At 42.5% G+C, this 72,089-nt stretch overlaps 1 protein-coding gene across 1 annotated transcript; it reads right to left on the reverse strand.

The window, feature by feature from the left end:
* Positions 1-26,434: 26,434 nt before the first annotated feature.
* On the reverse strand, positions 26,435-56,777 carry TRIM28 (tripartite motif containing 28). The gene is made up of 17 exons (XM_063436930.1): positions 56,308-56,777; positions 45,947-46,056; positions 44,136-44,268; positions 43,250-43,382; positions 43,034-43,150; positions 41,326-41,440; positions 39,296-39,442; positions 39,068-39,182; positions 37,511-37,716; positions 36,377-36,407; positions 31,673-31,715; positions 31,389-31,581; positions 30,790-31,088; positions 30,546-30,660; positions 30,153-30,227; positions 28,389-28,523; positions 26,435-27,072 (listed from the first exon to the last, which is right to left on the reverse strand). The coding sequence occupies exons 1-17, from the start codon at positions 56,570-56,572 to the stop codon at positions 26,860-26,862; spliced, it is 2,445 nt and encodes an 814-aa protein (XP_063293000.1). The 5' UTR covers positions 56,573-56,777; the 3' UTR covers positions 26,435-26,859.
* Positions 56,778-72,089: the final 15,312 nt, after the last annotated feature.

Below are 72,089 nucleotides of genomic sequence, written 5' to 3' on the forward strand. Positions count from 1 at the left end.
CTGTAACGGGCTCAAAACGCCAAATGACTTGGACAAGACTGCCCCAAGGGTTTAAAAATTCACCTACCCTATTTGGTTCAGCTCTAAGTCAAGATCTACTGGATTTCGAGTCTATCCCAGGAGAATGTGTATTGTTACAATATGTAGATGACTTGTTGATAGCAGCAGTTACAAAAGAAAAATGTCAGCAAGCAACGCACGATCTACTACATATTCTCTGGAAGGCAGGATACAAGGTGTCCAGGAAGAAGGCTCAGTTGTGTTTGCCAACTGTCAAGTATCTGGGATTCCATATCTCTGAAGGTCAAAGGATTATGGGGCCAGAGAGAAAAGAAGCTGTCTGCCAAATACCAATACCCAAGAATAGAAGACAAGTGCGAGAATTCTTGGGGGCAGCAGGCTTCTGTAGGATATGGATTCCCAGCTATGCGATACTGGCAAAACCTCTGTACGCAGCCATCAAAGGTACAGAGCACGACCCCTTCTTATGGACCCAAGAACAGCAAACGGCATTTGAAGATGTGAAGAAGGCTTTGATGAGTGCCCCAGCATTAGGTCTACCTGATCACACACGACCATTCTACTTATATGTACACGAGCAAAGAAGAATGGCTGTGGGAGTATTGACACAGTACTTGGGATCATGGCAAAGACCTGTTGCCTACATGTCTAAGCAACTGGATGCAGTGGCCAGCGGACTTCCACCTTGTCTAAGAGCCGTAGCTGCAGCCGCCCTGCTAGTAGCTGAAGCCGATAAACTCACTCTGGGTCAAGAACTTTATGTACGAGTCCCACATGCAGTACAGACGTTGTTGGATTACAAAGGAAATCATTGGTTTAGTAACAGCCGTATGACCAAGTATCAAGCAATGTTGTGTGAAAACCCAAGAGTGCATTTAGAGACTGTAAACACCTTAAATCCAGCTACCCTTTTGCCGCAACCTACTGAAAGTCAACATGATTGTTTGGAAGTAATGGATGAAGTATTTTCAAGTAGACCAGATCTTCGTGATTTTCCCATCCAGAACCCCGATGTTCAATATTACACCGACGGCAGTAGTTATGTGAAAGAAGGGATCCGCTATGCAGGATATGCAGTGACAACAATAGACAAGGTGATAGAAGCTCGGCCACTGGCGAAAGGAACATCAGCACAAAAGGCAGAATTAATAGCACTAACACGAGCGTTACAATTGGCTGAAGGTTTAAGAGTAAATATCTATACGGACTCTAAGTATGCGTTTTTAACCACTCATGCCCACGGAGCTTTGTATAAAGAAAGAGGACTACTGAATTCAGAAGGCAAAGAAATCAAGTACGCAGCTGAAATCCTACAACTATTGGAAGCAGTGTGGGAGCCGAAAGAAGTCGGTATCATACATTGTCGAGCGCATCTGAGAGGAGATGGTGATGTAACCAAGGGAAATCGGATGGCAGATAGTGCAGCTAAGCGTGCTGCTGAATCAGGAAGACAGGAGTATGTGGGGCATATAGCTGCTCTTATACCAACTCCACTGTCCCAATGGACTCCAGTTTATACAGCTCAAGAAGAGGAGTGGTTAAAGACTGAACCGGGAAAGTATTTGGAGAACAAGTGGTATCAGCTAGAAGATGGAAGAATAGTCATACCAGCATCACTAGCGGTAGAAATTGTCCAAAATTATCACAACGGGACACATTCTGGGAGAGACAGTACTGAAGAATCTCTCAGGAAACATTTCTACATACCAAGATTGTCCAACTTGACTCAGGCCATTGTACGCAGATGTGTAACGTGTGCTAAGAATAATGCAAGACAAGGACCAGTAAAGCCACCAGGAGTCCAGTTTATGGGGGGACTCCCCATGTCCGATCTACAAATAGACTTTACAGTAATGCCTAAATCGGGTGGACATCGTTACCTGTTGGTAATTGTGTGCACCTATTCAGGCTGGGTAGAAGCATGTCCTACTCGTACAGAGAAAGCAGGAGAAGTTGTAAGATTCCTGCTACGAGAAATAATACCCCGATATGGACTACCCTGTTCTATAGGATCGGACAATGGTCCAGCTTTTGTTCACCAGTGCCTACAACAACTGACTCATATGCTTGGTATAAAGTGGAGGCTTCATACTGCATATAGACCCCAGAGTTCTGGTAAGGTAGAGAGAATGAATAGAACTATAAAGAACCAGTTGGCTAAAATGTGTCAGGAAACCCAACTTAAGTGGAACGTTCTCTTACCCATAGCTTTATTGCGAATCCGCAGTACCCCTACCAGAAGGATGGGCCTCTCTCCTTTTGAAATCATGTATGGGCGACCACCTCCCGTACTTGGTAACTTAAGGGGGGACTTGAGTCAGTTGGGAGAAGGAATTACCCGGCAGCAGGTTGTAGAGTTGGGTAAGACTATGGAGGAGGTACAGAAATGGGTACAAGATAGATTACCTGTGAATATTTATCCCCCTGTTCATAGTTATCATCCAGGAGACCAAGTGTGGATTAAAGAGTGGAATAATGTACCGTTAGGGCCCAAGTGGAGAGGTCCTTATGTTGTTCTTTTGTCTACCCCTACAGCGATAAAAGTAGCCGAAGTAACTCCGTGGATACATCACTCCAGGGTTAAACCAGCAGCAGTCGATTCTTGGCAAATTACAGCAGATCCAGAGAATCCCTGCAAGATCCGGTTGAAACGCACTACTCAGTCGGAGTAACGAGGAATTATTGTGGATTACAAATTTTATTGTTACAGGTGTGAGTGAGAAGGCCATAATAAAGCCTGTCCGCTTACCAACACATAGTGTATAAGCCAGGAAAGTCTCGAAGGGACACCTGTGAAGACGAGCAGAACTCCATTCCCTGCAGCCCTCACATCCTGGAAGCTGAGGTTCCATCGCACGGACGAAGACTGAGGATGACGGCGAAAGATGTGCTTTTGATTGTGTTTATTTATATGTGTTTTTATATTCAGGAAGGTAGAGGTACCGACACTCCTAGCTGTGAGGTATGCATTAAGACTACGAGAACAGGTAACCATATTTCCCAAACCCTAATTTGGCATTCACAATACGAATGTAAAGGAGAGGTATCAAGATGTAGATACCTAAATATAGACTATAGTGTGTGCCATTTAGGAGTAGGAGAACCTAAGTGCTTCAGTCCAGAGTATCAACCTCGTACAATTTGGTTGACTCTCAGGAATGGAGATCCTCAGGGGACCCTAATTAATAAGACGGTGTTAGAATCCGTACATTCTTCGGGTGTTCTGCTATTTGATGCATGTAAGGCGATATCAAGTGGTAGAAAACCGTGGAATGTATGTGGGGATCTTAGATGGGAGAGGACGTATGGGTCTAATGATAAATATATTTGTCCCAGTAGTAAAAATAAATATGTGAGTCCTAGATGCCCAAATAAAGACTATAACTTTTGTCCATATTGGTCTTGTGTGGGGTGGGCGACTTGGGGACAGACAGTAGATAAAGACATGATAGTGACTAAGTTGCCGACTAGCCCTTATTGTAAGTCTATGGAATGCAACCCAGTCCATATACTTATTAATAACCCCGACAAGTTCCTAGATAAGTATGGAAATTTATTTGGGTTTCAGATATACGGGACGGGTTTAGATCCTGGGACATTATTGTTTATAGGAATAGAGACTGATACGGTATCCTCCCAGACTCATCAAGTATACCATTCCTTTTATGAAGAGATGAGTATAGATAATAAGATCCCCCATAACGCTAAAAACCTGTTCATTGACCTAGCTGAAAGTATTGCCGGTAGTCTTAATGTTACCAACTGCTATGTGTGTGGAGGTACTAACATGGGAGACCAATGGCCTTGGGAAGCAAAGGAGGTAATGTCCGGTTCTGAGGCAGTTGACCAACTAATATCTACACAAGCCGATTATCATTTGAGTGTTAGAGGTAAATCTGAGTGGAGATTAAAGACCTCCATCATAGGTTATGTTTGCATAGCAAGGAAAGGAATAATGTATAATACTTCTGTAGGAGAATTAACTTGTCTAGGGCAAAAAGCTTATGATGATGATACTAAAAATACAACTTGGTGGTCGGCTTCAAATGTCTCAGAACCATCTAACCCGTTTGCTAGATATGCCAGTTTAAAGGATGTGTGGTTTGATTTATCCATCACATCTACCTGGAGAGCCCCAGCAAATTTGTACTGGATCTGTGGTAAGAAAGCCTATTCGGAGTTGCCACAGGACTGGGAAGGGGCATGTGTGTTGGGTATGCTCAAACCATCCTTCTTCTTGTTACCGATTGAAACAGGTGAGACTTTAGGTGTTAAAGTGTATGATGTGAATCATAGGAAGAAAAGGGGACCCTTAGAGATAGGCACCTGGGAAGATAATGAATGGCCTCCCCAGCGTATCATAGATTATTATGGGCCAGCCACGTGGGCAGAAGATGGTACCTTTGGTTATAGAACCCCAATTTATATGCTCAACCGTATTATAAGATTACAGGCGGTGGTTGAGATTATTACTAATGAGACCTCACAAGCACTCAATCTTCTAGCGAAGCATAATACCAGGATGAGGACAGCAGTGTACCAAAATAGATTAGCCTTGGATTACCTTTTGGCAGTAGAGGGAGGTGTATGTGGGAAGTTTAACCTGAGCAATTGCTGTCTTCAAATAGATGACGAAGGGCAAGCAATAGCTGAGCTTACTAGCCATATGGTTAAACTAGTGCATGTGCCTACTCAGGTATGGAAAGGGTACAATCCAAGTAGTTGGTTTGGTAGCTGGTATGAGTGGTTTGGAGGGCTTAAGGCAGTGGTAGGTGGAGTCCTACTGATTTTACTGTTGTGTCTACTCCTACCGTGTCTTATACCCTTAGTAGTTAGGTCTGTGCAAAGCCTGATAGGAAGTATAGCAGAGAGGAAGGCTGCTGCACAGATAATGGCGATATATAAGTATAAGGCTCTAGATCAAGGAGAACCAATGCAGGAAGATGAGTGTTAAAAGATTCACATCATAAGATAAGTCTGGTCTGGTTCATGGTAACCTGAGGTATATGCAAACCAAGGTTAAGTGATGCCTCAAGTAATTGTGAAATATCAGAGGCATCAAAGGGGGGAATGTGATGTAATTCCAGTAAAATACAAGTTTAGCAGGCTAAGATTGCCACAAGGCATATGTATGTATATGTGTTTGTAGTATCAGTTAGTTAATTACACGTAGCTAAGATACTGTTATCACTGTACTGACCAGGTGCAGGAATGTAAGAACTGGAATTACGCGTCCCTCTCCTTTGTATCAGATGAGCCACGTGGTTAGACCGGATGGATGAGTTTAGACTCTATTTATTAAATAGGTTAAGGGTATGTGTGGGTGTAGTTAATTGTGGGAGGAGCTACAGTGCTATATAAGGAATGTACTCTATGTATTCAGTACTCAGACTTTGCTGTATTTTGGTGACGCTAGTCCCTCTGAGTCCCGATCGGTGATCCAATAAAGAATCTCTTCCTTCCTGAAGAAACCTGTGTCCATCTCTCTGTGCTTGGCTTCCGTCAGTTTCTCCGGTATCAGTGATTGAACTGTAGCTTCTCTCCAGGTCGAAGTAGCAGCTGACACCAGTCCACGCCTGGATGTGGGTGCATGGATGTCGGCATAGTTATCTTCCAGTTCTGCAGCAGCCCTAGCATTTTTTGTCTCTCTCTCCAAAATCCACTCTCGTACATAGGGCTCCGGGTCTGCAAGAGCTGCTCCAGGACCATTAAGTCATTAAGGGCTTCATAAGTAGTAGCTTGTACTCCTGTTACCCATTGCCGGAACGTGGTTTCTAATTGTGCAACATATAGAATGCAGCTGGATGATGGGCATTTCTGCATACTCTTAAACTTTTTCCTGTAAGACTCAGGAGTAAGGTTAAACGTTTTTTGCAATGCAGATTAGATTGCCTCATAGTTGTTATCAGTCTCTGGGGGAAGGGACACAAACACATCCAAGGCTTTCCCTTTCAATTGTGGAGTTAAATATCTGCCCCACTGGTCTGAGGGTAGTTGATGCTGCCTGCATACTTTCTCAAAACTTTTTAAAAATACATCCAAATCTGTCCCTTCTTCGAGGGAAGGAAAATCATCCTTACGGAGCTGTGCTGGACTCTGATGCATTGCTGTTCAGTGAGGACTGAAGGGTAAATTACAGTTTAGCAAGTCCCAGCTCATGTCTCCTTTGCGCCTCCCTTTCGGCTAGCCTCTCTGCAAATTCCCTTTCTGCAGCCTGCTGTTGGATCATCACATGCAGGGCCTCCTGAGGATTTGCAGCCATCAGTTGCCGAAATAAATCAGTTGAGCAAATGTCCTTAATGTTTTGAGGGGTACAACCACCAGGCATTTCAGTAAGCAACACTCCTGCAGTAGTAGGGAGCTCAGTAACCCTTTCAGTGTCCGTCTCTGGCTGGAAAACATGGCTGTCACCCTCCACAAGGTCAGCAATAAGTTGTGCCTTATTTTTGCCAAAAGTTGGTAAATCCTTTTCTTGGCACAACAATTCCAAGGCCTCTTTCGAGTGTTTGCGATAGGCCTCCATATTCACAAATAGGATAGAGAAAGAAAAACAAAATATGGGAGAGGGAAGAACTGTTTTGCACTTTGTATGTATTTTAAATCAGCACTGAGCTTGGTCTTTGGAAATTACACAAAAACAAGTATGCAATTTCTTTTAGTGCTAAGACCCCCTTTACAGGTAAAATCTAGCAAGCACTAAAAATCTCTAAATATATCCCACCAGCTGCCGCCAGTTTGTCACGAGCGTGGGCTATAGGCCCAGCCGAGACAGTGGGGAGAGTGTGGAAGTGACAGGGTTAATGACACCAGACCAGTGGCGTAGCGTGGGTTGTCAGCACCCCGGGCAAGGCAAGTAATTTGCACCCCCTAACCCGTGGAGTGAGGGGGTGAATAGTGACAGAGTGAGGGAGGGAATGGGTGACACAGTTACAGAGGGAGGGGGTGACTAGTGACAGAGTGTAGCAGTGGGTGACTAGTGACAGAGGGAGGGGGTGACACAGTGACAGAGTGAGGGATATGGTGACTAGTGACAGAGTGAGGGAGGTGGTGACTGTCACTAGTCACCCCATCCCTCTGTCACTAGTCACTCCCTCCCTAACTCTGTCACTAGTCACCCACTCCCGCACTCTGTCACTAGTCACCCACTCCTGCACTCTGTCACTAGTCACCCCCTCCCTCTGTCTCTAGTCACCCCCTCCCTCTGTCACTGTGTCACCCAATCCCTCCCTCACTCTGTGTCCCTCACGCTAGTCATCCCTTCCCTCCCTTACTCTGTCACTAGTCACCCCCTCCCTCCCTGTCACTAGTCACTCCCTCCTTAACTCTGTCACTAGTCATCCCCTCCCTCACTCTGTCACTAGAGTGAGTGGGTGACTAGTGACAGAGTGAGGGAGGGGATGACTAGTGACAGAGTGAGGGAGGGGATGACTAGTGACAGAGTAAGGGAGGGAGTGGGTGACTAGTGACAGAGTAAGGGAGGGAGTGGGTGACTAGTGACAGAGTGAGGAAGGGGGTGACTAGTGACAGAGTGTGGGAGAGGGTGACTAGTGACAGAGTGAGGGGGTGATTAGTGACAGAGTAAGGGAGGGAATGGGTGACACAGTGACAGAGGGAGGGGGTGACTAGTGACAGAGTGCGGCAGTGCGTGACTAGTGACAAAGTGAGGGAGGTGGTGACTGTCACTAGTCACCCCATCCCTCCCTCTGTCACTAGTCACCCACTCCCGCACTCTGTCACTAGTCACCCCCTCCCTCTGTCACTGTGTCACCCATTCCCTCCCTCACTCTGTGTCCCTCACGCTAGTCACCCCTTCCCTCCCACCCTCTGTCACTAGTCACCCCCTCCCTCCCTCTGTCACTAGAGTGAGTGGGTGACTAGTGACAGAGTGAGGGAGGGGATGACTAGTGACAGAGTGAGGGAGGGGGTGACTAGTGACAGAGTGAGCGAGGGGGTTACACAGTGACAGAGTGAGGGAGGGGGTGACACAGTGACAGAGTGAGGGAGGACGTGACACAGTGACAGAGTGAGGGAGGACGTGACACAGTGACAGAGTGAGGGAGGGGGTGACATGGTGACAGAGGGAGGACGTGACTAGTGACAGAGGGAGACTACTGACAGAGGGAGGGGTGACTAGTAACAGAGGGTGGGGCTGACACAGTGACAGAGGGAGGAAGGGGTGACTAGTGACAGAGGGTGGGTGGGGGTGACATAGTGACAGAGGGAGGGAGGGGGTGACAGTTAGGGAGGGAGTAACTAGTGACAGAGGGAGGGGTGACTAGTGACAGAGGGAGGGTGACTAGTGACAGTGAAGGGGGTGACTAGTGACACAGTGAGGGGGTTGACTAGTGACACAGTGAGGGGGTAAATAGTGACAGGGGGGGTGACTAGTGACACGGGGGGGGTGATTAGTGACAGGGGGGTTGACTAGTGACAGGGAGGGATGACTAGTGTGATTTGTGTAATGGAACAATTTGGCAGTAAAGCAGAGAAACAAAAACATTGGGTTAAACTATGAAGTCAGCCGACTTCGATCTGTGGATGGGTCTCAGGTTGTCACTGCCACATAGTGATCTTCACTTGCTGTTCGTGGGACAAATGGTACAACTGCTGCCGGATCCCAGCGACGTGTGGGTTCCACAGATGTGTTTCCCCGGAGCGTTTCTAATGGTAGGCCCAGTGTTCGCAGCACATTGTCGATATCATGAACGGTGAGCTGTGAATTGCCGTGTTTCAATTGGAGCATGCAGGATTGACTCTATCTGTAGAGGGTATTGTGCGCCCTCAGCAAAGCAGTAATACAGCAGAGAGTGTGTCTCCATGCAAGAAGACAAATCTGTGAAGAAGGTAAAAAAAAGTTTATAGAGAGCGCAAAATGTCAGTAGTGTAGTGGATTTTCTCAGCCAATGCTTCAAATAAAATTCATCCACAAGAAAAAATTAATACATAGAGCTGTTTAATATTTTAAAAACCTTCCCAAGTTTTAAAACATCATATATGACACAAATAAAATAAAGAACAGTATCAGTGCTTGGTTAATATACCCCTATATTACACATAGGGATCAACTGTAAAGATATATAAAACAGAAGAGTTCCAATCCCAGCCTTAATGTGGGTGCTTTCAAATGTCCGTAGGGATTTGACAGTTGTAACAGTAAACTTTGTCTTTATATGTATCCAACCTTCAATAAAGAAGATACTGACATAGCGTAATATAGTTACGATATTTTATTTCCCATACGAAAACCCCCCCATAAGAAGAACTCTTTGTCAGGATCGGGACAGGGATCCAACACGCAGAGTACAAACAGTAGCCAGATACGTATACCGGACCTTAGAATGGCCGGACTAACGTAAGTAGTACAGTATAGAATGGTCAAAGACAAGCCGAGGTCGAGGGTAACAGAAGACAGGTAAGCGAGAGACAAGCCGAATCAAGGGTAACAGAGATAAGAAGAGTAAGGTAAACAAGCCGGGTCAAAACCAAAAGGGATAATAGAATACACAAGCACTGAGTGACTAGAACAAGCTAGAACCACGACAGGGCAATGAGCTAATGAAAGAAGCTCTGTTAAATACGCTGTTCAGAGCAGTAACCAAGCCTCCAAGGCGTCCTGATTGGTCCTGCAGCCATTGACTGACAGGTTGTTCCGGGGGCGTGTCCTGATGACTACTTCCTGCCTAGATGCTGTAAAAGGCAGTCACTCCCTCGCGGCCGGCCTAGCATGACCGGATAGACCGCGGGGAAGGGAGCCATCAGACCGTCTGGATGGAGGAACAGCTAAGTCTCTACCTCTTTCGGAGGTAGAGACCACAGGTACCCTGACAGTACCCCCCCTCTCAGATACGCCCACCGGGCGGAATGAACCGGGACGAGATGGGAAGCGAGAGTGATACGCCCTGCGGAGACGGGGAGCATGAACATCCTCCTGAGGTACCCAACTCCTCTCCTCAGGACCATATCCCTTCCAATCAACCAGATATTGTACTCTCCCCCGGGAGATTCGAGAATCAATAATAGAGTTAACCTCATACTCCTCCTGACCCTCCACCTGAACGGGGCGAGGAGGGGCTATTGTGGAGGAAAATCTGTTACATATGAGTGGTTTCAGCAATGAAACGTGAAACGAGTTCGAGATGCGTAAGGTATTAGGAAGAGCTAAACGATACGCAACCGGATTGATACGGGTCAGCACCCTGTAGGGTCCAATATAACGAGGAGCGAACTTCATGGAGGGCACTTTTAAACGGATGTTCCTCGTGCTCAGCCATACCCTATCACCTGGAACAAAGACCGGAGCCGCCCTTCTACGTTTATCAGCGTGTTTCTTGACCAACATAGAGTTGTGCACAAGGATTTGTCGAGTTTGATCCCACAACTTCCTCAAATTGGCAACATGAACATCAACCGACGGCACCCCCTGGGAAGGGGAATCCGAAGGAAGAATAGACGGATGAAAACCATAATTCATGAAGAAGGGGCTTGAATGAGTAGAATCGCAAACGAGATTGTTGTGTGCAAACTCCGCCCAAGGAATCAAACCGACCCAATCATCCTGGTGTTCAGAAACAAAGCATCGTAAATATTGTTCAATTTTCTGGTTGGTACGTTCAGCAGCTCCGTTAGACTGAGGATGATAGGCAGAAGAAAAGTTTAATTTAATACCAAGTTGAGAGCAGAAGGACCTCCAAAAGCGGGAAACAAATTGGGAGCCTCTGTCCGATACAATTTGAGAGGGTATCCCATGTAGGCGAAAAATCTCCTTAGCGAATATCTCTGCCAATTCGGGAGAAGACGGGAGTTTAGGCAGGGGAATGAAGTGTGCCATCTTAGTAAACCTGTCAACCACGGTGAGGATAACAGTCTGTCTTTTAGAGATAGGTAGATCGACAATAAAGTCCATGGCCAAACAGGACCATGGTTTTTCTGGAACCTCCAAGGGGTGCAGGAATCCACATGGAAGCGTATGGGGTTGTTTGGTTTTAGTACAAACTTCACATGCAGCGATGAACTCCTCAATATCCCTCCGTAAAGCAGGCCACCAGAAGTCCTTAGAGATCAACGCGTAAGTTTTGCGAATACCAGGATGTCCCGCCATCTTGCTATTATGTAAACACTGTAAAAGTTCCAGTTGAAGAGCAGGGGGAACGAAATGACGGCCCGCAGGAGTCTGTTTAGGTGCTAGATGTTGCAACTTAATGATCTCGGCCAGTAATGGAGAATGAATCCTGAGATTCGTATTAGCAATGATATTGCATTTCGGAACTATAGAAGAAAGAACTGGTTCAGGTACAGTAGAAGGTTCATATTGGCGAGATAATGCATCGGCTTTAGAGTTTTTAGAACCAGGTCTGTAAGTCAGTACATAATTGAAGTGAGTCAGGAATAAGGACCAACGAGCTTGTCTAGAGGATAAGCGCTTAGCCTCCCCAATATAGGACAAGTTTTTGTGGTCCGTCAAAATCGTAATGGGGTGTAGGGTCCCCTCCAACAAATGTCTCCACTCCTTTAAGGCTTTAATGACTGCTAACAGTTCCCTTTCCCCGATGTCATATCTGCTCTCAGGCCCAGAAAATTTCTTAGAGAAAAAACCACAAGGGTGTAACGGTTTATCCACCCCTAACCTTTGAGACAGAACAGCCCCAACTGCTGTCTCAGAGGCATCGACCTCGAGCAAGAAAGGCAGAGTCGTATCAGGATGGACTAGAATGGGAGCCGAGGCAAAAAGTTCCTTGAGAGTCTTGAAAGCACCAAGAGCTTCCTTAGACCAGAACTTATTATCAGCCCCTTGTTTGGTCATATTGGTAATAGGCGCAATGATAGAGGAGTATCCTTTAATGAAGCGCCTATAGTAGTTGGAAAAACCAATAAACCTTTGGATAGCCTTGAGTCCTTTGGGCAAGGGCCAGTCTAAAATAGACTGGAGTTTTACAGGATCCATTTTAAAACCCTCCCCAGAAATCACGTATCCAAGAAAGTCTACCTGAGACTGATCAAAACTGCACTTTTCCAATTTGCAATATAGACCATGTTGCAGCAGCTTGTGTAATACCTTTCTGACCTGTCTATGGTGAGTCTCAATCTCCTTAGAGTGTATTAGTATGTCGTCCAGGTAAACAATAACACAATCATGCTGAAACTCCCTAAGTACCTCATTAATCAAATCTTGAAATACTGCAGGAGCATTGCATAGTCCAAATGGCATAACAGTGTATTCGTAATGGCCATACCGGGTATTGAATGCCGTCATCCACTCGTGACCTTGCTGGATTCTCACCAAATTGTAAGCCCCTCTGAGATCTAACTTGGTGAAGATTTTGGAGCCCTTAAGACGATCAAATAACTCGGTAATCAGTGGGATAGGATAGGCATTTCTGACAGTTATTTTATTCAAGCCTCGGTAATCGATACAAGGTCTCAGCGTGCCATCCTTCTTCTTAATGAAAAAGAACCCAGCCCCGGCCGGAGAAGAAGACCTCCTGATGAATCCCTTTTCTAAATTCTCCCGAATATACTCCTCTAGAACCGAGTTTTCCTGAACAGACAAAGGATATACATGGCCCCTTGGAGGCATAGTGCCGGGTAGAAGCTTAATCTTACAGTCAAATGACCTGTGTGGAGGCAAAGAATCGGCATTCTTCTTGTCAAACACTGCCCTTAAGTCTAGGTAAAGGTCTGGTATTTGTCTTTCTGTGGACTGAGTAGGATTCTCCGGTATGTTAATATTAGCTAATGGAGAAACCTTGCACAAACACCGATCCTGGCAGCCCTGGCCCCACGAGAGTATCTCTCCTAACTCCCAATCGATAATAGGGTTATGTTTTTTCAACCATGGGTACCCCAGAACTATGGGAACGGAAGGAGACGAAATGAGCAGAAGAGATAAATTCTCCACGTGTAGGATACCAACATTTAAATCAATGGGTACGGTCTCACGGAAGATAACAGGGTCTAGTAGTGGTCTACCATCTATGGCCTCAACGGCCAAAGGTGTCTCCCTTAGCTGGGATGGAAAATTGTTCTTACTAGCAAAGGCTTGGTCGATAAAATTCTCAGCAGCACCGGAATCTATCAATGCCATAGCCCTTACTACTTCCTTCCCCCAAGTTAAGGAAACTGGTAGCAGAAGCCTGTGATCCTTATAATTAGGAGTAGAGGACAAAATAGAAACACCCAAGGCCTGTCCTCTAGAGGGACTTAGGTGCGAGCGTTTCCCGGGCGGTTAGAACAGTTCGAGAGTAAATGACCCTTGGCTCCACAATACATACACAAACCCTCTCTTCTCCTGTGCTGTCTTTCCTCCTCAGAGAGGCGGGTATACCCTATCTGCATAGGTTCAGTAAGCAAAGATATCGTGGAGTCAGGACTTGGAAAAGCAGGAGCTAACCTAAAAAAAGGTCTCTGGTTCCTCTCTCGAGTGTTCTGTCTCTCTCTTAGACGTTCATCTATACGAGAGATGAACGAAATTAAATCCTCTAAATTCTCAGGGAGTTCTCTGGTAGCAACCTCATCAAGGATTACATCAGATAGGCCATTCAAAAATACATCCATATACGCCTGCTCATTCCACTTGATTTCTGCCGCCAGAGACCTGAACTCTAGTGCATAATCCACCAGTGTTCGGTTCTCCTGTCTCAGGCGCAACAGTAATCTGGCTGCATTAACCTTTCTACCTGGAGGGTCAAATGTTCTTCTAAAAGCAGCTACAAATGCGTTATAGTTATAAACTAATGGGTTATCGTTCTCCCATAGTGGGTTGGCCCATCTCAGAGCTTTCTCAATGAGTAGGGTGATAATAAATCCTACTTTTGCCCTATCTGTAGGATAAGAGCGAGGTTGCAATTCAAAGTGGATACTAATTTGGTTTAAAAAACCACGACACTTCTCAGGAGCCCCACCATAGCGTACTGGGGGGGTAATGCGAGAAGAAGCACCCACTGTGGCTACCTCTAGACCTGAACAGACAGGAGAAACAGGGGTATTACGTATCTCCTCTGGTGGGTTATTGGCACAAGCTAATAGAGCCTGTAGCGCAAGCGCCATCTGATCCATTCTGTGATCCATGGCTTCAAACCTAGGATCAGGAGCAGTCAGCTGACTGTTTGTACTTGCAGGATCCATTGGCCCTGTCGTAATGTCAGGATCGGGACAGGGATCCAACACGCAGAGTACAAACAGTAGCCAGATACGTATACCGGACCTTAGAATGGCCGGACTAACGTAAGTAGTACAGTATAGAATGGTCAAAGACAAGCCGAGGTCGCGTAAAAAGGCGACTGGCGTGACAATTACCTACAGTGAACGTTTGATAGCATTATTTTTCACCTTTTATGTCACCTCATGCCTACAGCATGCCCTCACCCCCCTATTACTGAGCGTGCAACTGAGGACACTGCTTAGCAGGTCCATATTACCCGTAATTTACGGCAGTACCTGCTCAATCATATATGCGCTCAGCCCATGCTGCCTTCAGTACGCATTATAGGCTAATCAAACATTTACATTCACAGACAGCACTTACTTGTATATTGTTTTTCTTTAAAGTACATACCCTATGTACAGTTCCTTGCATGCATGTTTAATATAAAAACTGTGCAGTACTAAATTGGTTAAAGTTATAAGCATTACGTAAAAATGCACTACTGTCAATGCCACTGTTTCGCCAGCTTAACATGCACCTGTTCTCTCATCTTGATTTTTGGTTAGAGGGTACAAGTATACTTCATTCATGTTAATGCACATGCTATATCCCGCACTTAGCATATACACCCACAGGAGCTGATGCATAGGATGTGAGACCACGCATACAGATATAGCACTGGTAATATGCTAAACTATGTGCACAGCCATTATATTGCTGCTTATTGGATAGGAACAGGTATTGAGCTATGTTTACCTACTGTTCAGGTTTCCTCTTAAAAGCTAAAACTCAGCGACGATTACATTTTTTATCTGATATGTATGCACAAACATCTAGGAAAAGAACAGCCAACGTTTAAGCAGACATAGTATTTTTAGTGTGTACAGCTAGATGTCAACTCACTGGAAACGGGACTTAAGCTACGATTTACCATTGATTGTTTTAACTCTGTAACAACCCGACTGTTTATACTTTAAAAATGTGCACATATTAATGCCACGAATAAGCTTGTATGCATATCTATATGAACGCTGTTGTGGCGTATAGAAATGTTATGTACCTACCTGCACAATAAAAACATAGAATTTAAAAAAAAAAAGACAAGCCGAGGTCGAGGGTAACAGAAGACAGGTAAGCGAGAGACAAGCCGAATCAAGGGTAACAGAGATAAGAAGAGTAAGGTAAACAAGCCGGGTCAAAACCAAAAGGGATAATAGAATACACAAGCCCTGAGTGACTAGAACAAGCTAGAACCACGACAGGGCAATGAGCTAATGAAAGAAGCTCTGTTAAATACGCTGTTCAGAGCAGTAACCACGCCTCCAAGGCGTCCTGATTGGTCCTGCAGCCATTGACTGACAGGTTGTTCCGGGGGCGTGTCCTGATGACTACTTCCTGCCTAGATGCTGTAAAAGGCAGTCACTCCCTCGCGGCCGGCCTAGCATGACCGGATAGACCGCGGGGAAGGGAGCCATCAGACCGTCTGGATGGAGGAACTGCTAAGTCTCTACCTCTTTCGGAGGTAGAGACCACAGGTACCCTGACACTCTTACAGTGTAAAATGGTGAAACCTATTTCTAAGGTTCACAATAAACATTTAGTGATGCAGAGTATTAGTTGGTGGATAGATGGTTACCGCTCCGTTGATATTCAATTCTAGACCGGTCCTGTGCACATGGATCAGTCCTCACGGAAACGCCAACCAACCGGTACTGCTGCAGACACTCCAAATTCACAAAATCCCGCCAGAAACACGATCTACGCGTTTTGCTTGTTCTAACGAGCTTTCTCAAGATACCAAGGGGATTTTTTGAATTTGGTATCATGAGAAAGCTCTTGGTATCTTGAGAAAGCTCGTTAGAACAAGCGAAACGCGTAGATCGTGTTTCTGGCGGGATTTTTTTAATTTGGTATCTTGAGAAAGCTCTCGGTATCTTGAGAAAGCTCGTTAGAACGAGCGAAACGCGTAGATCGTGTTTCTGGTGGGATTTTTTGAATTTGGAGTGTCTGCAGCAGTACCGGTTGGTTGGCGTTTCCGTGAGGACTGATCCGTGTGCACAGGACCGGTCTAGAATTGAATATCAACGGAGCGGTAACCATCTATCCACCAACTAATACTCTGCATCACTAAATGTTTATTGTGAACCTTAGAAATAGGTTTCACCACTTTACACTGTAAGAGTTCTTCTTATGGGGGGGTTTTCGTATGGGAAATAAAATATTGTAACTATATTACGCTATGTCAGTATCTTCTTTATTGAAGGTTGGATACATATAAAGACAAAGTTTACTGTTACAACTATCAAATCCCTACGGACATTTGAAAGCATCCACATTAAGACTGGAATTGGAACTCTTCTGTTTTATATATCTTTACAGTTGATCCCTATGTGTAATATAGGGGTATATTAACCAAGCGCTGATACTGTTCTTTATTTTATTTGTGAAGAAGGTAAGTTGCATCAACACGAACATGAAATGGGATTTATCCCTTACTGCTGTGGTGATAGTGACCTTATCACAGCTGGTTTCAAACTGGACCACCACATCTCGTGTCACAGCAGTTGGTGCTCTGGCTGGTTTAAGGAGCCTAAAAAAGCCTTCCAGCAGTTTCTTTTAAGCCAGCTTAGGGGTTAACAAGGCTGTAAAAAGCCTCTGGAGGAAGTGGAGTACTTCAGCTGTCTCAAATTCATTAGGATTGACCCTCATCTTTAAGTTATATCGAAGGTGTGCATCCTCGAGAATGGCTGATCACCTCCTGGGAAGATTGCTCTAGCAGTTCGTGGTAGTTTCCACCATCTGGAGTTGTCCCCTCAGGCCAGTGAGATCCACCTGGAGTGCTGCAACATCTGCTAAGATCGTAGACTGCAGTTCAGCAAGTAGGGCCTTCATAACTTTTAACTGTGTTGAGTCAATCTGCCCTGGGGCGCTGGTAGCTGCCAGTCGTGCTGGCAGAATGTCATCCTCTGCATCTGCCGACAGCTCCTCCGAAAACTCTGAACAGCCCTGCTAAGAGGCCATTGCAGGCCCAGCAGCACTCTCGGCCCAACAGAAGAGGTGCCCGATATAGCCCCCCCCCCCAATCTGGGTTTTTCTGATCGTGCTTTCTTGGATTTACAGCCCATCCTTGGTAGAGTGAAGCTGGGTTACAATAATTTTCAGGTTATAGCCACTATAATGCTTTAAGTATGCCAAAATAGCTCAATTATTGTCAGAGCAGAGGAAACACACGTCCATCCACCTCAAAAGCTAAGCTGCACCCCCCTCAGCAGTTTTTATTCCATTAGAGATTTGGCCTCTGGTGTCTCATTTTATCAGAACGGTCTCTAATTTGACTCCCACCATCAGAGATATGATTCCCCTGTGGAACCTTAATTTGGTTCTTTCTGCTCTACATTAAACCCTCCACGATTGTCATCTGAATGTCCTTACCTGGAAAACTATTTCTATGGTAGAAATCACTTCTACTAAAAGATTTTGAGAAATTCAGACAATGGTTTGCAATCCACCATACTTGGTTTGCCATATTGGGAAAGTGGTACTCAGACTCCATCCACCTTTTGCGCTAAAGTACCATGAACTGTTAAAGGACCACTATAGTCACCCAGACCACTCAGCTCAGAGAAACTACTATGTTTACATTGCAGGGTTAATCCATCCTCTAGTCGCTGTCTTCCTGATAGCTGCTAGAGGCGCTTCTGCGACGCTGAATGAGAAAATCGCATTTAGCGTGCAGAACATCCATAGGAAAGCATTGAGAAATGCATTGCTATGGGCGTTTTTAATGCGCATGCGGCTCTGGCCGCGCATGCGCATTCCGCTCAACTCAGGAGCTGACGTTGGAGTGGGAGGAGAGGTCACCAGCGCCGAGGGAGCCCGGAACTGGATCAAAGTAAGTAGCTGAAGGGGTTTTAACCCCTTCAGCCCAGTGGGAGGGGGGACCTAAGGGTTACAGTTGCAAGAAAAAGTATGTGACCCCTTTGGAATGATATGGATTTCTGCACAAATTGGTCATAAAATGTGATCTGATCATCATCTAAGTCACAACAATAGACAATCACAGTCTGCTTAAATTATTAACACACAAAGAATGAAATGTTGCCATGTTCTTATTGAACACACCATGTAAACATTCACAGGGCAGGTGGAAAAAGTATGTGAACCCCTAGACTAATGACATGTCCAAGAGCTAATTGGAGTGAGATGTCAGCCAACTGGAGTCCAATCAATGAGATGAGATTGGAGGTGTTGGTTACAGCTGCCCTGCCCTATAAAAAACACACACCAGTTCTGGGTTTGCTTTTCACAAGAAGCATTGCCTGATGTGAATGATGCCTTGCACAAAAGAGCTCTCAGAAGACCTACGATTAAGAATTGCTGACTTGCATAAAGCTGGAAAGGGATATAAAAGTATCTCCGAAAGCCTTGCTGTTCATCAGTCCACGGTAAGACAAATTGTCTATATATGGAGAAAGTTCAGCACTGCTGCTACTCTCCCTAGGAGTGGCCGTCCTGTAAAGATGACTGCAAGAGCACAGCGCAGACTGCTCAATGAGGTGAAGAAGAATCCTAGAGTGTCAGCTAAAGACTTACAAAAGTCACTGGCAAATGCTAACATCCCTGTTAGCGAATCTACAATATGTAAAACACTAAACAAGAATGGATTTCATGGGAGGATACCACAGAGGAAGCCACTGCTGTCCAAACAAAACATTGCTGCACGTTTACAGTTTTTCACAAGAGCACCTGGATGTTCCACAGCAGTACTGACAAAATATTCTGTGGACAGATGAAACCAAAGTTGAGTTGTTTGTAAGAAACACACAACACTATGTGTAGCGAAAAAGAGGCACAGCACACCAACATCAAAACCTCATCCCAACTGTGAAGTATGGTGGTGGGGGCATCATGGTTCGGGGCTGCTTTGCTGCGTCAGGGCCTGGACGGATTGCTATCATTGAAGGAAAAATTAATTCCCAAGTTTATCAAGACATTTTGCAGGAGAAATTAAGGCCATCTGTCTACCAGCTGAAGCTTAACAGAAGATGGGCGTTGCAACAGGACAAAGACCCAAAGCATAGAAGTTAATCAACAACAGAATGGCTTAAACAGAAGAAAATACGCCTTCTGAAGTGGCCCAGTCAGAGTCCTGACCTCAACCCGATTGAGATGCTGTGGCATGACCTCAAGAAAGCGATTCACACCAGACATCCCAAGAATATTGCTGAACTGAAACAGTTCTGTAAAGAGGAATGGTCAGGAATTACTCCTGACCGTTGTGCACGTCTGATCTGCAACTACAGGAAACGTTTGGTTGAAGTTATTGCTGCCAAAGGAGGTTCAACCAGTTATTAAATCCAAGGGTTCACATACTTTTTCCACCTGCACTGTGAATGTTTACATGGTGTGTTCAATAAAAACATGGCAACATTTTATTCTTTGTGTGTTATTAGTTTAAGCAGACTGTGATTGTCTAGTGTTGTGACTTAGATGATAATCAGATCACATTTTATGACCAATTTGTGCAGAAATCCATATCATTACAAAGGGTTCACACACTTTTTATTGCAACTGTATATAGTGTCAGGAACTTGTTTTCCTGACACTATAGTTATCCTTTAACATTAACCACAAAATTATACTTCTTAACGTTTTGTTAAATGAAAAATAACACTGTAGATCTATCTTGGCAGACCTAGTGAATTTAGAAAGTTTAAACAGCTGTTCATTCTATACCAAGGCCTTAAAAGGTGCAAAATAGCATCCAAAGGCTCTATTCAATTGCATGTTGGATTAAAGAAGCCATTTTGCTGGCTTCTAAATGTTTGTATCTTTCTACTCTTTTCTTACAGTCTCACTTTGCCTCCCAGGCCTTTGCCACTCCGGAATAAATATGCAAGGCCACTATCTGGTCCTCGATTCACAACTCTCCTGGCTAAACATGGCAGCATTACTAATGGATAAAGCTCCTCCCCAGCTGTCAGGACAGGAACAAACTCAATAAAATCCCCCATCCCCCTGAACACCCCAGTCTTTTTTTTCCCGTTCCAATTGACAGGAAGTGATAGTTTATTCCCCTGTATAATTCTATTTGTTTGGGTCTCATATACCATGTTTAACATGGTACTACCTGGGGAGTTCAGCCTCCCCGGAAGGAACAAGTAAACAGCCTGCCTGGGCAGGACTAACTGGTTCAGGTTTCCTACTAGGGTAGGAAACTGCTGCGTAGGATACTTCATATAGTTAAAAACTTGTGTGCAGCATGTAGGTATAGTCCTCCTTGGTGTGTCCCCTCCCCAACGACTGGGTGAAGTGGGAAGCATTCTCCTGGTAAGTTATGCTTGAGCAGATTGGGTTGAGGCATCTGTAAGGCCTTCTGGCCTCTCTTTTATCTTATTATTTCCAGCTCTCCGTTTTGGAGAGAGTTCCCCCATGTCTGTTCAGCTCAATAATCTCAGCCACGATGAACAGGCGGCTCTGAATCATTTTCTCTTCAGTGCTTGGAGCCCCTGCAAATGAGCAGGGCACGCGCATAACCAAAGATTTAAAGGAACATGCACCAAAAAAAAAAAAATCCATGGAAAATTAAATTAAACCAAGCTACTTTTTGGCATACGGCTGTATTCCGCTCACATTAGCGGCCTCTGCTTATTCTTACCTGATTAAGTTAACTTTTCATATTAGCCTGATTCTTACATTTCTAAAAAAAATTCTTAAAATTTATTCAGATGGTCTTATTTCTTAATTTCATTCAATGGCTTATTTTCCCACTTCCCCCTATATGTGACCGTAGAAAAACGAGGTGAGACCACAGAATTCTTGATGTGATGGACTGTAAATATATATATATATATATATACATATATATATATATAAAATCATAAGGCCATGTCATTTCCATGCTCAAAAAAAATCAAAACCTGCCACATCATCTTTGGATTCAGATAGTGACATAGTCCACTCTAAAGAAGCAGCAGGAGCTAGTGAACCCTGGAACAAAGCGATTAACAGGAGACCAGTGGACAAGCTCATATCTCTTGTAACAGACACGCTGCACACTCCAGAGGAGAGAACAGACGTTTATGCATCAAACCTCTTCTAGAGCAGGGGTTCCCAATCCAGTCCTCAAGTACCCCCTACCAGTCCAGGATTTATGGATTATCATGTGTTTAAAGTAGTGTTGTTTTTTTTTTTTTTTTCTTTAAATAAAAAAACAAAACAAACAAACAAAAAAAACCTTTGACACAAATGGGTAATCCCTAAATCCTGGACTATTAGGGGGTACTTGAGGACTGGTTTCGGAGCCACTGTTCTAGACCATCAACTTCCTTGCACTATGTCAGGCATAGGCACAGACAACCTTCGGCACTCCAGATGTTTTGAACAACACATTCCATGATGCTTTGCCAGCATTATGGGGGAAGTAGTCAACAGCTGGGGTGCCAAAGGTTGCCTATCCCTGCACTATGCTATCATTCATGAAGAATGGAACAAGCCAGGGAAGACACTACAAGGGAAGATTCCTAAGGTTTATCCATTCAACACCAAAGAAACGTAAATCTTTGTATTCTGTTCCAAACATTAATGCCGCTGTAATTCGAGCAAAAAGAACCACACTTACATTGATAACATGGCTTCTCTAATGGAACCCATGGAGAATAGACTAGGGAGATCCCCTGTCATGCTTGTCAAAGCTGATTTGGCAATTGGTTCTGGTCCACATCCAGCAGTGGTTATGACTTCAGTCTCTAGAGTCCTTCAGATCTGGGTGGATCATCTATTTCTCCCTTCGGGAACAAGAAAAGATGAAGCAGCATCTACTGCTACCCTAAGATGGATAGAAGTGGCAATTATGAAAGCCTAAAAAGCTCAATGCAGAACTGCTCTCACTCTGCAAGTTTAGCGATTTAAAAAATATTTTTTTGCTGTATTCCTTGGCTTGGGTATTTTCTGGGGCAGTGGTTGAGATTTAACATTTATATCCTAAAAGAAAGGAGTCTTAAATGTGTGTGGTTTTTTTTTTTAAATTATATCCGTCCTAAGTAATATAGTAATCATTATGTTACTTGAACTGCTTATAATTTAAGGGAAAAAAATTTACGGTAAGTAAAAATTAATTTTATGCTCACATTGTCAGTGGTTTTGCATACCTGGCCAGGATTCAGCCTCTCCCCCTGAATACCCAGTAAACCGCACCTATATAATGGTGACTTTTTTTTGTTTTATTAACACCCCAGACACCATAACAAATTCATCAAAATTAAGTTTATGCAGCCAAGAGGTCTCTAGCTTAAGGGGCTGAATGCACAAATTGTACAACTTCACCTTTGACCAGCGGTTCCCTAACTGTGCCACACAGGGGCGCCACAAGATATTTTCCTGGTGCTATGATCATAGCATCAGGAACTGTGCCTCACTCTCCCCTGCCAGTGCTGAAGGACCGGAGGAGTTATGAGAGATCTCCCCACCGGCCCGCTAGCAGTGTAATGCTGTAGCCGGAGGGAGCGGGAGAGACAGAGAGAGAAAGGGGACCAGGGGTTCTACTCTTGTGAACTTGGTGCAACGCTCTGAATCTCGCGAGAGTGAACTCTAGCCCAAGAGCTGCAGGTTAGAGTTCACTCTCACCACTAGGACAACCAGGGCTTCTCCACCAGGAATTAGTACTGTCCTCCCTCCCAGGCAAAGGAAAGCAGGGAAGGGGGAAATGAAAATTTTTGCTAAAAAAAAATCTATTAATTTGCCCTCTTACCCCCACAGACACTAACTCCCTCCATACACACACTGCCACCCCCCTTCCCGATACACACTGTACCCCTCACGCACAAACTGCCCCACATACACAGACTACATCCTCCACAAACACAATGCACTCCCATACACTGACTGCACTACGGCCCCTATCCCGGCAGACCCCAAGTAAATTGTCAAATTGTTCTTAAACAGTTTGACTACTTACTCTGGGAGGGCACTACAGCACTATAACCACTTCAAAGTGCTGTTGTAGTTATTGTGCCTGGATTGTTTCTTTAAATAATCTACCAGTGCCCCTCCCAAGATTAGGTTCTGGATCTGCGCTTGAACAAGCATTTCTGCTAAACAGGGGCCCAGTATATGCAGCTGCGCTGTACATATAAACAACCTAAAAAATGGTTTTGACTTGGGGTGCCTTGGAAAATATTGAAATATTAAGGGCGCCTTGAACCTAAAAGGTTTCGGAACCACTGCCTTAGACACAAATTGGTAATCCCTAAATCCTGGGCTGGTGGGGGGGAGGAAGAAGAAGAGGACTGGTTTGGGAACACTTAAGAGGGTTTTGTATCTTTTTTTTTTTAACCATGGGGAATCTAATTGTCTTATTGGTGCCCCTGCCCAAGCCTTCAGTTATCCAAGATGTCCAATAAAATAAGGTGGTAGAGCGATCTTGTGCTGGAACACCGACTTTGGGGGTTAAACCATCCATGTTTTCAGCATGACAGGGGATCTCCCTGTAATGCTGAAACTGGGCTACTGGCAAAACAAGTCCAGCACTGAACACAATCAGCAGGTGGACATTCAGGGTCTCTAATCCTGGTGGGGATCTCACTTGAGCAGCTGGAGAATCACCACAGCTGAGCACGATCCTTTGAACCATGATGATTTTATTGTGGGGCAAGCTGACAGTAGTGCCAGGTATTAATGGATATCTGGGTTCCTTTGTATGAGCAGGGATTTAACCCAGCTCACACCAATTTGCAACTACATATATTTAAAGAGCTGTGCGCAGTCTCACACAAAAATGTTAGGACTTACTATGACCCAACGCCATTAAGTACCATAGCTTGCAAGACATAACATGTTCCTTTGACTTGGACTAGCTGAAAAATTCTGTTGTGTCCAAATTTACTACGTAAATAAATGCCTTAAAAAAGTAAATTCATACATGGACCAGAAAGTCACTCAGATGTTATCCCAGCACAGGTGAAGCCCGAATAATGCTCTGTGCACCTCATAACTCTCCCTATAAAGAAGAAAGTTACAAAGAAAAATGTTCATATTCATACTGTCAGCGTGGGTTCAGCTCAGACCTTGCTGTACAGCTATGGATTGAAATAAGCAGGAGTTTCTCATGTACACCAGTACACTTTACTTTATAAATATTCATGGAAGCTAAAAGCAGTGTTAATCAGCTCCCATTGCTTTTAACTGTGAAAAGACTGCGCATGCATGCCAGTACTCCTCCTATTGATTTGTCAAGTGTGAGATTTGCAAAGCATTTACAGGAAACGTAATGCGTTAATTCATAATGAAGAAGAAAAAAAACAAAACAAAAACCACACCAGAGTTGGTTGTATCAAGTAGACTTAAAATACCTAGGGCAAAATTATGCTTCTTTTTAAAGAAGCTAATGCATAAAGTTTAAACTGTTTATTATTCCACATGAATGCATTCTAAAATATATATGCAGTTATTTGTAAATAAAGAACGGCATAATAGATGAAAATATGCTACTTTGGAGAAGGGAGTGGACACAAAAAACATTTTAACTTCTACAGTTTTAAAGATTCTTTATTTAATACAAAAACCACAAAGGGAAAAAAAAAGTTGTAACTGTTCACTGCTCTTACAAAATGTTATCACCAGATATAGCTGATAACTATGCAAACAGAACAGCACATTGGATAATGAGGATACACTTTAAAAGACTACAACAGTAATAGGGAAAACAGGTTTAGAGTCAGATCGTAAACCGTAGTGATACAAGAAAAACAACGCATCTGTTGAAAAGCTCAGAATTGGAACTTGACATATGGGAAGGAAGGGGGAAAAAAAAAAAATAGAAGTGTAACTTTTCAGCTCATGACTAAATGAAATCGCTTCCGATACTGGCTGTTTGGGACAGATGTGCTTTGCTTACAAAGTGATCCACTTTATAGGACCAAACTAAACTTGCTACATGCCAAGAGCTAATGCAGAGAACCACCCCAAATAACACTTTCAGTGTATGTGCTGACCAAGGAATTGGCACTGGCAGGCTTAAAAAAAGAAGTCAGGCGAACTAAAAAAGCCATTAAACGACAAAAAGAAAGGTACTTTTTATTTACATAAAAGGTATTTTGTAAAAATGGATTATGTAACTAAAAGGTGGAGACGATTAAAAAAAAAAAAAAAAAAAAAAAAAAAAAGTTTAAATAAACCCTTGGCAGAAGCTGTAAAGATTGCATTATTTGAAATGTATTCGCATTGCCTTTAGGCTTTTCAATGCAGACCCTTTTTGCTAGAATTCTAGTTCAAACAGCACATTAAAATAAACACCTATAATCCTGAATGAGAGAGAAATAATTATTGTGAATAAGATTTTTAATTTACCGCATCTTAAAAAGATCCACAGTACAGTTTTTAGTTTAAAAGAAAAATAGGAAAAAAAAAAAAAATACAACCCAAAGGGGCCTAGTGTTTAAATCATTATTGTTCTTAGTACACCAATTTTCACACAAGAGTTTGCCCATTGGGAAACTAGGATTGAGAACTGCTTAGATTCCATTCTCATGGAAAAAACAAAGAACTAAGTAGTTAAGTCATTTCACGTAATCCCTCTAATATTAAGAAGGTGGGTATGAGTTGTAATCTTTTTGTATTAAAAAAAATGATATGTCTTTAAAGTCCTTCTTTACATATCGTGCAGAAAACATTCTCCCATCTAGTGCCCTTCTTGTAAAGATGAAAAAATATGGTTAAGCATTTAAAAAGGGACTGTTCTTGACAAAAACCATAAATAAAACATCACATAGTAACAGTATGATTTGGTCCTGTGTTAAAGGGAACAGTCACTTCCCAGGATTTGTAATCTGTATATTTATAAGCAACATTTACCAAACAGGTTTTGTGAGGTCTGAAAAAATAAAATTAAAATGTAGAGGTTCAGACACCTGATCGGGAACTGGATTGCCCTATCTTAGCTCCCTGACATTACATAAAAAAACAATTGTAGACTGAATTTTGATGTCACTTGCTAAAATTGTTCTTTATTAGCATCATATGAAGAAAAAAAAAATTAAAAAAAGAAGAGCCAAAGCTTAAAAACAGATTTCCAGTGTTTTCTTCAATGGTGTTACTTTCCAGGGAAGTGACAGTTCCACTTTAATGCTGGGTAGAGAGGGGAAACCTGTAAAGTTTTAAAAGATTACATGTTTCAAAAGGTCATGTTGTATGGACTTTAGAGAAGCAGTGTCAACACTTAAAGTGGAAGTGGCAGACATAACCACTAGCGGAAGAAAGAAAGGGGTAGAGTCTAACTAGATTACAAATATTTTATTTTAATATCCCATTGCTCTCAGATCACTGCAAGTGAAACATTAAGAAATGGAATAGTGTAACACGAGAAACAAAGGGATAATACGTGAATGCAAAAGTCAAAAGTTTAGTTAGGAGATGGTATAGGGTATGATGCAACAAATAAGAGCTCGCTAAATACATGAATGTTAATTTAGCAATCCTATGTTTATTGTAGAGCATTACAGTCTTCTCCCAAAGAGTTTTTTTATTTTTTAAACTGCCTAGGAAAAACATTGTTCAATTCCAGTGGCAGCATGTTCATCTAGAAAGACAGAAGGGGTAAATTCACTTGAACAGTCCAGTTATTTGCGCAGCACTGATGTTGAATGAAATAAGATGCGCATGTCCACTTTGATTTGACCACAGATAAATACAGCCTGCAATAATTAATCCTGATCAGCGATGTTCTTAACAGATGATACACTCTCACTTGTTGTGCTCATTGGAGAACTTCGCTGGGTAATACTCTCGCTTTGTGGTTCTTCTTCACCCAGTGTCTCCCCAAGAAGGCATGAGAACTTACGGTCCCCAAAGAGTGTGTTTAATCTTGCTTCACAGAAAGATTGCAATTCTATTATGGATTGTACCACAGCTTTGTCCTAGCACAGGATTAAAAAGGAAAGATTTTTTTTGTTAAAATGCGCTCGGCCACAAAAGCCAAATAGCACCATTATAATTTGTCAAAACACACAACCACGATTAGAATGAATAGCTTTTCTGAACTTGCATAATACTGGAATTTTTGTATACAATAGGTCAAACATCAGAAATCTGAATAATGCCAAGCGTGCTAAGGAAACTATACCACATTTTACTTCTCTTTATGAAAACCATGTAATACCGTAACACATTAAAAGGATCAACATTCAACAATTCAGAAGATAGCAGCTGAGGAATAGGCAAGGCACTGATATTCCCATTCCAAAGCATAGCAAGGTCAGCAGTATGACAAACAAATCCACCAGAATTTAGAGCAGGAGTAGACAACCTTCGGCACTCCAAATGTTATGGACTACATCTACCCTGATGAGTTGTCAGCATTATGGGAAGTATAGTCCACAATATCTGGAGTGCCGTAGACTGCCAACCCTGATTTAGAGACTACTAGACTTGTGGATTTGTTTTCAGACTAACGTGAATTCTCCTGAATTTTCAGTGACTCAAAAAGGAACTTATGACTTAAATAACAAAAGAAATGAAAAAAAATTGCTTAATGGACTAAATTCGTCTCGGTCATTCATTAATTTTTTTGAAATTAATTTTTGGATTACAAGCTGACAGCACCATGAGGCTTACAGCTCTTTGCCCCCCAGTCCTCTGTGTTACAGGATTGGAGGTAATGAATTTAAAAAGGGGTATCTTTGTGCAGGGTCCTACCCAAATGCCCTTTACTCTGCCAGTGGGTGATGGGTTATAAAGAGAAGCAGCAGGAAACAGCACACCACTCTTCAGCTTGTATTGCTGAGGGAAATATTTAGCATATAGTTCCATACCAGGAGTTGTGATAAGGGAGTTGGAAGCAATGCCCCCAGTTGCTTTCATTTTTAAACTCCATTGCCCTTTATCCCCCCCCAATAATTAAAATTAGTTTTGTAGATATACCCAAATGAAGACATGCATGCATTTAATTATGCATTTTTTTATATCCCCCTCCCACTCTTCATACAATTCTTGAGATTACCCAAATCTACTCCATTGGGGATAGATAAAGGATGGCACTGCTTCCTATTACTTACCTCTGGATAGCCATCACTCAAATTGAATCCTAAAAATTCAACAAACTTATTTTTGAAGTTTACAAAGCTTGAGTAAAAGTTCAAGAGGATTATGCTCTAAAAGGTTTTTGCGGCATCAGTTAAATATCAGTCACGATGAACCATTCTACTAAATATGTATACTTAAAATCATAACTTACCTCTGCAAGCTTGCTGACATTTCTGAACATCAACCATATGTCGCGAACAAAGTCTTCAGGGGTGCTGTACAAAGGTGACAATTTTTGCTGAAGCTTTGCTCTTATCAATGTCAAGTCAATTAATGGGTCATTCTCCTAGAATTTCAAGTTAACAAACAGAACAGAAAAAAAACATTTGTTTCACAGATACCAATATTGCCAAGAATGAATGAAAAATGAATAAGAGCTCAAACAGGGTAGTCCATGCTAGATATGATTTGTTGTATGATGCATGGTGGAGGGCTACATAAAGGCTAGTCTTTGAAACAACTCCCTAGACTTACATTTATACTGACCAATGGTCAAGGAAGCAGATCAGAAAAATAACCAATAGGAAAAGATATAGGTTAAAAACCACTTTAATGCAAGTAAAACATGAAGGAAACATAAAATTATTTCAGATTAAAGGACCACTCTAGTGCCAGGAAAACATACTCGTTTTCCTGGCACTAGAGTGCCCTGAGGGTGCCCCCACCCTCAGGGACCCACTCCCGCCGGGCTCTGGGGGGAGGAAGGGGGTTAAACTTACCTCTTTCTCCAGCGCCGGGCGGGGAGCTTTCCTCCTCCTCTCCTTCTTCCTTGCAACGTCATCGGCTGAATGCGCATGCGCGGCAGGAGCCGCGCTCGCATTCAGCCGGTCGCATAGGAAAGCATTTACAATGCTTTCCTATGGACACTTGCGTGCTCTCACTGTGATTTTCACAGTGAGAAGCACGCAAGCGCCTCTAGCGGCTGTCAATGAGACAGCCACTAGAGGTTTTGGAGGCTGGATTAACCCTCAGTATAAACATAGCAGTTTCTCTGAAACTGCTATGTTTATAAAAAAAAGGGTTAATCCTAGAGGGACCTGGCACCCAGACCACCTCATTAAGCTGAAGTGGTCTGGGTGCCTAGAGTGGTCCTTTAATGGGGTGATTTTCCATGGATTTAGAAAGGAACAAACAAAATCATAGGGTAGGTGAAAATGCAGAATTAAATATAAGCAGCATAATCAGGTACATCCAATTGTTTTCGATTCGGTTCATTAAAGGACCACTGAAGACACCCAAGACCACTTCATCTCAATGAAGTGGTCTAGATACAGTGGTGTTAAACCTGCAATGTAAAGCATTGTCATTTAATAGATACGTTGCAAGGTTACTGACAGCCACTAGAGACGCTTCCGCTGTGAAAACTGAATCTCTGTTCTGACAGCTAGCCACCAATAGGCATATGTATAGTGTTTGTAAAAGGGCTTTAATATTTATTTTATCGCTTTTTATTATACAGTCTTCCCTGTTACCTTGCAGGGAGGGGGGATGCTGATCTCTGGTGATCCAGTGTGCTAGAAACTGGTTCTGCACCTCCGTTTCTGATGTTTGTTATGGGTGCAATGACGGTGTGCTATATGCATTTAATTTAGATTTAAAAGAAATATGCATAAAGGCCCCTTGTGTGAATGCAGGAGTGTATTTTTGCAGTGTCACTTGCACATACGCACAGTCAGATTCACACAATTACACACATATATGTAAAATACAGCAGCCAGTCACACACACTTAAAGATACATTTAAAAACACAGAAATAAAGGTGGTTTGTAATTTGCATATGGCAACCCAGAATCCAGTAGTAACAGCACTGTAAATGTGAGATAGAGATAGATAGATTTATTAAGAGAGCTGGATTAATAGGCCAAACAATCTTTTAAATAAATCCTCTAGACATTTAAACACAAAATTACTTACCGCGCCAGTAGACAGCCTGTGAAAAGGCCGACAGGGTTCATGGCAGAGAAGTTCTAACAACAAACGTTCACATTTCTGGCAAGAACAAAAGAATTAACATCACCATTTAAAAACAAAAAAAAAAACAAAAAAAAAAACATAGTATACAAACTATAAGTCCATATTTGTATTTATTCCAAAAAAAGATCACCATCCATCTTTCTCCAAGACAACTAAAATTAATCTAAAATATTTATGTTTATTTACATATGCATAATGCCTCTTGATATGTCGAATATGCACAGCTCTAAAAATACAATGTAGTAAATTTTATGTAGCACCATAAACAATGCTACCCCATCGACTAGAAAACAGCAAAATTAGCATTTATATGTTCTTGTAAAATATACAAACCTTCTGGTCAGTTGACGATAACATAGGGTGGCTTAGGTCTGCTGGTGGAAGATCATCAGCACTCTGATCACTCTTAGCAGTTAAGTCCTGGCACAGCATACATTTCCATTCTCCACTAAAAACATTTAGGAGGAAAGTAACAGCACTTATGATTTACTATGCAGATGATCAGAAAGGAATAAAATACTTTGTGCAAGAGAATATATTTATAGTGACTCGTGAGTCACTGGAAACAAATGAGTACCTTTGCAACTCCATGATGGATGGCAGATGGCATTCTTTATGGAAGGTGGTTTTACACTGATTACATGCTAGCAGCACCCCTTCTTTCTGGCACACCTTGCAGAGATTTGTGATGCCAGGTTCTGAAAAGCCACCACTGCTAGAGCCTTGAAAATCAGAAGAAGCACTGTCACTTGCAACACTAGAGGGTCTGATAGCAGGCTGTAGAGCTTCGGGCAAACCATCTGAACGAATAATGCATGGTTTTTCGTCACTGGATTCAATTGTGGGAATAGGAATATTAGTTTCCATGGCCTCTTCCTAAAAAAAACAAAAGGGTTATGCTATTAAACTATCCTCTCTTATAATAAACTTACAAACATTAATAATGTTGGCAGGTTACATGTACTTAAAAACAAATAGTTTTTTTATTTTAAACTTTACATTCTGTATATGATACAAGGATACTAATGCAGCATGCACAGAGATTAGATCATAATGCTGGAACAGAGAAACTAGACTTCTAAACATTTGTGTAAAGTTTTAAGGAATTCTTGTTCTAAACATTTTTTTTACTCTGGTTTCAGTAGGTCAATCAAGGTAAAGTAGTTAAATACTTACTTTCACAACAGGTTCCCCAGGAGCATTCCCTCTTTCTATTACAATTAAATTATAATCCTCATTTGTGGTTCCTGGGAATACTTTGAAGACTGGTGGTTGAGTGTCAGGATTAAGGTCAACATCCAAGCGTTCAAGACTGACACGAGGAACTTTCTTTAAAAGTTCATTTACATCACCTTCTGAGTTATGCCCTCTTAAAATGAAATCAATGCATTAATATTTAATATTGAAACAAACTCTCCCCCCGCAAAAAAAACAAACCAAAAAAGAATTCATAACTGTACCTTTTGTGCCCAGCCAAGGTTTCTAGTCCAGATGATTCTCCCTCTGATGAATAGTAAAACAAAAACCATTGAGAAACTCATTTGATGCAGAGGAAAACTTCTTGAGGGTTAAGTGCAATTCACAAAACCATGATAGATATAAAATACACACACACACAAAAACAATACGTTTTAGAAATGAAGCAATGCATGATTAGAATTCATATTTTTTTGGAGTGATGTGTTTCGATAGATTGAAATGCTTACATATTGACAGCAAGGACACTGGACAATAGTTCATGGTGAGCATTTAAAATTTGGATTACTTTAACCCCTTAAGGAAGGAGGCAATTGTACACGTTCTGATCAAAACAAAATGAAAACAAAAACTGAAATTTGCATTATTTATGTCTGTTCAACCATAATTTACTTATTTCAAATTAAGTGCACCCTCACTTAACCCCTTCAGGACGGAGTCAATAGTGCACGTTCTGATCAAAACAAAACGTAAACAAAAACTGGAATTTGCGCTATATGTCTGTTCACCCGTAGTTCCCCTCTTTCAAATTATATGCACCCACACTTATTATATATAATTTTGTTCAGGAGAAACAGGGCTTTAATCTATCATTAACTATTCATATATGGAACATAATTCATTATGAATAAAATTTTAAAAAAATGTGAGAAAATAAGATTTTTTTTAAAATGTGCATTTCCGTCTGACATTTTAACTGTGAATGTCATAACACTGTTAGGTTTTACTGCAAAAAAATGCACAGATTTGTAATCAGCAATGTCTCACGAGTACAACAGTACCCCCCATTAACAGGTTTTATGTTGTTTTGGAAAGTTACAGGGTCAAATATAGAACATTCCATTTTCAAATTGAAATTTTCCAGATTAGTAATGTTACCTTTGAGACGGTGTGGTAGCCAGGAATGAGCATTACCCCCATAATGGCATAGCATTTGAAAAAGTAGACAAGCCAAGGTATTGAACGTGGGGTATGTTTAGTCTTTTTTAGTAGCCACTTAGTCACAAACACTGGCCAAAGTTAGCGTTCATATTTGTTTTTGTGTGAAAAAAGCAAAAAACTAATATTTGGCCAGTGCTTGTGACTAAGTGGCTACTAAAAAAGACTGGACATACCCCATTTGCAATACCTTGGGTTGTCTACTTTTGCAAATGGTATGCCATCATGGGGGTAATTCTCATTCCTGGGCTACCATACGCTCTCAAAGGCAACATAACCAATCTGGCAAATTTCAATGTGAAAAAAATGAAATGCAAGCCTAATATGTGACTCTCTAGCTTTCCAAAACACCATAAAACCTGTACATGGGGGGTACTGTTATTCTTGGGAGACTTCACTAAACACAAATATTAGTGTTTTAAAACAGTAAAACATATTACAACAATAATATAGACCATAAAAGTGTCGTTCGCTTGTAAAAAATGCGAAAAACGTAACTTTTACTTAAAATATCATCGTTGTAATACAATTTACCAGTTTGAAACACTAATATTTGAGTTCAGCGAAGTCTCCCGAGTAAAACAGTACCCCCTATGTACAGGTTTTATGGTGTCTTGGAGAGTTACAGGGTCAAATATAGTGCTTGCGAATTAAATTCTCTGCACTTTCTCCCTGTGTTGTCAGGCATGTCAATCAAATTTTAATTAATCAAATCACATAATTACGTTAAAAGATTATTTAAATATACACGTAGAATTTTAATATATATGCATTTATAGGTATTTAAATTCTACGCGTATACTAATGTAATCTTTTATGTAATTATATGTATTTATCTATATATATATATATATTTGCGGTTTTTTGTATTTTATATATAGATAGATATATATATAGAATGTCATTCTAAGTGTATTTTGTTACCGATATATATATATTAATAACAAAATACAGTTAGAATGAAATTACATATGCATATATAATTTATATTAAATTTTGTTTCAATATTTTATTTATTTATTTTATTTATTTATTATTTTAATTATACGTATTTATATATAATATATATGTACATCTATTATATATATAATATATATACATATATAATACTTATGTAATATGTACTTATATTAATATTAAAATACACTTTGTATGACGTTACATATATATAATTTGTATATATATTATATATATATATAATATATTTATTTTATTTTTACACATGTCTAATTTATTTTTTTTACACCTCCTACCAGCAGGGGGACTGTCTGATATTTCAGACAGTCCCCCTGCTGGCAGATCCACAGCCAGCTATAGGAGGCCATGTAATCGCTCTTTGAGAGCGATCACATGGCCCCCGGGGGCCTCATTTGCCGGAAGGGGACTGCCTGGGCTCTCAGGCAGCCCCCCAGAAGAGGATCGCGGCGGAGGTAAGTACACCTCTCTTCTTGGGGGCTTAAGCCGTTACGGCGTACCATGCCGTCGCAACGGCTTTAAAGCCCATTTAATGCGTGACGGCATGGTACGCCATAACGGCGTTAAGGGGTTAATTATAAATATATTTTTGTTCAGGCGAAACAGGGCTTTCATTTCACATCAAATTATATATATATACACACAATTTAGGAATAAAATCTAAAAAAAGTGTAAAAAACATTTAGATTAAAAAAAGTTATATATTTTTTAGTTCTATGTGGCATTTTAACTGTGAATGTCAATACTGTTGGCTTTTACTGCGATAAAATACAAATTTGTAATCAGCAATGTCTCACAAGTACAACAGTACCCCCCATGAACAGGTTTTATAGGGTTTTCAAAAGTTACAGGGTCAAATATAGCATGTTCAATTTTTCAGTTTACACACACACACACAGAATTTTGCCAGATTGGTAATGTTACAGTTGAAACCATATGGGAGCCCAGGAATGGTCCATGTATTTAATATGGGGTAGGTCTAGTCTTTTTTAGGAGCCACTTAGTCACAAACATTTGTTTGTGTGTGAAAAAAACAAAAAAAAAAAACCAAAAATGAATGACTGCAACTTTGACCTAGTGGCTACTAGAAAAAGACTTGACATACCCCACTTTCAATACCTTGGGTTGTCTACTTTTGCAAATGGTATGCCAACACAGGGGTAATTCTCATTCCTGGGCAACCATACGTCTCAAACGACATTACTAATCTGGCAAATTTTAATGTGAAAAAAAACTGAAATGCAAGCCTTATATTGGAATCTCTTACTTTCCAAAACATCATAAAACCTGTACATGGGGGTAAATGTTTTAGTCGGGAGACTTCGCTGAATACAAATATTAGTGCTTCAGTAAAACGTATCACAATAATATCTTCAGAAGTGCTGTTTGTGTGTGAAAAATGCAAAAAAAATTGCACTTTCACTGGCAATATCATAGTTGTAATACAATGTAAAGTTTTGAAACAGTAATATTTGTGTTCTGCAAAGTCTCCCAAGTAAAATCGTACCCCCCCTGCCCCAAGTACAGGTTTTATAGTGTCTTGGAAAGTTACAGGGTTAAATATAGTGCTTGCAAATTAAATTCTCTGGACTTTCTGCCTGGCTTGTCAGGCAGGTCCCTCAAGTTGTAGTTAGCAAAATTAGATAATTATGTGAAAAGATTACATAAATATACACATAGAATTTAAATATACATATTTATATACCGTATATACTCGAGTATAGTGTGTGTAAACTGGGTGGGGGGAGGGCATTATCATATTTTTTTATTTTATTGTAATACTTGCTTTTCCCACAGAAATCTCACTTTAACAGTGATCACTACTGCAAGGGATTCTGGGTAGGCGTATGCAAATGAGCTCAACAAAACCACATTTCTGACTCTTAATTCAACTTTATACATGGATTCCTTGTGTGCTATCACTTGAGGGACACACTGGTTTGAAAATAACTTTTTAAGCTTGAAGAATGGTGATGGTCATTCTAAAACTAGTTATTTTGCAAAATCAGTACTACAATTAAAAATATATATATGTTTTTTATAATCTATACTACAGTTAATGTATGTATGTGTGTCATTTTATTCCAAGTGTATTTCATACTAGAATATATATACAATATTGCCATAAAATATTATTGATTCTGATGAGTCCTAGAAAACGACTGAAACGTTTAACTTTTTAAAAATTAAAAAAAAAAATATTACCCAATAAAGACCAAATTTTATGGACGACCGTAAGTGCTACTGATAATATTTTCAATTTGGATACTTTAAGCCTCAGTATGCACCCGGCATTGTTTTGAAGATTTGCCCAGCGTGCAAGGACCACCAATATTGTTTAAAATATAATACATGTATAGATCATACACAGACACAATATTCTGATTTACTAATCATTTTTTTCCCAGTAGCAGGGAGACTGCCTGACAGCCCAGGCATATGCATAGACTCCTATTGCTGCCATTCTGTCAGAGCTAAAACATGGCCCGCGGTTGCCTGACTTGCCTAGGGGGGGGACTGTCTGTGCTGTCAGGCAGTCACCCCAGACTGGAAGCAACCTAAATTGTTTATATATATTTTTTTTTTTAGGATTGATTTTGCAAAATAACTAGTTTTAGAATGACCATCACCATTCTTCAAGCTTAAAAATAGTTATTTTCAAACCAGTGTGTCCCGTTTAAGTGATAGAGCACTGACCTTGGCCAGAGAAAAACTTTCTAAATACATTGGTGCCAAATTAGTAGTAAGTTGGCTCTCATGACAATAAGCAATACCTGCAGAACTTCCGTCAAAGTCATCCATGGGCTGCAATGAAAAGAGAGGGAGTAAGTGGAATAAAATCAATTTAACAGATGACACTTAATTGTTTTAGTCTTTGTTAGCTGTATAGGAAAATGTTTAAAGTGGCTTAAAAGGGACTCTATAGGCACGTAGACCACTTTAGCTTATTTAAAGGGACTCTCCAGTGCCAGGAAAACAAACCATTTTCCTGACACTGCAGGTCCCCCTCTCCCTTCCACCCCCCATCCCAAGTTGCTGAAGGGGTTAAAACCCCTTCAGTGACTTACCTGTATCCAGCGCCAATGTCCTTCGGCGCTGGTTCAGGGTCCGCCAACGCTCCTCCCCGCCATCATCCGGCGGGGGAGATCTATTACGCATGTGTGACCGCCGGCGGGGGCAGACCTAATACGCATGCGCGGCAATGCCGCGCATGCGCATTAGACCTCCCTATAGGAAAGCATTGAAAAATGCTTTCCTATGGGGATTTCAGCGACGCTGGAGGTCCTCACATAGCGAGAGGACGTCCAGCGACGCTATAGCACACGAAATGTGTGCTATACACCCGGAAGTGCCCTCTAGTAGTAGACAGCCACTAGAGGAGGAGTTAACCCTGCAAGGTAAATATTGCAGTTTATGAAAACTGCAATATTTACATTTGCAGGGTTAAGGGTAGTGGGAGTTGGCACCCAGACCACTCCAATGGGCAGAAGTGGTCTGGGTGCCTGGAGTGTCCCTCTGAGTAGTCTGGTGCATATTCCCATGTCCCTTAACCCAGCAAAGGTTATTATTGACATTATTATTATTATTAATGGCAACATTTACTTTTATGTGTTAACTTCACCTCTAGTGGATGTCTACTTTGTGGTTAAAGCAAGGAAACATTTTAACCCCTGCAGGTAAGCCAGTGACCGGGACCTTGTTGCACCATAACTTCATTTCAATTAAGTTGTTGTGGTGCCTTGAGAGTTCCATTAAAGCACCTGTGTGTATAATTTTAGTACCTTAAACATACTGTATTCAGGTACAGTTACTATAAAACTGCCTGAACAATTGTTACATGTTTACCTATAAAAACGCAAAAGAACAAAAACAAAAAACCTAGTTTGAAAAAAGCCAAACAATCACACCTGCATGGGCTGGATAAAGCTGCCAGGGCCAGTTCGTGCTGCTGTAGCTTGATTCTGAGACGCACTGGGACGTGACCTATTCTGCACCATTGGGCTAAAGTTGGTTAGTGGCGTCAACACCTGTGATGTTGAATTTACACCTAAACCAGAGAGTGATCCACCAGAACCAGGTTGCAGAACACCTGTTTTATCCGATACAATTTTGCCTTAAAAAAAATAAAAAAATAATACATTTCAAAACAAAGTACATACATCAAGAACGGCACAGTACTACAATACTGAAGGCTTATAAGGTAACAAAGTTTAAGCCATGACAAAAATAATATTTTATTTTTTCATCTGATAAAACTGCAGTCCTAACCCAGCAGATGCTAATAATGTAAAAAGCTGATAATGAACCTTCATTACAGTCTTATATAAGTCAGCATCATTGCTGAGAAATGCATGTTCAGGGCGTGCAAACAATTTCCCTTTTGTCTTTAAATCCCAGTGGTTTTTATTTAGACAGTGACAATTTCTACAGTACTATGCTATAGCATGTGTCTCTCACGGTTTCACCAACATAGCTATGTGTTCCTGGCTGTTTTTGTTTTTTTTCTCATCTGTTTCATATTGTCATTTATTTTCTAAAAAAAAGTGCAGTACTCACAACACGTCATGTCTTCGCAAACATTTTTCTTCACACGTAAAAAAAAAGTTTTTTCTCAACACTGGTTTTGGATAACCCTTGCTTTGGTGGTTCATCCCGTTGCCAGATTTACGCAGGATTTACATTGGCCATCATGAACTCTTGTTCTGGGCTTGCTTATGACGCCCCAGTAGAGTTACACCTCTATCAGCAGAGGGCTTAAACTCTGTATGTGCAGGTTTTCATAGTGAAATGCTGCACACATACGGACTCCAGTCACCACGACAACAAGAACTGACTGAAATGGTCATTGTGAATGTAGTGTCCACTTTAAGGAACACTGTAGGCACTGTTAAAGTTGTTATTGTGCCTTAAATATGATCTACCTTCTGCTATCCCCAAAATAATGTCGTTTTGTTTGAAAGCTTGAAAGTGAAATTCAAGCCAAGCCTCTAAGATCTGCATCGAAAAGCTAAAACCCAATACCTAAACATACTGTGACATTAGCAGTCCTATGGTGCCGATTTCGATAGCATTTTGGACACAAATGAGCCAAAAACTATCATGTAATGTGTTGAGGGCACACCCAAGAGGGTGCGCTGCATAATTCAACAGCCACATTTTTACACCTGAAAAATGAGGAGCATTACATTTGACCATTGACCAGTGGCCTCATGATTGAAGAGGAGGCAGAACTAAACACGGCAAAGAGGCTACAGACAGCTAAAATAAAGTAACCCATAGAAAGTGACGGCAGATAAGAACCATTCAGCCCATCTAGTCTGCCCAATTTTCAAAATACTTTCATTAGTCTCTAATGATTGGTATAGTAACTCGTTATACCCCACAGGAGGTGTGGCTAGCATTTTGTACGTTCTGTTGCTTCTGTACAATAAAATTTGAAACCACAAATCCTCCACAATTCTTACCAAAGAACTCTGCATGTTTTGTCCAGGTTTCGGAATCCCACTGAAACTTTAGATCCCCTAAAGGCTCAACAGGGTCTACAATAACTTTCAAAGCACGGTGGAGTTGAAAATAAATCTACGGAAGAAACAAAAGACGTTTTATGGTATACAGAAATGTGAACGTAAAATGTAAAAAAGAAAGTTTTTTTTCTAAAAGGAGAATAAAAAAATAATAATTGTAAAACATACCAGTTTCTTTGACAGCAACAATGCTGTATTATTGTCACTTTCCAAGGCCCATGTGGCAAATCGAAGGATGTGCTCTTGGTGTTTCTGCAGTTTTGTCATGGCCCAGTGCTGTTTTTCTAACTTTTCCTGATGCCCTTCAGTGACTTTCTACCAAAGAAAGACTACTAGTGTAAGTAACTCGGTAGCAAAATCTTATGAACCAAATTAGAGCTAATACATAGAAACAGAGTGGAATAAAGCCTTGGCAGCTCCATTCTGGTATAATGCCTTTATTGTGTAAGTCACACGTGTCATGTGTCCTTAAGGGGTTAATAGTTCAGTGGATCAAGATTGCACTGATCTGTGTAAATTTTTTTTAAAAAGTTGCAGCTGTAAAATCAGGAGCAGAAAACACCAAAGGAAGGTTTTAACCTTATTTGCTGTATCAATCACATTCCAACGTTTGTGCAAAGTGAGGAGATTGTATCTGCACAAAAGGAGAAGCTACTTAATTTCTAAATAGAGAAGAGGATACCATACAGACCTGAATGAGAAGCGTTTGAATGGTAGAGCCTCTTCACTGTGAAAGAAGGATTTGTAGCAACATACCACCACAACTTATGCGACCTTTACTGAAACTCTGCCAATGCATTACTACTGAAAGCAAGATTTTATAAATTGCTTGCTTGAACAAACATGATTAACCTGTTCCAGCTTTTGGGGACAGACTGAAGATCAGCTTTTAAGGCCCCCACACAGGGATTAAGCAAGCAAACTACGGATATTCTTTTTTTTTAAGGGTCACTTTAAGTACCAATACAAACTTTAATGCGTTTGATCGATTTTGAGTTAATTAATATGCTGTATTTGTTGCATGATCACATCTTTATAGTTTTTGCACACAAAAATAAAAAGGGTTTTGCAGAATACTGCACCCTAAGCCAGGCTTCTTAACCATACTCCTCATGTTAGAAAGACTTGCCCATCAAAAATATGCACACAGTCTCGGCCCGAACAGCACTGACAATATGCTTCCTTGGGTATCATCTCCTAATGCAGGCATGTAGTTCAAATCCCACAGTGCAATCAGTGGCTGAGCTGTGTGCATACTTTTAATAAGGTTAAGTCTCTTTTTTTTTTATTTCTTTATCTTTTTCATACAAAAATAGACATTAATTTTACTTACATACATAAAACATGATATTCAGAGTTCAATCGAAATCAAACGAAGGTCATAGTGCGATATAAAAATACAGTACATCAACCAGAGTCACACTACAATCCTATGTCAATTTTTCCACCCCTTAGTCTCCAAGTGTGACCTGGACATTCTGTCACTCAGGGACAACCGCAATCACCATATTCAATTTATAACTTTTCTATCCAAAAGGAGCTATAGGTCTTTGGCTTTCAGATCTTTACCACATAGTTTTGTCTAGTTGGGATTCCATTCCCAATTGAAACTTAACTTGAGATAGAAGTTTGTCTAAAGAAAAGGGTAATGAATTTTTCCAATTCCTAGCTATTATTTTTACCGCTATCATAAAATGAATATAGACCGTAAAATCTTTGAGATAAGGAATCAGTATTTAAATGTAAAATAGCATTTTCTGGGCTTTTAGGAATAGGCTTAGAGATCATTTTTTCAAGAATAACAAAACTTTCCTGCCAGAAGTTTCTTACAGTCTCACATTCCCACCATATGTGTATGTAAGAGCCCAAGTGTTGCTTACATCTCCAACATAGAGGTGAAGTCGAGTTATACATATTAGCTTATCTGGTAAGGGCCAAGGTACCATCTATTTATTACTTTATATAGAGTAATAAGAGTCTTTCTTAAGTGATGGAAGGTCGATAAAAAGGCAGGCTTATGGTGCAGCATCCTGCTAAACTTTTATTTTATGTAAATCTATAAAGTTTGAACATTGAGGAAAAAACAAACAAACAGAATATTAGTGATGCCAAAACCGATCAGATTAATTAAATTAGCACTGATACCAATAGTGTCCTATTAAAGTAAATGATGTCTTTAATTGGGTGCACAAACTTACCTGCATATCATTCACCAACAGTTTACCACGTTTGTTGAGTTCCTTCATTATTTGCAAGATTGCCATCTTGACATCTACTTGTAACTTTTTCTGCACATCGATAACCTGACGAATGCTAGAACAACAAAATGATGTAGCAGTGCAGTTTTCCATTTATAAATATACACAACAAAAACAAACACATAAGAGGTCATAACAGAAGAGGTGGTGCAGGGAAGCAGCGCCTTCAGAATATCTTCAAATCCAAGTTGGAGCAGCGTGAAGCAGTATGGAGGATAAGGGGATAAAAACTGAAAAGAATTGAATATAGCGTAGTATTTGAGCTACTGTGGAGTATAAATAGCAGGAATAAGACTTACAAATTTCTGTAATCTAATCAGCTCCAGATATATGCGCTTAAACTTTGAAAAAGCCTTATTTCCACTGTAGTGTTTTATCAAAGTTGTATACTGTATATGGCTTTTAATTTATGTTTACAATAAAACTAGCTTTTTGTAAATCAAAATTACTGTTAAAGTTACCGACTTCATCCTTAAAAGATTTTATATGGAAAAGTTGTACTTTGATTTCCTTGGTGGGGCAGATACAACCTATGCTATTTGGGATTGAGCAAAACCAGTTTTGCTCTCCTTTTGTGAGTATACCTCCTTCTATCTTTATTTTATCAATACAAAGAGCACTATCTTCCGTTTTATTTTCATTCCATATACTGGAGTAATTTTACTGCTACAATATTCCGTACTGGAGAAGAACACTAACAAATGCTTATTACCACAAGTTATCGACTGGCCTTGAAACATCTAACAAAGGACCAGGTCCACCAGCATATCCACAGGAAGGGATTGTACTGTCCAGGTGCATACATCTAGAGCTGTTCAAAGGCCCCAGAAATTTGTATGTGTTATTTCTCTAATTTATACTGACCAGTAACTCCAATAATCCGTTCTTTTTTTATGCTCTTATATTCCATATTGCTTTACACTGTTTCAACTTAGATTTGAAGATATTCTGAAAGCGTTGCTTCCATGCACCTTCTCTGTTACATAGTATGTACCTAGAGCCAGATAGAAGAAACTTAGAAGCGTGGCAGCTTGAGCTTCCCAAACCAATCAAAAGCACTAGAAATCCCACTGTTCTCTTTTCCAACATAAGATACCATGTCTTTATTGCTGCTCAACCTGATCAGAAATTACCCGAATCACATTTTTATATAAAAATATGCAATTATACAAAAAAGTGTATAATTAAATTAATGCACATTTTCATTGAGGGTGTAGCTACTAAATAGTGTTTTATTATTTTGTATTTGGACAGTGGAGTGTCCTTTGAAGGTAGTTTTTGTATTCCAAAATATCAGGTTTCCAAGACCAAGACAAACATAATCTGGTGTAAATGAGCACCAAACCTGGACCACTAAGCAAAAGGTGGGGGGAGATGATGCAGAATGAGCAATCTTTCATAATTTCTACAAAAATATTTGTTTATCTGGAGATAAAACCAATGTTTGCTTCCAGCTACAAAACAATTCAGAATGAAATAGCAGGAAGAGCTGCCAGTGGTCTGTGTTTCAATTTTTCTTCACACTGCAAGGCTGTTTAAAGCAATTGCCAGAACATAACAATAGAGTACTGTATCCAAATCAACCAGAAAAAAAAAAAGAAAAACACAAATATAAATGCTTGACATCATTGGAGATGCCGAGACTTACGAAGTTCGGACATCCTTAGTTGATTTTTGTAGAGTTGTATGTTTTTCGCTGAGCCTTTTAACCAGTGCAGACAGGATCTTTCTCTGATTTTTAACCGCATCCTCCAAAAACTGATACCTGAAATATTATTAATTAGTCATGCACATGTATGTAGTAAACATGATCAAAAAACAAGTACATTGACTTTAACATGCAAGAGTCAAAAATAAATATTACTGGTGATCCTTGTGTCCCTGTAGTTGGCAATCACGACAAGTCAGTGTGTCACATGTATCACAGAAGAGCATAAGCGGTTCATGTTTATGTACTGGGCAGTACACCGCGTGCTCAGGCTCCTTTTTCGATCCACCTATGTAGAAATAAACAAATCTTATCATTTTCAGTAATGGGGATGAGCACACTGAAAATTAGCTTGACGACAGCTTCTTCATGTGTTAAATTATTTCAGGGTGTGACTTAGAAACCTCCCCACACTGTGTTAAACTAATGCAAACATGTTTTTACCCCCCACCCCCCCCCCCGAATAAAAAGACAGGGTGTCCTCAAATAAGTGTGAACTCTTTGACGCAATATGTAGCAGACCACAAAGTTTTATAAAACTTATTTTGATACAGACTACGCCATGTAATAAAGATCTGAATACTTAAGTGATGAATACTCTGGTTCTTAACCTTAATGCACGCTGGAAATATATTTAAATCATATAAAAATATAACTTTTTTTTTTACCAATTGACACCATCTGAGAAATATATGGCAGACCAATTTTTTTTTTTTTTTTTTGTTAAATCCAGTCCAATATGCTATAGCACTAAAAGAGAGGAAGCCGTTTATCATAGCAGTTTTTTTGATGATGCATAACTGTGTAAATTCTTGTCAACCTTAAAGTCTAGAGCATGGGTCCTCAAACTCCAGGCCCCCCAGATGTTGCTGAACTACAACTCCCATGATTCTCTGGCTATGTAATTCAAAGAATCATGGGAGTTGTAGTTCAGCAACATCTTGGGGCCGAAGTTTGAGGACCCATGGTCTAGAGATATTAAAATGCTAACTGAAAATACGACAGTTTAAGATGTGACAAATCTGGTTATTTTAGAAATTACCTGTAACTTTGACTGTGTGATCTTTTGTATATTTCACTCGTTGATGAGCCTCGACACAGGTCTCACAGAGCCACTCTGTGCACTCAATGCAGTAACTATTAGCCACTGCATTGTCCTCACAGCTGGTGCATCTCTATACAAAAAAAAAAAAAAAAAAAAAAAAAAAGTCTACATTAAAAAAATAAAATAAATAAACTTACCACTAGGGATCTGAATTTGATCTCTGGTTCAAGTATTTAAAGAAGCAATGCCATTATTACAGCTCACTATAGTGAATAACATCACATTTATATAAAAAATGTAAAGTACAGGAGAACCTGTCTAAAGCAAATACAGACAGTTTAATATAGCTAATGGTATATACAAGTATATAACAATACAGACATGGAATATCTGTGTTTTGCAAGCCTTAAAAGGAAATTCAACATAGTATTAGACTTGTGCAAATTAAATGTATGGAGTATTCTGTTAAATATTCAGAATGCAGACATACAAAGCAAACGGATATTCTATCAATGTTCTCAAAAACCAAAGTAAAAGAAGAGCAAATTCTACAAAACAGCAAATATTAGGATTTGCATATTAAGACTACTTATGTGTTAGGAATAAACCAATACACTGCACACAAATTTAAGTAGCTAGAAAGACAGGTCCACTAAGAAGTGTGGAATAAAGATGTACAGGGGTATATTGACCATGGGGTTAAACAGATAGGCCAATAAAAGCCTTGATATGGGAGGCTCACTTTAAGTAGTGAACATACCTAAATACCGAGAGTAAAAAAAGATGGATAAATCAGATCCAATATATGCATTTATCCCAAATACTTCTAAAAGCATTAACTTTTTTTTCCAGGGAAAATATTAAATACCTAGGCTAGACATAAAAGAAATAGGACCTCACAATAGCCTAACTAGTCAGAGTCCTATGACAACCTCTGCAATCACTAAGGAGTAGTGTGCCTACATGTACCAATAGGAAAGTGTTAAAAGGCTGGAGTATTTGTTTGAAGTGTAAAGAACAGTCAGAGTATTTGAACACAAACACACAATAATGATCTGGAGCGCGTGCACGAGGAGACCAAGTCAGAGGCTTCGCAATGAGAAGCCTGTGATTGGTTATATCCCTGTGAAGAGACAAAGTCTCTTCCGGAAAAAAGGGGAAGGTTTACAAAGACTGCAGTCATAAGAACTACAACTTTTGTAAGCATTTTTGGACTATACTTCCAATGAATACGCATGCATGTATTCGTTGGGGGTATACCTACTAAACTGTGGGGATTTTGTTTTTTTTGGAAGTGTGGAGTGGTCCTCTAATTGTTTCTTTTAGCCCTCTGGACACAAGGCCTGCACCTTCCAGGCTTAGCAAAAACATTTTGTTTATGCAGCCCTAGCCACACCATCCCTAGATGGGAAGTCCTACACATACAGGTGTTGTGGATGTAAACATTTATTACGACAATCCAAATTCTCATCCGACTAAATGCTTCAAGTAGTGTTTATTTCTCATTCATTTCCTCACTCCAGTAAACAAAATAAAATATAAATTAAAAACCACTACCACTAACAAACCAAAGACTTCAGGTGTGCAGTAGTGTCCAAAAAGTGTGAAATCCAGTAGACATTTGAAAGCAGTATATAAAAAAAAATAAAAAATAAAAAAAAATATATATATATATATATATTTTTTTTTTTTTTAAACCCTGACAATCATAGAATGCAAAATATGTCAGAAATAACTTTAAAGTCTAAAGTCATATGTCAAAATTAAGCAGATGATTAAAGAAAATTACCAAGAGAAGAATGTCTTACCTGAATGGTTTCTTCTACTGGACCAGTGGAAGAGGATTCCTTTAGGAAGTAATTTTCAACAATATCTTTCTGGAAACATTGATGTTTGCACACTGGACAGTAAATCGCTGCTGTAGGGTTAGAAGAGAAGAGTCACATCGTTAAAAATGCTGAAAAAAAAAAAAATACGTGTATTCATCAAGTTCAGCCTCAGTTTTTTTTTTTGGCGACAAACTAGATATAAAATTAATTCTTAACCCCAGAATGGAACTCTTCTTGGATCAAACAGCTTTTATCCCCACATATTAAAAATGTGTATTAATGAATCCGCCAAGATTTTGTTTTTGCATTACACTTTAGTGGTGAGAAAAATGTTATATTACCAGTGGGCATGTATTGATATTGACTTTAAGAATGTTATCTATATATGGTCTGTCAGTGTATAGCTCTGGAGATAAATATTTAATAGTAGGCAATACAGGGATACTTTGTACCTGTATTGTTTCTACACTTGACACTTCCTATGGAGGATCCCACTGTCTCAATCCTGGAGTGTACAGTGCAGACAGACTCCTGGCAGCTGAAGTGCCAGATCAAGATGCTTATTATATGTATGAGAAAGTGGGGAGTTTTTTTTACTAAAGGATAAGCTTCAAGAAGCTTCTCATTGTGGATGTGCAAGATTTCTCTGTTTTTACATTTCTGCATGATTTGTGTTTAGCTGTAATTTTCCTCTTACTCATTTACTGTACCCACACATATTACACAGTTTTTCACCATTAAATAGTCTGTCTAAAGATATTATTTTCATCATATCCTATAATTTATTAAAAAGAAAATTATAATATATATATAAAAAAAAAAAAAAAAACTAACTTTGACCCCCAAAATCTTACGCATCTACAACCGCCAAAAAGCACCGATGCTAAATGGTTTCTAAATTTTGTCCTGAGTTTAAAAATACCCAATGTCAACATGTTCTTAGTTTTTTTGTGTGCAAGTTTTAGGGCAATAAGTACAAGTAGCACTTTGCTATTTGCAAACCATTTTTTATTTTCAAAATAAACGCAAGTTGGGGGCGGGGCCAGGCCGCCGAGCCGAGCGGTCGCAGGAGAGAGCAGCTCCCGCATAACATGCCCCATCCAAGCTATAATTTGTGGCTTTCTCGGACCCAGACGACCAAGCACTGCGACCTGCAACGCAGAGGGGCTACCGGAGCCGGGGAGAGGCTTGCTCCCGGAGCTCAAGTCCCCCGGAGGAGGATTACCTGCAGCAACCAGCGGGATCTGGCCTGGCGGTGAGTGGAGCGGACGGCCGCCGCTTCACTGTCCTGCCCCACGGAGCCCGTCATGCACAAGGCACAACAGCGGACCTGGTCCTGTCCCCCCCCCACCCCCAGACCGGGGGGGTAATCCCGGTCCTAGTTCCAAGCCTACACTCGGAGGCATTACTGGACCACCATGCAAACCCAGAGCCAAGATGGCAGAGGCCACGTGTGCGGGGTCCGACCTGCGGAGTCTAAGGCTGTTCGCAGATTCCACCTGGCATGGAACACAAGGCGGCAAACATATGATGGCCCACACTGTAAAGTAGGACCCAAGCCTGGAGACACTCCAGGCACAAAGCACTGAAGACCCTGCACGCTGCACTACTCACGAGGACGGCGCTGCCCACGAGACCGCTCGCCCTTCTTCTGGGCTGGGCGCTCACAAAGAGGAACCCCTCTGCAGCCTGCCATACACCCTGGGGGAAGAATGGGATCGGAACCCAGGGCCCTCGATCCTGCTGAAGGGATCAATGGCTCAAGGGCACGAGCGCCTACGAAGGCCTCAGGCTGAAGGCTGGTGGCCCACGGACGCAGCAACACCACAACACCGGGGAAACTTGAGACGAGCAATATCCACCTCGAGACGCAACAGCATGCCCGGTTGAGCGTACAGACGAGCAGGGGAAAACTAACGGACACGCTAGCCACTACCACGCGGACTTACAAGTGCTTAGCCTGGACTTGGGCCAAAATCTTTGAAACGGCCGGTCGAAACATCTATGTAAGCTACTCTGATCAGCCTGGCTGACTAACCACACACACCACAGGGCGCAGCAGGCAGGACCTATGCTCACCGGGACGTAGCGGGCATGTTACACTGGGCAACATGCAACACCAAGCGGGACATAATTAACCTAAGCAATTACTGTGTATACTGGGATTTCTGTATAAGTTTTCTAATTGTGATTAGTTAAGCGTTTCAGCCCACACTAAACGGCGAAACCATTTTGTTGTCCCTCTCATGACCCTTTGTGATAGGCAGGATTCAACAAGGTTTAGCCTGTACAATTTAAAATGTTCCTGTCTTAACGCTTCAGCCCTACTACTATCCTCTAGGTGCAGCTATAAGGGCCTAAGGGGTGATGTTAACCACCTCACATCTAAGCATCTAAATCATACACAGTATATAATGTCTGCATGCTCCCCCAGTTTTACCCTCTCTGCCTCCCAGCCACTTAATCTTTAGCCTCCGCGTAGCTCAAAATCTGGTAGTGATGCTGTTAGTTAAAATACTAATGTCATACAAGCGAGATCGCATTCAACTTAATTAAACAGACCCCTATTTAGCTTGCCTAGCTTGTTTTAGTCGGTAATAATGATACTAATGGTGACGACACCACTAGCAATGATAATATTGTCCTACCAGCGAGGTCACATTACACTCAGCTAACCGAACCGTCATTTTCTAGCTTGCTTAGCCTGTAATAATGATACTTCTGGTAGTGTTGCTGCTAGTAATAGTGCTACTGTTCTACCAACGAGGTCACATTCAACTTCGTTCAGCACACCTTCATTGTTTTAATTGCTTAGTATGTTTAACCTGTAATAACAATTCAGCTGTTAAAATATTTATAAAAAAAAAAGAGGCCGCTATTCTTGGGAATACATGCAACTATTGTGTACATCACTTATGCAAACTGTATGTTTTACATGCATTAACCCATTACTTTACTTTCTGTACCGAACCATCATACGCCTCAATAAAAACAAAGATTGACAAAAAAAAAGAGAAAGAAACGCAAGTTACATTGTAACACTGATATCTCTTAGGAATCCCTGAATACACACACACACACTTTTTTTTTTTAAATAAGACAACCCAAGGTATTTTGACTGTTTTCATGCAACCATTTTACCACCAATCTATGCCAAATTAAAAATATAAAATAAAAGATTTGTTAGACACACACAGCAATTTAAGAATACATGCACTGATAACTTTAACCCCTTAAGGACCAAGCTTCTGGAATAAAAGGGAATCATGACATGTCACATGTCCTTAAGGGGTTAAGGGTTACTGCCAATCAACACCCCAATATGTGTTCAGCAACATCTCCTGAGTACAGTGATAAGCCCCATGTATAGGTGTGGCTAAAATGCCTTATTTGGACGGTGCACATTCCAGTTTTCCAACATGGAATTTTCACAGCTGGTCATCATGCACCCATATCCTATTTGGGACATTTTTGAAGCTGGCCAATATAAATATATATATATATATATATATATATAAAGTAGACAACCCACGGTATTGAAAATGGGGTATATGTCTACTCTTTAGTAGCCACTTCGTCACAAACACTGGCCAAATCTAGCATTTATATTTGTTTGTGTGAAAAATGCAAAAAATGTTTACAAAATAATGAATATGAACGCTAACTTTGGCCAGTGTTTGTGACTAAGTGGCTACTAGAAAAAAATGGACATTTTGCAATACCTTGGGTTGTCTACTTTTGCAAAAGGTATGCCATCATTGGGGTAATTCTTAAGCCTGGGCTACCATACAGTCCTCAAAGCAACATAACCAATTTTGCAAGTTTCAATGAAAAAAAATTAAATGGGCAAGCCTTATATTTGACCCTGTAACTTTCAAAAACACTATAAAATCAGTACATACGGGGGTAACATACTCAGGAAACTGTTGAACACATAAGTGTTTTAAAACCGTAAAACTTATCACAACGATGATATCACCATCGAAAGTGCATTAAAAAAAATGCAAAAAACAAATATAAACGCTAACTTGCCAGCGTTCGTGACTAAGTGGCTACTACAAAATACTGGACATACCCCATTTTGAATACACTAGGTTGTCTACATTTGCAAATGGTATGCCATGATAGGTTAATTCACATTCCTGGGCTACCATATGTCTCAAAAGGCAACATAGACCCAGCATACCAATCTGGAAACTGAAATAGGCAAGCCCTATATTGGCCCTGTAACTTTACAAAACACCATAAAACCTGAACATAGGGGGTATTGTTATACTTGGGAGACTTTGCTGAACACAAATATGAGTTTTTCAAAGCAGTAAAACTTATGACAATTTCACCAGTGAAAGTGCAGTTTTTGTTAAAAAAAATAAATGCAAAAAACAAATAAAACCGCTAACTTTGGCCAGCGTTCGTGACTTCGCTCAACACAAATATATATATACATATATATACACATACACACACACACACGTTTTTATTTATTATACATGTATATTATAAAATAATTAAATCATTATATATATATATAATTACATTATAAGTATTTTGAGATATATGTGTATATCTCAAAGTACACTTATAATGCAATCATTTATGCATATTATAAATTATATATATATATTTTAACATTTTACAGCTGGCAGCTCTATATACTTCCATTGCGGCCATGTGATCATTGGAGGGCCGGAGAGGAAGGAGCTGCAGCAGGGGGGACTGCTGGGATTTAGGGCATCACTGGTCCAGGTGAGTACCTAGGTTATTTTAGCCGTGGACGTGCAGGGTACGTCCGCGGTCATAAACTTCAGTTTTTTCTTTGACGTACCCTGCATGTCCGAGGACGAGAAAGAGATAATGCCCTTTTGGACTTTTAAAAAGGGCACTTTAGTGTTCAAGACAAAGCTATAGTCCCAACAGTAAAGTGTTCTTCTGCCATTGATTCAAGCAGAAACACTGCACATCCAGATGCCTTCCTCCATGACCACTTCAAAAAGCAGAAGTTGACATGGACTTTGGAGTATCCCTTTAATGCCAGACTTCTATAAAATAGGTTTAAATGGTGTTTTCCCCCCTCAAAACCGTAATTGCACAAGGTCTGTCTGGAAAAAGTCAAGCTACTGTTAATATAATAAGAACGTTTGCACAACATCAATATAACCTGGCAGCCAAGGAGAGTGGACTGGAATACGCATGTGTGAACAATGACTAGTTCACTGTATTAACCAGTGGAAGCACTAGACACCGTTGAGTGAGCATGTGTACTGTGTGGCTGTCGCATCTCAAATGACTGAGTAGAATGAATCTGCATCAAATTTTGGTTTAACATTCCTCCGTGGAAACGATTCAAAAGTCTTTTGGGGACGATGCAATGTGTGCAGTTTAAATAGAAGGGTGGCATAAACGCTTAAAAAGATGCTCAAGAATCTCTTAAAATATTTGGTGACCTGTGATTTCTGGCTTTTACCTCATCGACCCAGCCCGTCGATGAGATTCTGGTAAATACGAACAGGCAGCAGATGACGATTCAAACAAAGAAACAATGGGAGAACTGGGAGTCCCAAGATGCCTACCTTGAAGGTGACTTGAGGCAACATTGTCCTATGTACAAAGTTCTTGTAACTTGCATCTATCTTCGCATATTTTTATATTACATGGCTGGAAACTTTTCGGCAGGGCTCGACAAATCCCAGGCCAGCCCAACATCGCGTCTAGAATTTTAGCCCTGGCACCAGGGATTTGCAACATTTTAAGCTAAAGCAGCTGTCTGGGTGGGGGGGGGGGGACGGGGGGACATGGAGCAGCGAGTACATGCTTAGTGTTACAGCAGAGTAGGCCCCCGCTTTCCCCACATTGCAGGTGCCTACTCTGCAAAAACTTACCCGGCCAGGGAGGAAGCGCAGAGTTCCCGCTGCTCACTGCTACCTCATGCGTGTCGTCTGCAGTCCGGCATCACTAAACCGCGCGAGGGAGCACATAGAAGATCCCTACTGGACCCCAGGGAGAGACCCCACGTCGGCTCCCAAAGGTAGGGAGCAATAAAGAAAATGTGTGTGCAAGGATGTGTAAATGTGTGTGTGCGCCTATCAGCGAGTGTGTCTGTGTGTTGGTCAGTGTTGCATTGGCTGCGACTGCACAGTGGAGTACCTGGAGGCACGCAACACCATGTCACATTCCGACGTGACATCGACGTGCTCCACCTTCACAGGATTTCAATAAGTAGCAGTATGATCAGACTTGGCACAAGGTGCGGACGGCACCATTTGGGGTATATCAGAGGCTGGACTCCCGAGTCACATACTGGCAGCGGCAATGTGAGTGGAGTCTGCTTGTTGGCTAGAGGGGTGTACTGGGATTTAGTATATGGGGGTGCTGTTTTTTTTTTTATACTGTACTTTTCAAAGTAAACCTACGTTTCCATGAATGTTTAAGGTTAGTTTTTTTTTGCGGCCCACGTAAACTTAAACCTTGTTTACGTGGCCCGTGCTAGACTTTAAGTTTGACATGCTTGTCTTAAGCGGTCACTATAGGCACCCAGACCACTTCAGCTCATTGAGGTGGTCTGGGTGCAGTGTCCCTATTGCACTTAGTGCTGCAATGTAAAACATTGCAGTCCCATAGCAACTGCACTGTTTACATTGCAGCTCTAAGTCTGCCTCCAGTGGCAGTTTTCTGCTTGCTGCCTCATAACGGATCTCTGGTCTGGTAACAGACGCTGGACATCCTCACGCTTTGCATGAGGACATCCAGCTTCAGATTTTTCACTGAAGGAAAGCATTGATTCAATGCTTTCCTATGGGGAGGTCTTATGTGTGCGTAACATTTGCGGCGCATGCACATTCGCACCCACTCGTTGCGGGATTAAGGAGGAGCCCTGACCCAGCGCTGAGGGGCATCGGCACTGGGATAAGGTAAGTAAATAAAGGATTTTGTATTGCTGGCACTTGTAGTACCCCTTTATTGATCACTTTGTGCCTTAAGAAAAAAAAAAAAGCTGTTTCTCCAGAAGCACTGAACTCAAGTTTATTAATGAGAAGCATTGTGGGTAAAGTGCTGTGAATGTTTCCATACGCTAAAAATTCTATTGGTCAGAAGATCATGAGTACAGTTGATTTGTTGGCAGGGGTGTAGCTGCAACAAGGGACCCTCTTGCCATTGGATTAGAGCTACAGCTAGCACCAAAAGGGGCCCCGAAGACTCATCAAGGCTCCACTGTTTAAGTACTTTTATTTAAAAGGCTGGAGTATTTGTTTAATTAAAGAACAGCGTATTTAAACACAAAGCAGAGTATTTGACTAAAATAAAAAGGCAAACAACAAGTGGACTCACTGGTAAGCCTATAACAGGGTCCACCACAATCAACATTTCTCCATGACAGTTTACAGATTTTGTGAGATCTGATAGGGTGTGGTATTAATTCATAAGAAGCATCAAGCAAAAATTACTTTTATGGAGGGGGGAAAAAATGGCAAAATATAAACTCACCACAAAAGAACAAAGCAGGGTTTGACAAATTTGGAATCTATGAGCTAGCTAAAAATGCTAAGAGCCATTAAAAAAAAAAAAAAAAAAGTTTAATTTTCAATGTGATCAATGCAATTCTTAAAGAGACATAATCAACAGAGCCACTACAGCCCAATATAATTATCCTGCTGTCTGAAACCTGTCCCTGCATGCTTTTTAATGTAAACACTGCCTTTTCAGAAACTCAGACACAAAAAAAAATATATTTTTATTTAAATCTACTCAGCCTCCAAACCTTTGGGAGAGCTGGGTGGATCTTTCCCTGGGATCCAGCGGGGTTGATCTGATTATCTTCCTGCAGTTCCTCACTGCTACCTGCAGTGATGCCAGGGCCGCAGCGACATATTCCGGCTCCCGGCAACACTGAACAGCGCGCAAAGATTACTGCTCCGCATGCGCTGCCTCAACTTGTTGCCTCCAACGCTCTTTCAGCCGATCATCCCCACGCTCTCCTTTGCTCAAGGGTTAAGAAATCTCAGGCGCCAGGGTGACATTTTTAGTTGCAACTTGGGATTTGTCGAGCCCTGGTTTACAGTGGCAGTTCCCTTCCCCCCCCCAAATATTTAATATCTGAAAATTGGTTACACTTCACATTGTATACTATATAGCAACTCATTTCCATTTGTACCATTGTTTATTGGCTGGAGTGGTAGACAAAGATTCTAGAAATAGAAGTTTTATAATTGCTATACATTGCATTTATTCACTTTAACCTAATCTTGAGCCACAACTAGCTTATTTTCTCCATACCATCTTTCAAATGCTAAATAACGTGCAACCGTTCTCCCCTTAATTCAACCTTCCTTAAAAATGTCTTCCATCTTCTTTCTATTCATTCACCTCTATATTCTGTTATTCTATACCTTGTGCTGGACCACAGCAAGTCCTGCAGACAAATGTAAAATGTACATAAATTCAATGACATTGTTATTACAGCACCTGTCACCTTTGGGTGGTGTGGGAGCACAAAGAAGAAAAGGTAGGTTTTACCTGCCTGAAGCTGTCCCTTGCGACTACCGCAAAAGTTTTGAATACACAAAGTAAACTAATGCATATGCTACTAAGAAAGGAGAATGTCAAACTAATCTTATTTTCGGTCATAGATGGCACCCACTCTAAAGTAAAGTTAACGTGCAACAACAAACCTTTTGAGAGGGTGGACCTTTCCAGAGAAATGGGCCCCACTGGGCACTATGGGGACAGACCACCCTCTCAAAAACAAACAAAAAATGTAAATAAAAAAAGACAGTAATTGGACATATCGCTGTCTCAGAGCACAAGCACCACGCTCTAGGCTGGCGAGGGAGGTTTTTTTTTGTTTATAAACCACCAATGTGAAATGTAAAATGCAGTGTGAGCTGACAACACATGCAATTTATGCACAGAACAGACCTTAGACAGCCCAGAACTTACCTCTAGCACATGTTTTTCACAAAGCCCTGGATGTGCAGACACCATAACCACTTCAAATCACTCACAGAGCAATCATTTAAGTCTTGTTGTCTGAATAGTGCTCGTTAGATTTGAAATAAAAAGAAATCATCAAGCGCCTATTACTTAAAGATAACCATATAAACAAAGAATGAGATTGCTACTAGGAGTTGAATTCAAAAAGTTCTCTCAGCTTTCATCAGCCACCTCCTGTGAATGCACTGACCAAGCTCCCAGCACTGAGAGCCAGGGACACAGTCCAAGGTGGTCACACTGAGAGCCAGAGACCAGGGACACAGTCCGGGGTGGTCACACTGAGAGCCAGGGACACAGTTCAGGGTGGTCACACTGAGAGCCAGAGACTAGGAACCCAGTTCAGGGTGGTCACACTGAGAGCCAGAGACTAGGGACCCAGTCCAGGTTGGTCACACTGAGAGCCAGGGACCCAATTCAGGGTGGTCACACTGAGAGCCAGGGACCCAATTCAGGGTGGTCACACTGAGAGCCAGGGACCCAATTCAGGGTGGTCACACTGAGAGCCAGGGACCCAATTCAGGGTGGTCACACTGAGAGCCAGGGACCCAATTCAGGGTGGTCACACTGAGAGCCAGGGACCCAATTCAGGGCGGTCACACTGAGAGCCAGGGACCCAATTCAGGGCGGTCACACTGAGAGCCAGTGACCCAATTCAGGGCGGTCACACTGAGAGCCAGGGACCCAATTCAGGGTGGTCACACAGAGCCAGGGACCCAATTCAGGGCGGTCACACAGAGCCAGGGACCCAATTCAGGGCGGTCACACTGAGAGCCAGGGACCCAATTCAGGGTGGTCACACAGAGCCAGGGACCCAATTCAGGGTGGTCACACAGAGCCAGGGACTCAATTCAGGGTGGTCACACTGAGAGTCAGGGACCCAATTCAGGGTGGTCACACTGAGAGCCAGGGACTCAATTCAGGGTGGTCACACTGAGAGCCAGGGACTCAATTCAGGGTGGTCACACTGAGAGTCAGGGACCCAATTCAGGGTGGTCACACCGAGTGTCAGTCAGGGGCCGCGCGGCCTGCACGGTGTACCCGCTCTGGGGCTCACTGTGCAGCTCGCTGCCCCCGGCGGCCATGCCTCCCTTTATTCTGCAAGGAGGGCCTCGTGGGCCTGGAGAGGCCGCTTCCAGCTACAGAGACCGGAAACGGATCAAAGGGCCCGCTCCCTGCACGCGCTGCCAAGATGGAGCTGGCTCGGTGGGCGGGAACCTGTCTCTCTCACACATACCGACTCGGGGTGAGGAGAGAATTACTACCGGCGGGGCCGAGGCTGCGGCCTGCTCTAACGGTCACCCCCCTCCTCCTCTCAGTAATGGCGGGAATTCCCCTCCCCCTTCCCCGCTCACCTGAGGCAGGATCCCCGCTGGCGTCAGGTACCGGCGGCTCCGGGCTGAGGCAGCCGTGGCACACGGAGTGCAGGCAGGGGAGCAGCTGGGGCTGCCGGTCGGGCTGCAGGCGGACCTTGCAAACCCCGCAGTTCTCCAGCAGCTCCTGTCCGTCCGCCGCATCCCCTCCGCCGCCGTTATTGTTGGTGACTGCGGTGGCCGCCGGTGGTGGTGGTGCTGCAGCGGCGGCGCTGGGGGCGCTCCTCTTCTCTCGCGATGCCGACATGTTGTCTCTCTCTTTCGATCCGTTGAGGTCTTTTTTTTTTGTATATTATATTTTTTTCCGTCCTCCGCCTGAGGTAACTCAGGTAACGCTGTGTTACTCGCAGCTCGGGGATTTCACCTCACGCAGTGCGCGGATGGATCTGCACACGGTGGTACGAATTCTCCGCTCACAACGCGCGGCAAGGGGAAAAAAAAATCTCCCGCGGCCGAACAATCAATTAAAAAAGTGCGTGCGCGCGACCGAGCGGCCTGGCGTCACCGCTAGGGGGGCGTGATCGTTCCGCGTGCATGTGTAACCTGGGTTAGTTACCTTGGTCAGTGGCGCCAAAAAAAGTGCTGTCTGGCAACAGAGATGTTGGTGAAGGAGAAAGGTGTTCTTCTGGAAGCACCCCCCCCCCCCCTCTTGCAAAAAAAATCAATTAAAAATAAATTAAATACAATCCCCATGAAATACTCACATTGGTTGTTTTGCAGTTAAAGAGCACCCACACCACTTCTGCCCATTGGAGTGATCTGGGTGCCAACTCCCATCACCCTTAACCCTGCAAGTGTAAGTGTAGATTCATTTCTGCAAACCAATAAATTTGAATGACTATCTGTTCCTGTCCAAATTAAAGATAACTAAGTTGCGTGCACGCAGAAGTAAATTCACACTGAGACACAGGGTTCAGGTTAATGAAAGAACTTCGGAATGATTTTAATAGCATCGCACAGAAAGTGGGTGCGCAGACCCTTATAACGGCATTATTACATCACTAAAGAATTCAAGATAACAACAAGTAAACATTATTAATTGGTTTAGGTGTTAAGTGGTTAGTTAAATGCCCTCCCATCAAGAGGTGGTGACATCCTTGACACGGGAGTGGACACAAGATGTAGGTGTCATCCTGTTAGCACGAGGTGTCCACTCGATGGGAGGGGTGCTTTGGCAGCAATTTTGAGTAGTTGGCATTATTAGTTTCAAAGTTAGTTTTCAAGGTTCTTTTTAGTAAATACACATTTTATGATTCAGCTGACACATGCTTTATTAAGACCAACATGTAGCTTAGTTGCCACAATGTTTCATTCAACAGAAACTCATTGTTCCGCTGACGCACATTTCCTCCTGACAAAGCATTCTTTTAAGATAATCTTTATGAAGTCTATAATTCTACAACAGTCCCCCCTTAAAATGTTAGTTACTAAAAGATAAACTTTATTTGTTAATACCAGAAGACTTGTTAGCCCAAAGACACAGAAACCCCATGAAGTAACGGTTCCTAAATTCTGTTTAGTTCTTCAGAGGGACATCATAAAATAGACAAGCTTACATTACCATATGGACCTGTGTTATCTGGAATGTAGGTACAACATGTCATGTCATAGTATCTGGGAGTATCTTACATACTCCTCCTTTCTTTGCCAAAATCGTGTTTAGGGCCATCTGGGATGTGTCGTGTAAGAGTTAAGCCAGTTCTTGTAAGGCATCTCTAGTATAATTAACAAAGTGCTGTTGGCTATAATAGATATAATAAATGCAAATCAAGATATCATTAGCAGTGACGGTTGGGAAAATGGACTCAACCCTCGTCTTCATCTGTGAAATCATCTGGTACCCCCCTTGGCACACCTATGGCATCAATATATATATATATATGGGTAAAATTTTCCTTTTACAGGGGTGCTCCTTTTTGTTCTGAAGCATGAATGTGGTGTGTCAAGAGTACCTTGTCATGTATTATGTGTATGGACATAATAACCTTGGCTAGGGCACATTTACTTATTCATCATAGTATGAAACCTATCCTATGCTACGTCAGTGTAGGTGGACTTAGATCATTTAGTCAATATTAATATCACCACAAACTCAAGATGGGCAGATAATCCTGAAGAAGCTTGGCGTCTGAATCTCTTTAGCTTCACGAGGTCTCCTTTTAGGGTCCTCGGCTTTCCATCGATGGCAGGTGGTCAGGCGTTATTATGGCCATCAAAACACCTACTTGTTGATATCTTTTTTTTTTTTCTTCTAACAAGTAGCTTTTCCTTTAGAGTCAAAGGTTTGTCAAGATCAACAAATGTTACTTCCCATGTTTGCAGAGAGACAGAGGCGGCTCTCTAATTAGGCGGTTTAGGCGGCCGCCTAAGGCCTTGCGCTGGCGGGGGCCTCGCGGCCGCCTAAACCACCTGTGAGCAGAGTGTGTCAGGTCCTCGGTCACTGACCGAGGACCTGACACCAGGAGGGGGCCCGGCGGCTTGCCCGGTATGCCGCTGGGTGCGAGGCCCCTCCTGGCTGCCCGGCCACCATCGCAGACACTGGTCTGCAGCTCCGCAGTGTGCAGAGCTGCAGACCATGTGACTCGCGAGAATTGGCCAATCAGAGCGTTGCCGCGGGTTACCGCGGCAACGCTCTGAAATCTCGCGAGATTACATGGTCTGCAGCTATGCGGAGCTGCAGACCGGAAGTAGTGGCCACCGGACCACCAGGGAACCCACTGGACCACCAGGGAAAGGTAGGCTCTCCCTCCCCATCACCCCCACCACACTCAGCCTCACCCACAGCATCACTCCCCACCACCCTCAGCCTCACCCCCACCACCCTCAGCCTCACCCCCACCACCCTCAGCTTCACCCACCCTCAGCCTCACCCCCCCACCATCACCCCCCACCACTCTCACCATCACCCCCCACCACCCTCAGCCTCACCCCCACCACCATCACACACCACCCTCACCCCCCACCACCATCACCCCCCACCACCCTCAGCCTCACCCCCACCATCACCCCTCCCCACCCTCACCATCACCCCCCACCACTCTCACCATCTCCCCACCCTCACCATCACCCCCACCACCCTCAGCCTCACCCCCCACAACCATCCTCACCCCCTACCACCATCACCCCCCACCACCCTCAGCTTTACCCCCCACCACCCTCAGCTTTACCCCCCACCACCCTCGGCTTCACCCCCCACCACCCTCGGCTTCATCCCCCACCACCCTCAGCCTCACCACCCCCCCACCACCCTCATCATCACCACCATCACCCACCACCCTCATCATCACCACCATCCCCCACCACCCTCCTCATCACCACCACCCTCAGCATCACTCCCCCCACCACCCTCAGCATCACTCCCCCCACCACGCTCAGCCTCACCCCCACCACCCTCAGCATAACCCTCCGTCACCACCCTCAGCCTCACCCCACTCACCATCACCCCATCCTTCTCACATTACCCCCTCTCGCTCTCACATTACCCCCTCTCACTCTCACATTACCCCCTCTCACTCTCACATTACCCCCTCTCACTCTCACATTACCCCCCTCACTCTCACATTACCCCCCTCACTCTCACATTACCCCCTCACTCTCACATTACCATCACCCCCCGCTCCCTGTCACATTACCATCACCCCCCGCTCCCTCTCACCATCAACCCCCCGCTCCCTCTCACCATCAACCCCCCGCTCCCTCTCACCATCAACCCCCCGCTCCCTCTCACCATCACACCCCCCGCTCCCTCTCACCATCACACCCCCCGCTCCCTCTCACCATCACCCCCCTTTCACCATCACCCGCCTCTCACATTACCCCCCTTTCACCATCACCCGCGTCTCACCATCACCCCCCCCATACACACAACACACTTCAAGCAGCTACCCCATACACAGGGTCTCAGACAAAAACGCAAACATGCTCACAGAGACATACATTCACACACACAATGATACTCTCTGTCAGACACACTCTCAGGCACATACACAGGTAGACAGTGCATCAATGTGTATATGTGACACTTTTTTGTTAGTGGGGCCTCATGTTTACGTTTCGCCTAAGGCCTCATAAAGTCTAGAGCCGCCTCTGCAGAGAGAGTCTTGAATCTGGAATGGTGAATCCACTGAGTGATCTCTGCAACTTTCACGATGCATTACTGGGTATATGGTCTTGGTTGTCACATTGATGACCGGCTAGGCCTCTGGTCATCCTGACAAAATGTCTATTATAACTATTGCATATTTGAACCGGCAACTCTTTGGTACCTGGACATAGTCACTTGGATTCTTGAAAGGGATAGTGAAAGGTAGCTAGATGCTTAGGATTATCCTCCTTTTCTGCCTGAGCTGTCCTTGGCACAAATGACACAGGATCGGCAGTAACCGTTGATCAGAGGAGTAATTCTAGGTGCTTCAGAGTATTTATAGATCAAAGAGTTCATGAGGGTCTTGGATAGGTATAAAGCTCCATGGGCCCACTGCACCGCTGCCCAGTACATGTTTTTGGGTAAACAGAACTTGAGAGTGTTGGAGTACAGCCCGTCTTTAAGGGTTGCCCCTTTCTGTTTCCAGCTTTGTATTTCTTCAGGGTCAGCAGCTGCTTGTTATTCTTTCAGGATCTTGAGATCTGTGGATAGGATCTACATGGTGAATATAGAAGTTTCTTCAGCGGACACTCTTCTGTCCACTTCCCTTGGTGCACTTGCGGCTTGTTTGGCAGCTTGGTCGGCTGAGTAGTGCTTCCTCTAAATTCAGTTTTCCGTGGGCCTTCACCTTTAGTATGGCCACTTCTTCAGAAGGAGTAGGGCATCCACCAACTTCTTAATAGCCGTGCCATGCTTAACTGGCTTGCCAGTCGCTGTGTGAAATCTTCTTGTCTTCCAGATTGATCCAAAATCATGTGCCACACCCAGGGCATATCTTGAGTCAGTGTAGATATTAGCACGTCTTCCTTCAGACATTTTGCATGCCACTGAGAAGGCTGTCAATTCAGCGTCTTGAGCAGATGTGGGTGAGGAAAGTGAAGATGCTTGACGTACCTGATCTTCTGTAGCAACAGCAAATCCAGTATGGTACCTTCCCTCTTCATCCGCAAATCTAGAGCTATCCACAAACAGAGTGCAGTCAGGATCTGGCAAAGCTACTGCATGCACTGTTGAGAGGTGTCTTGTTTCCTCTTTCATCTGTTCAAAGCAACCATTTCTGTGTGATATTGAGGGTATCTGTCTTTCCATTCACAGTTCTCTTGTTGATCCCCCCCCCCTGTAGAGAGCTGATATTCAAGTTCCTTTCATGAGATTTCTGGGGACTTAGTGAACAAAACATGAGGGACAGCCACCTCCCAGTGATGACACATGTGTCTTACTTCCAGAGTCCCCAAAACAGGTATGTCATGATGAGGCGTACCTCCACCAGTCTGAATAATTATTTTTCGTAGTGTGGATCTGGTCCTGGACGTCAGGGTCTATGTCAAGACTGTACCAATAGTGTGATATTCCCCCCTGGGAAGTGGCAGAAAAGTGGCCGGAGTAACATTTCTTCGAAATATGATGTTGTCAGGTAGAGGCAGAGTTGTCTGTGGGCGGAAAGTCTTAGAGAGTAAGGTGCTTTGGCTGGATACAATAGAGAATAGAATTAATATCATGAGGAGCAAGAATTATAAGCTTGTGTCCAAAAAAAAATCATTTGGAAGGACCGGCATTAGAGGTACCACACCACTGGGGGCTGCCATTTTGGATGTGGGCACGACTTGAGCAGGTTGAGGCAGGGTCGGCGTGATCGGGGTCGGGGGTGTGGCAATGGAAGGTACATGGGAAGTGGCTGAATAGGGCGGAGTTGCGGGGTAAGGGTAGGAGAATGGCCAGGCCATTTGGGCAGGTGCCAGGGCGGGGCACGGGTAGGGCGGAGGAGATGGGTAGGGATTAAGAAGGGAGGAAGCAAATAAAGGATATAGATATGGTGGTGGGGAGATGGAGGAATGAGTAGCGGGTGGAGTGGGAGGAGGAGAAGGTGGAGTAGGAAGGACAGGAGATGAGGGAGGAGGAGAAGAAGGAGCAGTAGGAGGGGAGACAGACGAAGGTGAGGGATCGGTGGAAGGAATAAGAGGAGGTGGGCAGGTAGGGGAGCAGAGCAGTGGAGGTGGGCAGAGTGGTGGATGGGCGGAAGGTAGGAAGAGCGGACGGGAGAAATGGATTGGAGGGGAGGGTGGTAAAGGAGAGGATGAGGGTGACGAGATCTGTAGGACTGATGGGGGGGGGGGGAATAAGGATCCATCAGCATTCAAGACCAGGTAGAAATGAGGAGGCAGGTAGGATTCTCTTCCGCTATAGAGGCCGCAAATAGCCCATTTACAACAACTATTAACTGATCCTATGCTTTCCCTATAGAAAAATAATAAAAGGCTAACACGCACATCTGTCTGAACAGGCCTCGAACGCTTCACTCCGTGGGTATCCCGCAGTGGCTAACCCACTACATCTCCCACGACAGAGTTTTGCCTGTGGAGACAGACGCTATCCCTGACTCTCTCCTTTTTTCTCTTTTCCCTGTTGCGGACCCACCCGCAAGTCTCACTACCACACGGTGATGGAAACAGCAATGCCTACCCGAATCCAATCCCACCATCAACCAAACAATGTCTGTATACGCGGGCACTGAAAGGTTACACAAAGAAAATACAATAATACATTTCCTTTACTCTTGTGGCCCAAGCCACCTCCCTCAACCTCGTAGTGTCCCTGTTGCGGACCCACCCGCAAGTCTCACTACCACACAGTGATGGAAACAGCAATGCCTGCCCGAATCCAATCCCACCATCAACCAAACAATGTCCGTATCCGCGGGCACCGAGAGGTTATCAGAACACTACCAGCGTCAGCGCTCGAGGCTGGAGTGTCCTACACTCTGCAAGCAGAGTAATCGTGCACAATGAGGCTAGCCAGGCCCTCAAAGTGACACCCAGGGCCTGGGAAAGTAGTCTACACAGACTTCCACCAGGTCCACCCCCCTTTTTCCTTACTGTTAGAGCCACCTAACACCTAAAAGAGGTAAACAGGCAATCACCCTCCCCGGGGACTAAGCTAAATACAAACACACCCAGGCAACAGATAGTCAACATGCAGTTAAACTGGGTATCAATAACAATACAAGGACTCTGGGCAAGCTATTACCTGACTTTGATGTCCTCTCGGCAGCAGTCACAGACACTGGGGACAGGTCAATCACAGGGGCAGGAACATACCGGCTAGGTGCTGCAGCAATCTCTACCGTGTACTCAGAGGTGATCAGGCTCTTTTCCTTCCCCCATGATTCATCCCCCCAGCGTCTTCTTGGACGGCTGTCCGGGCAGGGCATAACCCAGAGCCCCACGTTGATGCGCCAAATTGTAGTAGATTCTTTTCTGCAAACCAATAAGTTTGAATGACTATCTGTTCCTGTCCAAATTAAAGATAACAAAGTTGCGTGCACGCAGAAGTAAATTCACACTGAGACACAGGGTTCAGGTTAATGAAAGAACTTCGGAATGATTTTAATAGCATCGCACAGAAAGTGGGTGCGCAGACCCTTATAAAGGCATTATTACATCACTAAAGAATTCAAGATAACAACAAGTAAACATTATTAATTGGTTTAGGTGTTAAGTGGTTAGTTAAATGCCCTCCCATCAAGAGGTGGTGACATCCTTGACACGGGAGTGGACACAAGATGTAGGTGTCATCCTGTTAGCACGAAGTGTCCACTCGATGGGAGGGGTGCTTTGGCAGCAATTTTAAGTAGTTGGCATTATTAGTTTCAAAGTTAGTTTTCAAGGTTCTTTTAGTAAATACACATTTTATGATTCAGCTGACACATGCTTTATTAAGACCAACATGTAGCTTAGTTGCCACAATGTTTCATTCAACAGAAACTCATTGTTCCGCTGACGCACATTTCCTCCTGACAAAGCATTCTTTTAAGATAATCTTTATGAAGTCTATAATTCTACAACATAAGTATTGCAGTTTTATCTATCAGACAGCCACTAGATGGACTTCCGGCTTCTTAGAACACAAAAAGTGTTTTAAATGACCCTGGACGTCCTCACGCTATGCATGAAGACCTCCAGCGTCGCCGGAATCCCCCATAGCAAAGCATTAAAGAATGCTTTCCCATGGTGAGGTCTAATGCGCGCGTGCAGCCATTGCCGTGCATGCACATTAGGTCTCCCTCACCGGCTAACGTCGGTGGGGGTGGAGTCTGGCTGAGGTTACGAGGTGAGACCGTTTTAATGGAGTAACAAGGTGGTCCTCGTTCGGGAGTCGAATGCAGGGTGTTCGGATACCATAACTCCGAAACGGATAAAAAGGGAAACCCACGAAATGAGCAATATATTCCGACCACAAAGGGCTGCAGCTGAATAAGCAGAGGGGATGATACCTGCCTGGAAGAAGATCTGCAGCCTGGAAAGGCTCCACACAAACAGACACTTTCAAACAGATACATACATACATGCACATTTTTTATGTGTTTCCTACCTTTGGAGTGCAGGAGGCTGGCTCAAGCTCCCGCGCGGCTCTCGGTGAATGCTGGGAGGAAGTGATTGGCTGTCACTTCCTCCCAGCATCCTGACATCATCACAAGGGGCTCAGTCGCTCTCTCAAAGCGGCCGGGCCCCTTAAAATCCATTGCTATTGGGTGGCCTTTTGGAGCATTGGCCACCCGATAAGCCTCCACATTGCGCGGCCCGCGTGGTAGTTCCACGCGGGACGCACACACCACGGCGGCTGGAGGGCTAAAGGGGCAGCTGCTTTGGGCCCCTAAGACTGACTGGGCCTGGGGCAGCTGCCCTTCTTGTTCCGTGTTATAGACGGCCCTGTGTATCAGTCACACACACAGTTCTTGCTGTCATGAACACTGGGAGGAGGAAAGGAGGCCAGGGTCCCTAGTGTCTAGTGGGTGGCAGGTATTCCTTTCTGCTTCCCCTCTGTGAAGCAGCGGCTCTAGACTTGGTGATGCCCTCTTAAACAATTATCTCTATAAACTAATTTGTATAAATTCTTTTTTAATGCAAAGCCTCTTTGCAAAATAGTTTTCCTTATTTCAGTTTACTGTATATGTACAGGGATGTATGCATCCCATATACACATTAATACACATACATATAAATCCACAGATCATATCTCATGCATACATAGATGTGTGCACACTCACATACATACACAGACACACACTGTCACATACAGAGGCACATAACAACATACACAGTCACATACATACATACATACCGGATTATTTACAAAAATTAGAACTGTCAGGAATTCATAGTGGATTTCAAAGTGGATGACAGAATAGTCAAACAAGAAGCATTGCATTCCTGACAATTGTTTTAGTGAATTACCTTGTCAGACATGAATTAACACACACCATCACAGACACATATGATCATGGACACAGACACACCAAAACACAGTCACAGGCATACACGCATTAACAGAGTTACAAACATTCTTAAAAAACACATAGGCACATACATAGACACACAACACAATTAGTCACATACTTAGACATGAAATCACAAGAAGTCACATAGTTACATAGGTAAAAAATGGCAAGCACAGAAGTCACACACCGACTGCTTATATATAGCAGGTTGGTTGGTAGGTTATTTGAATTGGTGTTCAGGTGTGGTTATGTGACAGGGTAGGTAGATAGTTACTCAGCAGAGTATTGCTGGTGTAGCACCACCTCCGCAGCTTCTTTGCCAGCTACATACAGGGGGGGGGGGGTGTTTCTAGGGTTGGGAAGTGTGACGGACCCGCTGGCACTCCGACCGAGTACCTCTGCCAATCAATGCTCCTAGTGCTTTCCAAGGACTCCAAGCACTCCAACCGACACCATCAGCAATGCAGACTTATCCCATCCAAGCATGAGCCAAGGCTTCAAGAAAGGGTCAAGCAGGTCTGTTTAACCCCTTCAGGACGGAGTCAATAGTACACGTTCTGATCAAAACAAAACGTAAACAAAAACTGGAATTTGCGCTATATGTCTGTTCAACCGTAATTCACCTCTTTCATATTAAATGCACTGACACTTATTATATATCATTTTGTTCAGGAGAAACAGGGCTTTCATTTCATATCAAATATTTATATATGAAACATAATTTATTATGAATAAAATAAAAAAAAAACTGTGAGAAATGTTAAAAACAATTTAAAATTTGTAGTTCCGCCTCACATTTTAGCTGTAAATGTCAAAATACTGTTAGGTTTTACTGCAAAAAAATGCACATATTTGTAATCAGAGATGTCTCATGAGTACAACAGTACCCCCCATTAACAGGTTTTATGGTGTTTTGGAAAGTTACAGGGTCAAATATAGAACGTTCCATTTTCAAATTGAAATTTTCCAGATTAGTAATGTTACCTTTGAGACGGTGTGGTAGCCCAGGAATGAGAATTACCCCCATAATGGCATACCATTTGAAAAAGTAGACAACCCAAGGTATTGAACGTGGGGTATGTTTAGTCTTTTTTTAGTAGCCACTTAGTCACAAACACTGACCAAAATTGGCGTTCATATTTGTTTTTGTGTGAAAAAAGCAAAAAACTAATATTTGGCCAGTGCTTGTGACTAAGTGGCTACTAAAAATGACTGGACATACCCCATTTGCAATACCTTGGGTTGTCTACTTTTGCAAATGGTATGCCATCATGGGGGTAATTCTTATTCCTGGGCTACCATACGATCTCAAAGGCAACATAACTAATCTGGCAAATTTCAATGTCAAAAAATGAAATGCAAGCCTTATATGTGACTCTCTAACTTTCCAAAACACCATAAAATCTGTACATGGGGGGGGGGGTACTGTTATTCTCGGGAGACTTCACTTAACACAAATATTAGTGTTTTAAAACAGTAAAACATATATAATATAATATAGTCCATAAAAGTGCCGTTTGTTTGTAAAAAATGCAAAAAACTTAACTTTTACTTAAAATATCATCGTTGTAATACAATTTACCAGTTTTAAACACTAATATTTGAGTTCAACGAAGTCTCCCGAGTAAAACAGTACCCCCTATGTACAGGTTTTATGGTGTCTTGGAGAGTTACAGGGTCAAATATAGTGCTTGCAAATTAAATTCTCTGCACTTTCTCCCTGTGTTGACATAATTATGTTAAAAAATTACTTAAATATATACGTAGAATTTTAATATATATGCATTTATAGGTATTTAAATTCTATGTGTATACTAATGTAATCTTTTATGTAATTATATGTATTTATCTCTATATATATATTTGCGGTTATTTGTATTTAATATATAGATAGATATATATATATATAGAATGTCATTCTAAGTGTATTTTGTTACCAATATATATATATTAATAACAAAATACAGTTAGAATGAAATTACATATGAATATATCATTTATTTTAAATTTTGTTTCAATGTTTTATTTATTTATTTTATTATTTTATTTATTTATTATTGTAATTACACGCATATATATATATATATAATATATGTGTATATCTATTATATATATAATATATATACATATTATATATATATGTAACGTCATTCTAAGTGTATTTTAATATTAATATATATACTAATATTAATATCAAAATACACTTTGTATGACGTTACATATATATATAATATGTATATATATATTATATATATATATATATATACATATATTATATATATATATATATAAATACTTTTAAATTAATTTTACACATTTAATATCTTTTTTTTATTCTTCCTACCAGCAGGGGGACTGTCTGATATTTCAGACAGTCCCCCTGCTGGCAGATCCACAGCCAGCTATAGGGGGCCATGTGATCGCTCTTTGAGAGCGATCACATGGCCCCCGGGGGCCTCATTTGCCATGGGGGGGGGGGGGGAGTGCTGCCTCCAGAAGAGGATCACAGCGGAGGTGAGTACTGCCGAGGTCCTGGGGGCTTAAGCCGTTACGGCGTTCTATGCCATCGCAACGGCTTTAAAGCCCTTTAAAGCCGCGACGGCATAGAAACGCCGTAACGGCATTAAGGGGTTAATGAGCACACAAAGGCAACAGCACTGATGCAGCAAAACAACTCCTCCTCAGAGGAAAACAAAATGACAGTTAAGTTCAGTCAGCGTTTAACAAGGGTTTAACTGGTGTTCTAGGAGGGGTGTGGGGTGGAATAAAACAGGGGTATTCTTCACAATTTAAAGCGGCAGGCTGCTCCAATATAATTTAAAGGGGCAGACAGAATACAATAAAATTCAATTTGCCCAAATAAAGTTTTTAAAGGGCCAGAATAGTCTTTTAAAACACCTATAAGTCCAAATGGTGTTTCTAACTGGCAGAATCTCCCAGGGACCATAGTCATACCTCAAGAGGCTAGTAATTAGTCCTCTCCAGGCACAAGTGGCGAAGAGCACTTCGTCACAGGAGGTTTTCAAGGCTGCAATCTAAAGCAGCCACTCACTCTCCTGAGTCCTACCATATTCCAAGCTGGGACACTCCTGCCAGCAGCGCCCCCCCTCATTTTAGTGCTTGGTCACAAATGACCCTGGTGGTCCAGTGGTATCCTATATCAGTTCCATGTCAGTCGGGTGGTGAATAGCAGGTAGCGCACGTCCTGTTGTTTCAGATCATAATACCCACTCCTTCACGGCTCCGGCTTTCAATGTTGTCAGAGCGCAGGCTGAGAATCTCTAAAGCCTGTTCTCTGACTTACTAACTGAGCGCCGGAACCACGAGGGAGAGGATATGATCTATATGCACCTACTGCCGGTGCACACTAGTGGACCACCAGGAGATTGTTTAAATTTAATATGCTGGTGTCCCCAACTTGCGAGCTATGTTGGCCGCAGGGTGCCTCTGTTGTCATGGCGTCCTGCATGACCACACAGCTTACAGTCCGCTAAGGCTGGTCCTGCTGACAGACACACTGGCATTCACTCTCAATAACACACACTTAAACCCTGACACACACAAACCCTGACAGACAGACACACACTGACACACACACAACCACTTACTTGACAGACACACTCGCTGACACACACACAAACACTGACACACACTCACACACACATTTACTGACGGACACACACACTGACAGTCACACTGACAGACACACACACACACTGACAGACACACACACTCACTGACAGATACATTTACTGACCAACACACACAAAATCACTGACATTTATTGACAAACAGTCACATACATTCACTGAAAGATACATTTACTGACACACACACACACAAACACTGACAGACACATACACACACTCACTGACAGACTACTGGCCACCTGCTAGGCTCCCTGTGACAGGCCATTGGCCTGCTGTGCGCGGTGCCCCCCACCCTGTGCACCCGCCGAGGATTGGCCCTGCCAGCGACCTTCCAGACTGAAGGTACCACTCTTGAAAAGTAGACCAAATTTGATATGTCCTCGATGTAGTGCTCTTTCAGGCCTGCATCAGGTTCTCAATTAAAGTAATAGGCCGGCCATAACAGTTTAAAAGGCTCCACTCAGTTTCCATGCTGTCAACTTGAAATAGGCAAAATAGGGACAAAGAACTGTCCCTTGAAAGAGAAGATCTGTAGTTATTGGTAATTCCCATGGAGGTTCCACTGCAATTCTCCATAGCATAGAAAACCAAGGACTTCATGGCTGGAATGGTAAAATTGCAATTATCATCAACCATTGCAGTCTGATTTTCTTCAGAAATCAGGGTATTAGTGGGAAAGTATAACCGAGATGGAATCAGTTTGTTAGTCAGAACGTCTCTTACAATCGCTTTTTATTATTATTATTGCCATTTATATAACGCCAACAGATTCCGTAGCGCTTTACATTATTATAAGAGGGGGGATTTAACTATAAATAGGACAATAACAAGAAAAGTTACAGAAGCGATAGGTTGAAGAGGGCCCTGCTCAAACAAGCTTACAGTCTATAGGAGGTGAGGTATAAAACACATTAGGACAGGGAATTGCAGTCAAATTAGGTGGGAGTGAAGCAGAGCTGGAGGAGAGAGTAGAGTGCTGCCCTTTAGGAGAGAGCAAGAGACAGGTATGTGAGGTAGAGGTTAGTCTGGGAGGCCATAGGCTTTCCTAAAGAAATGGGTTTTAAGGCACTTCTTAAATGATTGAAGACTAGAGGAGGGTCTGATGGCGGTAGCCAGGCTATTCCATAGGAAGGGAGCTGCCCGCGAGAAGTCCTGCAAGCGCAAGTTGGCCGCATGGGTGCGAGCAGCGGACAGAAGAAGGTCACGGGCAGAGCGGAGAGACTGAGAAGGGGCATACCAATGGATCTGAGGAGATATAAGTGGGGCTTAGATAATTCAGTGCTTTACAGGTATGGGTTAGCACTTGGAATTGACTCCTATAGGATACAGGAAGCCAATGTAAGGACTGACAGAGGGGTGAGGTGTGAGAGGACCGACTAGAGAGGAAAATCAGTCTGGTGGCAGCATTCATTACAGACTGTAGCGGGGCAATACGGCTATTGGGAAGACCAATTAGGAGAGAGTTACAATAGTCCATGCGAGAGATTACTAGGGCATGGACAAGCTCTTTAGTAGCATCTTGTGTAAGAAAGGGGCGGATGCAGGCAATGTTTTTGAGGTGGAATTGGCATGATTAGACAACAGACTGGATGTGAGGCTCAAAGGTGAGGCCAGAATCAAAAGTAACACCAAGACAACGTGCTTGTAAGGATGGGCTGATATGGATACCACCAATCTGAAGGGAGAGTGAGAGAGGAGGATTAATATTAGGAGGAGGAAAGACAAGAAGTTCTGTTTTGGAAAGATTCAGTTTCAGAAAGCTGGGGGACATTCAATCAGAGATAGTAGAAAGGCAAGAGGTGACACGTTGCAGGTCATCAGGGGAAAGGTCAGGGGAGGAGAGCTATATCTGGGTGTCATCAGCGTACAGGTGGTATTAGAATCTGAAAGAGGTAATAAGTTTGCCAGGAGAGGCAGTGTAAAGAGAAAATAGAAGGGGACCAAGGACAGAGCCTTGGGGGACTCCAACTGAGACAGGACGAATGGTGGAGGTATCATTAGAAAAGGAGACACTGAATGAGCATTGGGAGAGATAAGAGGAAAACCACGAGAGGACAGAATCACAGAGACCGAGTGATTGAAGAGTTTGGAGAAGGAGAACATGATCAACCGTGTCAAAAGCAGCGGAGAGGTCAAGAAGAATTAGTATGGAGTAGTGACCTTTGGATTTAGCTGTGATAATGTTGTTAGTGACTTTGATAAGGGCAGTCTCAGTAGAGTGGAGGGGGCAGAAGCCAGACTGAAGAGGGTCAAGGAGAGAGTTGAGCAAGCAGGCCAGACTGGTGAAGACTAGTCTTTCATGAAGCTTTGAGGAAAAAAGGAGCAGGGATATCGGACGATAGTTAGAAGGGTCGTGACATGGTTTCTTTAAGATGGGTACTACAGTAGCAAGTTTAAGGACAGCAGGAACAGTGCCAGAAGAAAGAGAGCAGTTGAAGATGTGTGTGGGCACAAGACAAGTGGAGAGAGATCTGATAAGGTGAGACGGGACAGGGTTCAAGCGGGCAAGTGGTGGGGCGAGAGGAAAGGATAAGCGCAGCCACCTCTTGTTCAGTAGCCTGGGAGAAGGTCGGAAGGGTTAGAGAGGCATGATCCAGGTGAGGTTGAGAAAGTGAGGGGCAAGGTGGTGAGAATTCTTTCCTTAGCTGTTCAATCTTGTTGGCAAAGTAGCATGCAAAACTATCAGCTGCAAGGT

This window comes from Pelobates fuscus, chromosome 11, assembly GCF_036172605.1.
Source record: "Pelobates fuscus isolate aPelFus1 chromosome 11, aPelFus1.pri, whole genome shotgun sequence".
NCBI lineage: Eukaryota > Metazoa > Chordata > Amphibia > Anura > Pelobatidae > Pelobates > Pelobates fuscus.

Excerpts from the sequence above, each read along its gene's own strand:
- TRIM28 (XM_063436930.1), bottom strand. The coding sequence starts at position 56,572 with ATGTCGGCATCGCGAGAGAAGAGGAGCGCCCCCAGCGCCGCCGCTGCA. Across the intron at positions 44,269-45,946 it reads CAGTAGAAGAAACCATTCAG|AGATGCACCAGCTGTGAGGA; the intron begins GTAAGACATTCT and ends TTTTTTGTATAG. Across the intron at positions 39,443-41,325 it reads TGTTGGTGAATGATATGCAG|AAAGTCACTGAAGGGCATCA; the intron begins GTAAGTTTGTGC and ends TTTCTTTGGTAG.